The sequence below is a fragment of the Argiope bruennichi genome, chromosome 6, assembly GCF_947563725.1.
Source record: "Argiope bruennichi chromosome 6, qqArgBrue1.1, whole genome shotgun sequence".
NCBI classification, from domain to species: Eukaryota; Metazoa; Arthropoda; class Arachnida; order Araneae; family Araneidae; genus Argiope; species Argiope bruennichi.
This window is the reverse complement of record NC_079156.1, coordinates 126,318,719-126,370,313: the sequence shown is the minus strand read 5'-3', so window position 1 is coordinate 126,370,313 and position 51,595 is coordinate 126,318,719. Positions and strand designations below refer to the sequence as shown.

At 30.6% G+C, this 51,595-nt stretch overlaps 1 protein-coding gene across 1 annotated transcript; it reads right to left on the bottom strand.

The window, feature by feature from the left end:
* Positions 1 to 3,633: 3,633 nt before the first annotated feature.
* LOC129971991 (gastrula zinc finger protein xFG20-1-like) lies at positions 3,634 to 48,224 on the bottom strand. Its single transcript, XM_056085969.1, has 3 exons — positions 47,070 to 48,224; positions 29,570 to 30,629; positions 3,634 to 4,008 (listed from the first exon to the last, which is right to left on the bottom strand). The coding sequence occupies exons 1-3, from the start codon at positions 48,130 to 48,132 to the stop codon at positions 3,705 to 3,707; spliced, it is 2,427 nt and encodes an 808-aa protein (XP_055941944.1). The 5' UTR covers positions 48,133 to 48,224; the 3' UTR covers positions 3,634 to 3,704.
* Positions 48,225 to 51,595: the final 3,371 nt, after the last annotated feature.

Sequence of the window (51,595 nt, the reverse complement as noted above, 5' to 3'; positions counted from 1 at the left end):
TTTTAATCTTTTATTATTAACGAAATAAAGATTATACTATTAAATCCCTCTGGTGTGGTTTGGAAGTTTGTAGAGCGAGATACTGGCTCAGGTGTCACTGTCTTCATCTGATTGCGGTTCAAAATTACAAGATGAGTTCCAAATGTGTTGCACAAATCCTAGTGTTGCTTTAAAAACGGGACGTTAATATACCTAAACTAAAACCCATGAAATCATTGACACATGTGTTGGGTTTTGTGTGCAGTAACTCTTTCATTTTTTTTTTTTTTACATTCCTTGTCATCTCGTCACATTTTAAATTAAAACCTTTTTCCATAATATGTAAATTAAAATTTGGGCGCAGGATTTAAATTAATAACTTAGATGAAAATATATATAATATGTGGATTGCGCTATTATTACTTTCAGGTTTCATAATAGAGTGATTCATATTGAAAATGCATCTGCCTCAGATATATTAATAGGAACTTACACTATCCAATCTCCTTTAGAGTTAATACTTTCCTTCGCCTTTCATTTGTAACCTAACTTTTTTTTTTCTTTTTTACTTTTTAGTCGAAGATAGGATATCTATGTTCACGTCGATTCACTCCTTCTCTTTCTTTATTAATTAAAAGAAAACGCATGTGTGAGTTTATTAACAATGCATAAAAAATACACTCTTTAAGTCTACCAAATTTGATACAAATATGCTTTTGAGAAAAATCATACGCAGCTGAATGAGATTTTATAAAAGTTCAAAATTATCAATTATTAAAAAAAAAGTGTTTTTGTCTTTAAAAATATTTAAAATATAACCAAATAATTTAAACTTAAAATCACAAATTATAAATTATTTCAAAATAAAATGCTAATTTTTTCTTATCTTTTATGAGATATATATATAAAAATGCTATCATCTATTTTTCACAATTAAAATTTTTCTCCCATACATATAAAACAAAAGCAGATGGAGATTTGGTACGTTGGCCAGTAAAAGGCATTTGTAATGAATTTATTTTTTAAACAATAAAATTGAGACATAACAGAGAAATAGTTGAATTAGAAGTAAACATATTTAATTCAGAAAAAAATTGATTAGCTAATTAACTCTTTGACCTAAAAATTATTTAATTTCCTAATTAGATCATGCATCAAAACTGGATCATTTATAATTATTATCACTTTCAAAATGATGTGAGATCATTTGAGACATTGAAGCAGTTTTAAAGTAATTTTGCATTTTGGATTACTTTATATTTTCACTTAATTTCAGATATAAAATTAAAAATGTAGTTATTCGATGCATGAATAAAATTCGTCATTATATGTGAAAGGGTTAAGGATGTTGAATTATAGAACTATAAAGAATTTCAAATATCTTGTAACTACAGAATTCCACTTGAAAAATTAAGAATGTAATTCAGAAAAAAAATATTAATCTTTGCTTATCTTTTATAAGAATATTAATTTAATTAAACTTACATACATAAAATTATAAGAATTTCTCATTCTCTAAATGGAACACTTAACATTCAATTGGATGAAAAGACAACATCTTGCAACGTTTTTTCCGATTAATACATTATTTTCAAATTCAAAGAAAGTGAAAATGGAAACTGAATTTATTGAATCGGATTCAATAACTTCTTTGAAGAAAATAACCCGAAAGCCTTTTCTAAGGAAAAAGAAAATTTAAAATAATTAAAACAACATTTATTAAACTATGTAGAAGGAAAAAAATGTCTTCTATCAAGCAAATTCCAAAGAATTAGAAAAGGAAAAAAAATTGTTTTAAAATTCATCTGTGACAATAAAAACACATTTATAATTTTCCAGTTAAAACAATTTATATAATATTTATTTATTAAATGCATATATCGCACAAATAAGGGCTACTCGCCGGCTTGTACTGTGTGTATCGTTATCATCTTCAAACTTCCAAAAAAAATTTTTTAGTGTACTGATTGCGCACGAAAACATTCTTCAGCAGTAAGATAAATTTAGTATATTTAGCTTAAACCCTGAAACTTTCGTTTTCTTGCATCCATTTTATCTCTAACACGATGCTATATCAATAATTCGCTGGTCGAATCAAAGCTGTGCTTAAAAGACTTTCAAGTTAAATGCATAAAGGAGAGCGAGTTCATTCCCAGGAAAATGATTCGAAGACATGATAATTCATTAACGAACGGGAGAAAAGATTGAAGACGACATATTAGCACAAAATAAGAGTTTTCGAAACAAGATGAGGTTATATTACAAGAAAGGGCAACACCATTAAAAATACATACATATAAATCATTTTTAATCCCGCATGATTTGAGCCGAAAAGTTAATTTTAAATAGAAAAATCTACAAAAGATTTAATAAAAAGTATCTTACATTGGAAAGACTCAACAAGAAAAAATAAACCGAATCATAATATCTTGAACAATAACATTGTAAAAACAATATAAGTTAAAATGCTTATAAAAAGAAAGAAACAACCAAATTTTAACATCTTTCATTAAATATATTGCTGTAAATTATTTAAATATATTTCTTAAATTTGTTAAAAATAGAAAATGTAACTAAACATTTAAAACTTGAAACATTAAAAGGATTATGCTTCGAATTTTGGTAAATTAATTTTTTGCTTTGGAGTTTATTGCACAAACATGACAAAATTACCTTTTATTTTTATTTAATTCATTTGCAAACAAACAATTCAAAAACATCGTTTGGATCTCCGAATTTCCAGCATTGAAAATATACATTAGTAAATTTGCTAATTTTATGTTTTCTGGATGTGTCAGCTCACACATTTATCTTAAATACTAAAAGAGACTACACAAATTATTGAAAAAAAATTGATACTGCATTTATTTATTTCATAGAAAAGGACTACAAAGAATTTCTTAGAGAGGAAAAAAGAAATATCACAATAGACACATTGAAATTTGATGTGTACTGTAAAAATATTTACTAAACTATTTACAAAAGTACATTAAATATATCTTATAAATGGCGATTTTTAAGATATGAAGAAAGGTGCTTCTTGAGAAATTATTTAATAATAAAATTCATTAATAATAAAAATAGATTTTACATTTTATTTCAATTTTGCAATTGCAGCAATATTATTCATGAATAAGTAATCAAATTAAAAAAAATATTGCTTATACAAGTTCAAAATATTTCTGTTAATTATTACAATTATTAACCGAACCTATGCATTTTTGTTCAGTTAAAATATCAAAATACTTACGTAGCATTATTTGAAACGCACATATATTTGAGATTTAAATTTTTCCTAAATACTCTGAAAAACCAGACATGAAACGGTAAATAACATCAAATTTAGAAATATTTCATTTTCACTTAAAATCAAAACAAGTAATAATATTTACATTATTGGTAGTAAGCGAAACATTCGTTTCTAATGTGAATGGCATCAAATTTTTACTTTGATTGAAACCTATTAAAAAGTGTAAAAAAGGTAAGACACATAGAAATAAATGCATTTCAACTGAAAATATATTTTCATTGTCAATTATTAACATAATAGTAGTCACTTACAGTTTCGATATCAGGAAATATGCTTCGTCTAAGTAGTAAAATTCTTACAGTAATTTTAAAAATAAAATTTTAAGCATTCTGAACTAAAATTGTTTCAATTCGATTAAGAATGTAAAATAGTTTCATACAAGATTAAAAGAATTATGGTAGATTACAAGTTGATTTCACTTATGCGCGCTCCTCTGATGCCTATTACAACTGCTGCTTTTCGTGAAAGCTTTTCCACAAATTGGACACTTGTAAGGCTTTTCTCCAGTATGGGTACGAGCATGTGCTTTAAGAGTACCCTTTTCAGCGAAGGCTTTATTACAAACTTCACATACAAAAGGCTTTTCTCCAGTGTGAGTCCTAACATGTTTCTTGAGATTATCTTTATCAGCAAAACCTTTTTCACAGAAGTCGCACACGAAAGGTCTTTCGCCTGTGTGGGTTCTATAATGTCGGGTGAGATTTGATTCACGGGAGAACTGTTTCTTGCATATAACGCAAACAAAGCGATTATAGCCAGTGTGTGTTCGATAATTTGTTTTAAGAGTATCTTTTTCACTGGAGGTCTTATCTGATTTCTTCTTACGAGAATTGAATCCAGAAGGTCCAGCCACAGCATTGTCATCTTCCTTGTTACATATTGCTTCTTTCGCGTTGGCAGCCCTTTTCTCGTTCTTATAATAAAGATGAGAGTGCACTTCCAGTGAAATATGTTCATTTATATTCTCTGATACATCCATTTTGCCATTTCTTTGCTTCTTACTTTCTGATGGGAGATCAGTTTCTAAAATGACATTCGCAGTTCCTGAATTATTTTTATTATCTGGAAGAGAATTTCTGATAACACATTCTAGAGAGTTCATAAAATTATTTTTATCGTTATTCAAACACTGCCATTTGCTCTTTTGAAGAGACATCTTATATTCTTCATCTGTTGTTGCATGCATCAAATTTGATACACCTGATTGCTTTTGCATATCAATAGCGCTTGCTCCGGTGACAACGATCAGTTCTTCATAAGCTTCGCGTTGGTGGTTTTCAGGTCTGTAACTGGATACAATATTTTCTGAAGAAGCATTTACATTAGTTTGGATCATCTGAACATCTGAAATGGGGTCATAATATGAACTATCACAAGAATTCCTTAGTTGTTCATTAATGAAATTCTCTGAAAAAATCGTACACCTGTTGTACTTTGGGGAAAGATATTTTTCTTTTTCATTAGAACAGTCATTCGAATTCTCCGTAGATTTGTCTTTTACTTCATCACGGTGTTTTTCCGATTCTGCTGGCCGGGATTGTAAATGCCTGTAATCAAATTTCTTGTGAATGAAGCAAGGGTGATTCTCACTGTGTGTCACTGTTTTACCGCAACGCTTGCAATGGCATTGATCCATTATTTTCAATTTAAATAAAATTCTATCTTATCAGATATCTACAAGACTCTATCATTGAGGAGAAGAAATGAGGATTTCTATTTTTCTAGCAGTTTTATACTTTAATTGTAGTGCTGATGTTTTCAAATTTCAAAACACTTTCTACAGTTAAAGCAGATACGAAACTTGAATAAATTATGAACACGTCGTTTCTTAAATAACATGCTAGAGCCCTTTGTCCTGAATTTAAATACAGGATTCGGTTCTAATGAAGAATATAAGACTTAATATGTAAAATCAATCTTCGCTGTATGATATTTTTTTGTTTAATTTGTGATTGTCTATGATATTATTTTTTTTAGCTTAATCTGAAAACCAATTATTATAAAAAGTAGGATTTAGTTTGTCTCGTGTTAGAACAGATTTAGGGTAGATGACATGGATGATGGAAGATCTTTTTTTTTTCAACCTGGGTTCCGCAGTTGATTCGAATTTATTTCATTGAGTGTATTTTCATGATTGATTTGAAAATTCAAAACTCCTGTAAGATTTAAGATTGTGAAAAAGATATTATTAAAAGGGTGGTAAAAGAATACGATTTTGATGTATATATGTCTGTGAAATAGAAATTTATTTTTTAAAAAAAAATTATAAAAAATATTTTGATTGGGCTTATTCTCTCAACTGCACTTATAACTATGAAATGGTTTGAAATTCAATGAGATTCTGTTAAAATAACATTTTGCTAAATCTTTTATAATATGATCGAATTAAGTTTCTTTTGATTCTGTTTCTCATGATACATAAGGATCTATTCCCTTTTCTTCATATTTTCTGCCGATGAAAAAAAATCAAAGCAAATTCATGATTATTCAAATCTAAAAAATGCCACAGTAATCAGATTATGTATGAAGAAATATTTTGGACTGGTACTGAGAAGAAATATAATATCAGTAAAATGAAATCCTGATATAAATTCTACTATCGTTTCAACATTAAAACCCTTTTGTAGTTTCCATTTGAAATACTTCACAAGAGTAAGTTTTGATAATGATGAAATGTTTGATTCACGTTGTTTGACCGTCTTTCGCGATATTAAAAAGCCCATTCAAAATAGACCTGTTTAAAATACCGAAAATATTTTTGAAAAACTGAGCATAACCTTGTTATTTATTTTGCGCACTCATCATGCTATCAAGGACTGAAAATTATTATTTTTTTTTTTTTTTGAAAGAATACTTAATTTGGTATAAAAAAGTAAAAGATTCAACATATTTTCAAGAAAACGATATTTCTCATTCATTATAAGAAAACAAATTCATGTTTTTTGTTGTTTCTGCCTCTTCAAAATTCTTCATAAAAGGATAAAAAAATTTCACACCACAGTGACAATTAGTGTTCTATAATTAGTACCGAAAAAGTCATTTTCATCTCAGTTATTAGACTCAAACACCGATACATTTTCGGAAGAACCTGTGAACGAACCAGTTTCATTTGTTTGGACATCAATTTCCTCAATAACTGAATTCGAATTTTCCATTGATTTTTCTTTCACTTCCTCAACGTTTTCTTCCGATTCTACTGGCTCTTGTGGTGAATACCTGTAGTCAAATTTCTTGTGAAAGTAGCAAGGGTGATCCTCACTACGTGTCACTGTATTTCCGCAAAGTTTGTAACGGTTTGATCCATTAATTTTCAATTAAAAAAAATTCTATCTGATCAAAAATGTAAAATAAACTATTATGGAAGCGAAGAAATTGGGATTTCTGTAGTTTCAGCAATTTCATGCTGTAGGCATTGTGATGAGTTTTATATTTCGCACCTCTTTCTATAATTAAAGTAAATTCAAAACTTGAATAAATTATGAATTATATGTCTGTTCCACGCCATTTGACGATATTTCGGAATTAAGAGACCTATTCAATATAGAATTGTTTGAATATAAAAAATATTTCTAAAAAACGAGCATAACCTTGTTATTTATTTTACACAATCATCATGCTGTCAAATACTGAAAATTAATTTATTTTGAAAGAGAATTTAGTATAATAAAGTAATAAACATTCTTAAATGAATGCAATTCTTTTGGAAAATAAAGGATATTCAACAGATCTTCTTTTTTTAAAAAAAGAGATTTGGTATTCATTACATAAAAATAAAATAATAATTTATGTTGTTTTGTCCATTTCAAAATTCTTCAAAAAAAGGATAAAAGTCAAAATTTTCCGAAATAATCTCGCAGATTTTAAGTAAAGAAAGTTGCATTTTGTCTTTAGTTCTGTAGTATTTCATTCTGTGAGCTAAATCTTCATGCATTAAATACTTCAATATCCACTGAACAATATTAACTAAATTTCTACCAAATATATATATTTTTTATTTCAAGTAAATGTAAGAGAAAGTCTTCTAATATTCATCTAAATTTAAAACTATTTTATAACTAGTAAATTCCCAAGCCAAAAATTCAGTATTTACCACATATATCTTTAATTATTAAAATTAATCCTCTGCACTTTATCTCTTCGAATGTATAGGATTCAAATCCGTATTAAAAATTTTAGTGTGTGATTTTCCGTAATATTATAAAAAAAAAAATGAAAAAGTCTAAAAAAATGAAATAAACAAAATATCAAGATTTAAAAATAAATGCAGCTTAAATGGTTAAGCAGCATTTGAATGCTTTAAATGTTTAGAATTATAATGAGGCAATTAGAGGAATCGAGAAGCAAATTCTATAATAAGTAATAATATTCCGATTTGTTCAAATACTCGCGTAAAAAAAAGCACAGTATTGTTCAGTTGAGGACACCATTCATTGCAAGCATAATGAATATAAATGAATGACAGCCTCGTGGAAGTTTTAACAAGAATTTAATGCTGAATATGGAATCCAATTCTACAACAGGAATTTTTTATACATAACACAGAACAACTGTATGGTTCTTTAAAACTGGAAGTTCTGTAGATGCCGTAGTTTGGAAATTTTATTTACTATTTATGTTGTTGTTGTTTTGTCCAGTAGTGCAATAGGATGCACTACTCATGGAAGAGGGGGGGGGTTGCCACAGCCTCCGGAGAGGTTGGACTTCTGCCTGTTGGTCCACGGAAGGTATTTTATTTCCCTTCTACCATCCAAAGGAAAAACCAATGGAGGAATTTCCCTATCCGCCACCTGGGGACGCGCCCTCTAAGGGTTCATTTACTACTTATAGGAGGTGGATAAGTCAAATAAATATCTAACTATAATTTTCTTATGAAAAAAAAAGAAGAAAAAAACCGTCAGCACATTTTTAAAACTTGTCGATCTTGTTTATATTAAACTTTTCATGTATGTCACAAATTTAAACAGCTTTTATTATTTTTGTCATCAATATAGAATACTGATTTAATTTGTTTCTTACTCATTTCATTTCAAATTAATGCTTACTTTTGTAAGAAATATGTTCCTTGATTTTTTTTTTATAATTAAACAATCATTTGCAATTTATTTTATATCTCAGAATAACATCTTTCAATATCCCAAAAAGTCATTGTTCGCTTTGAGAAAGAATAGATTTTATTTTAAACCTCACTATTTTTTTACTCATACGTATTAGAGATTTAATTTTGATATTTTGATGTGTTATGAATTATATGTATATTTCCAGCAATGATAAAGGAGACGATGAAAATAAAAATAGTATTTACTAGGTTGCAATTGGAGGGGGTCAATATCTATTACACACACACACGTATATATATATATAACCTAATTAGTAATAAATACCAAGTTAATAAAGTAAAAATAAAAAAAATAGAAACAAAATAAAATCCGTCCTGAAAACTTTTTCAAGTGTCACCTTCATGCAGGGATTCAAATCCTCGTGATATCGTGTTTATATATATATATATATATATATATATATATATATATATATATATATATATATATATATATATATATATATATATATATATATATATATATGTATATGTATAAATTGGCTTATTTACGCAATTTATTCCCATTCTAAAAAAATATGTTTGATGTATTGCTGATTACAATACATAAACATTACACATGCTTAAGGAGTTAAAGAGTATTGAACATAAATGCAAATTCATTCTGAAGGTTAAATTAGGATTTGATAGTTGTATAGCTACAGATATTTTAGATTCATATTCTTAATTTGAGAATTATTTGATCAAATTTAAAATAAAGTGATATCTATCAACCAACTTCGTTTGTAGATTTAACGATTAATTAACACTTCTTTTTGCGGAGATCAACAGTTCAAAAGTACAGAAATATATTACACGTTTTTCACTGTTCTGAGGATAAACAAACCAGCGTTTTTCCTCTCTATATGGTTGCACAAGTCTATCAATAATTATTTCTTCATCCAAATCATTTAATAATTATCTTCCAGTTAAATAGAATACATGATATGGCAAGTTCTCCTCTGACGATTGTTTCTGAATCTATTCACATGATGTTTAATTTCAAAAATAACATTTCAAAGTGCGGTTGAATGACTGATGAGGTTTTTGAAGATTTTATTAAGTTCATAAAGGCTATCATTTTCTTTATCAAGAAGAAGCGTGTTTAATGATAAAATGTTTGTTTGTGTGTGTGAATGCGCGCGTGTGTATTCATTTGTTGTAAGATGCAACGAGTACATAGAATTATTTGGTCGGCATGAACTTCGACGTTTGTTTCATCTTTCTTTAATTTTATTTAATCATAGCGACTGCTACAGATTAGAGACTTTAGTGTCCTTGAAAAATAAGATAAAAAATAATATGCCTTATAATAAGAAATAAATAATATGCCCTGAAATAAAGAAAGTTAAGAGCGTGCCTGGTGTAAGCGTTCTGATTTTGCGAAACTAGGTGATAATCCGAAATCAGAGGTTTTTGAAAAACTCTTAAATGTGAACATAACTAATTTCATTTATATTCACATCATATTATTATATTTAATGAAGGAATTATAAAATGAATATTTTTTATGCTCAATTTTTTATTATTAAATTTTTTTGGAAGGGATTTATTACAAAGTCCGCGATTTTTCTGTATGACTACTGTCTTATTATCAAACTCCGTACTAATGAAATATAATCTGCATTTAATAGTGCAGGTTATTCTCTGGAATAAGCTCATTAAACTTTCTTTTGAAGATTCATATAAAGATCTGTCGAGAATTCAACATTATTAACATAATAAAGTGATTACTTTTTTATGATGTTTATATTGTTAACAGTTAATAATTGAATCAAATGCAGAACTTCATGTCCATATATTTTGTGAGTTTCTACATGAATGAGCATTCGTATTTTTTACTAACACCTGGCATTCTTTGGTTTCCTCATAATGAGGAAAAAACGATTCTTGCTATTAATTTATGCTGAAATTGAATTATTTACGTAAGGAATCAGACCGTATTTTACATCAAGCTATAAAAATGGAAAATATGAATTCCCGAAAGTCATCAATAAATTCATTCACATCCAAACTCAGATTATTATTTTATATTATTTTTAAATCCCGATTATTTTTATGAAAGAATAAATTTATTACCATCTAAAATATTTTATGCCTGCGAAATGTATCTGAATTCAAAGTATGCAATCAAAATAATAGGTAGCAAATGATATGTGAAATCCAATGTCTTCTATATTATTCCATCAGCATTTCATATCCATTTGCGGCAATAATACTTTTTTTTCTGTTAAATTCTAAATCATGAAAAAATTATTCGATTTTATTGATTTGGTATTCAACTCACGGTCCGTATAACCTTTTCATTTTCCACAAGTTTCGATTTAAAATGTTAGAAAAATTATGAACAGGTGAAATATATGTTAGATTCGAAATATGTAATTCATCAAATATATATCCAGGCACAACTAGTCTGTATTAATCAATTAAAATCTTTCTATATTGTAAAATAAATTTCATCCAAAACATTCAATAAACATCAATATTCCTTATGTTCATGGAAATGCATATTTACGACATATTTGGCCTTAAAAACCAAACGCAGATCCATCCGATACTATAAGTACATGGACAATGTAAAAGACAGAAACTAATCGTTTTCTGAAGCATCAAGAGAAATAATATTAGACATAAAAATTATATCAAAAAAAGTTTGAAACTCCGAGCATAAATTCGTTCAAACAAACAACACTAGTTTTGATTTATAATATAAATTTTTAATCCAAATTCTTCCAAAATAAATATATTTCTGTAACAGAAAAAAGTCTTAAACTATAAGAAATCAACAATCTATTTTTAATAATCAATTAAAATTACAATTCTTAAAAATACGGTATTCGATAGCAAAGTAAAATTAAATAATGTGCTAAAATAAACTATACTCTAAATTAGAAATTTCAATTTTCCTGGATGAATGAGATTGAAACAAAATGAAATGTCAGTCTGTGTAAATACTTTAAAAAGAGAATTTCAACATTTTCCCTTTAGTTCATGTCTTGACAAAGAGTTAATTACTTTTGACTAGTAGTGCTTGATGAAATTACTTCTACTCATGGTTCGCATGCCGCAATCCATACGTTAAAAAGGCTTTTTTTTTCGCTGGGAGTTCGAAGATGTTTCTCATATGTCCTCTACATTGAAATCCCTTTGTCACAAATATAACATCCGTATTTATTTGGATAGCCTCTTAATAATAGCTTTCTGAGCAAATCCGTTGCATCATACATGCTGAGTAAATGTGAAATCTTAAGTATGGGTTTGGTTATACTTTATTATAGAGAAGCGTGATTCCATTGAATGGAATACTGCAGCGATTCTCAACCTGTGGGGCGCGCCCCCTAGAGTGGCGCGAGCACACTAGAGGGGGGGCGAGAATATCCAAGAGAAAATATTATTTTAAAAAATTGATTAACTGACTGAAAGGAAAGCACACATACACAAAGAAAACAAAATACATTTCAACTTATATCAACTTGTTTTAATTTAACTTATTAAAGTAAAACAACTTACTTAATCAAAACATACAAAATTAAAAGCAAATTTAATAATTATTAGTGACTTTCTTGGGCCTGTCTTGCAGAGCAAAGTTTTTCGAAGGAAGGCTTAGTATTAGAAATAGCCACTCTCAGTTCTGTTTCTATATTTTGTCTTCAAAGAAGCCACAGCAGAAAATCCAGTTTCACAAAGGTAGGATGTTGAATGGTAATAGAATGTGAAATCTTCTTGTTTTTAGTGCAAAAAAAATCATCCTTACTCCTGCCCAAAATTGAAATAGTGATTTATTACTAATTTGAATTTTTCTTCCTCACCAATTGAGAGTCCTTCGTGAGTCTTATGAAATGAATCCCTAACCCACTCGTAACTTGTTATTAGTTTGTCGTCAACAAGAAAATACCTTTTAAAATTCTTTGCCAGCATGGCTAAATAATTTTCAATGGTTGCAAAAACTACTTTTACATGTTCTTCCTCAAAATTGTAAGTTTTAGTATAATTATCCACATTTGCATACATTGTTAGATTTTTTTTTTTTTTTTGCTTTAAATTTCTGTTCCGCAATTCCAATTTTCTACAAAAAGCATTCACTTTTTCACTCGTATACACCATATGTCTATTTGCTACTTGGAGTTGAAGATTCAAGTTATTTCATTTCTCGTATCTGTTGACCCAGTAGTCCAATTTCATCACAAATAAACCATTCCGAGAATTCTCGGCCTCGGGTCTTTTTTCTTCTTCTAGGAAAATGGCGAATTCTTCTCTTAATTCATAAACACATTGCAAAAATTTCCCACGCGATAACCATTTTGTCTCGCAATTAAAATAGTAACGCTGAATGTACTGAACCCAGGTCTTTACAAAGTGCGGAAAAGATTCTCGATTTCAGGGGTCTCAGAGCAGGATTCCTTTCTTTCGAAACCAAAGATTCTCTGTGGATCATGCAATGTATCCAGACCCACTGAGACGATTTTTGTTTTACCAGTTCTTGTATACCTTGGAATCTTCCGGACATTGAACGAACACCACCGGTGCATGTTCCGGCGCAATTTTTGCATTCTACGTTTGCCTCAGTCATAAAATCATTTAAAATAGCAAATAATGCGATCGCTGTTGTTTTGCATTCTATCGATTTGCAGAAAAGTAGTTGTACTACTGACGTATTATTACAAAATTGAACATAGGAAATTAAATGAGCATCTTTATTACTATCTGTGCTTCATCAAGCTGTACTGAAAACAATTTGTCACGCAACTTCGAGAAAAGCTGAGACTGTACATCTTCAGCTATATCACCAATTCGACGAGCAACAGTATCATTTAAAAGAGATATGGACTGCAATTGCTTTGAAACACTGTCTCCAAATATAGTTTCTGCAATCTCAATTGCTGCTGGCAAAGTAAGCTCTTCACCAATGGTGTGAGGGTTTTTACATCTGGTTATTTTATATGAAACTTTGTAAGACGCAATTAAAGATTTTTTTATTCACAAAGTTTCTTTAAAAAAGTAATTTTTGCTTTTTATATTAATTTAATTTTAATTCGTACAATTATCTGAATTTGTTGCACTCACTATGAAGCGTTTCCAAATGTCGTCGTTTTAGTTTATTAGGTTTCATGCTGTCTGCGGCTAACATTTTTGAGCAAATTACACACAAGGGCCTTTCTTCTTCATTTACTTCAATACTGATAAACCCAAAATTTAAGTATTCTTGAGAATATTTTCTTGGTTTTATTTTCGGAACCACGCTCGTCTATGTATTTTTTGGTGCTTGAATATCGTCTAATTCTCGCTTACTTCCACTTAAAAATTTATCCACGAGTCTGTATAAATCTACTGTCGTGAATATTTAATAATGCAATTAACACGAAAACATATATAACATACACATTCACAATAGATTCGATAGTAATAGAACGATCGACTCGAATGAGACTGGCAGGACCGAAATTCAAATAGTGATTTATTACTAAATTGTCTTTTAGTTTCGCCACTTGTCGTGAAGTCTATGAATTTTTCGTCCTCATCTATTGAGAGTCCTTCGGGAGTCTTATGCAATGGATCCCTAATCCACTCCTAACTTGCTATCAGTTTTTCGTCAGCATGAAAATACTTTTTAAATTTTTTTGCCAGAATGGCTAAATGATTTTCAATTGTTAGAAAAACAACTTTTACATGTTCTTCTTCAGCCTTATAAGTTTTAGTACAATCATCCACATTTGCAAACATTGTTAGGTTTTTTGCTTTAAATTTCTGCTCCACAATTCCAATTTTCTACAAAAAGCATTAACTTTTTCACTCGTATCCAACATATGTGTATTTGCTCCTTGGAGTTAAAGATTCAAGTTATTTAATTTCTCGAATATGTCGACTTCAATTTCATCACAAATAAACTATCACGAAAATTCTCAACCTCCTGTCTGATTTCTTCTTTTAGAAAAATGGCGATTTCTTCTCTTAATTCATAAACAGGTTGCAAAAATTTCCCACGTGATGACCATCTTGCTTCGCAATAAAATAGTAACACTGAATGTATTGAACCCCTGTCTTTACAAAGTGCGGAAAAGATTCTCGATTTCAGGGGTATCATTTTTATATAATTTACTACGGTTACAACCGTAGTTAACACAATATTCAGACCAGGACTTATTTCTTTCGAAGCCAAAGCTTCTCTGTGGATCATGCAATGCGTCCAGACGCACTGAGGCGATTTTTGTTTTACTAGTGTTTGTATACCTTGGAATCTTCTGGACATTGAACGAGCACCATCGGTGCATGTTCCGAAGCAATTTTTCCATTCTATGTTTATCTCGTTCATAAAATCATTTAAAATAGCAAATAATGCGAGTGCTGATGTTTTGAGTTCTATTGGTTTGCAGAAAAGTAGTTTTTCTACTACTGACATGTTATCACAAATTTGAACATCGGCAATTAAATGAGCATCTTTTTTACTATCTGTTGCTTCGTCAAGCTGTATTGAAAACAATTTGTCACGCAATTCGACGAGTAACAGTATCATTTGAAAGAGGTATGGACTGCAATTGCTTTGAAAAATTATCTCCAAACTTAGTTTCTACAATCTCAGTTGCTGCTGGCAAAACGATCTCTTCACCAATGATGTGAGGTTTTTTACATCTGGTTATTTTATAAGAACTTTGTAAGATGCAATTAAAGTTTTTTTATTCACAGATAAAGTTTCTTTAAAAAATTATTTTTGCTTTTTATATGATTTTAATTTTAATTCGAAGAATTCTCTGGGTTTGTTGACGTACTCACTATGAAGCGTTTCGTTTAAGTTTATTAGGTTTCATGCTGTCTGCGTCCAACATTTTTGAGCAGATGATACACAGGGGTCTTTCTTCTCCATTTACTTCAGTACTGGTAAACCCAAATTTTAAGTATTCTTGAGAATATTTCCTTGATTTTATTTTTGGAACCACGCTCGTCTGTATACTTGTTGAAGCTGGACTATTGTCTAATGCTTGCTTACTTCAGCTTAAAAATTTATTCATAAGTCTGCATAAATCTGCTGCCGTGAATATTTAATATAGTGATTTGCAATTAATACGAAAACATATGTAACAAACAAATTCATGATAGATTCGATAGCGATGAAAGGATCGACTCGAATGAGACTGGCTGGAATTAAAACTTGCGTTATCGAACATTTTCCTTCTTCCTATGAGAAAACATTTGCTCCGTGCTTGGTCGAGTCGGCATCGGTCGTGTGGATATCCTTCCACAAACATTCCTTTTTTTTTCTTTTGTTTTGTCATTCTTCTGTTTTATTTCTTTTATTATTCGAAAAAATGTATTGACAGTTTCTAAATTTAGCTCACCTTGTCTATGTTAACTTTCATTAACGAATTTTTCTACTTTCATATTCTTCTAACGTTATCTCCCTGTTTGGCTTTCATTTCAAATAAAATATTTAAATTTTCTCCCCTTTCATTCGCTTTATCTGTTCACTGCCCCTTGTCCAAAATGCAAGATGTGGTTTCTAGCCAACGTTGGCTCGCTTTTTCTTTTGTTTTGGCAGTTAGTTAAAAATAATTTAAAAACAGAATCCAAAATACTCAACATACATTATTGTTTTATACATTTTATTGTACGCTGGGGGCGCGATGAAAATTATGTTTGAAAACTGGGTCACGAATACTGAAAGGTGGAGAAACGCTGGAATACTGTATTTAGTCAGACGATTTGGGAAAACGTTGAAGGAGCAGGCAATCATTGAGCACTGGATTCTGTCCATGTTGCAAAAAGTGTTATGGAAAAACTGGCAGATGAAATATCAACGGGGAGTAGAAGGGCTGAAACCCTGGAAGAAGAACGGGAATTGTCGATTCGAATTGTTTTGCTCTAATCTTAGATCTGTACCCATATAATATGCAGGCGCAGCACCAGTTATTACAAGAAAATGCTGATAAAAAATTAAACGCTTCTTCAAGGACGCTTGCACAAATGGAATGCGACCCACAATGGTTCCTGAACATCTTTTGAATGGATGACACTTACTTTTCATTGTACTGTAATCTCAACAAGGCGAAACCGTCGTATTTGGGATCCGTCAGATTACTGTAAATACCTGATCAACACACTGCAATCTCCTTAGATGAATTTTTGGTGTGATTTCACTTCATCTTTTCGCCTCGATTGTCTTTTAAACGCTTTCTGCTATATCTGGTCAGAAAACATGTACAACCCCTGTAATTGCACTTCTATGCGACCAGATGGAGCTGCACTGCATTACTTATGATCTTCCTGCAGATTGATGGCCTGCCCACTTTACGCATAAAGGCAAGACGTTCCCATCTGACATTTTCACTCAAGACCGAGTTATAATTTATGGTTGTAAGTTTATGCAGCTTGTAACGCATGTAAATGTATGATTATTTTTTTTCAAAACAATTAATTTATAATTCAAGAATTAGGTGAATAAATATTTATTTTTTGCATATAAATGAAAAGCATATTAGTTGAAACAGTTTTAAATTGTTAAATTAACTTCAAGTATTTTTGAAAAAAACAGCAGGGAAGAAAACGGGTCTCATGAATGCTGAACCACCTACATACAGAGTGCGCTATTCCAACATTTAGCGACGATAACACATTATTAGCATTTAAGCTATACTGAAGATTTCAGGGCCGTTATTTCAAAACTTTCTGGCAATTGCGGTTTAACATTCTAATAAATCAGCATTCTAAAGCTTACGACTCTTATACTAAACCTCAACATAATAATCGAACTCAATATTCCATGTGTAATATAATGTGCCAATTATGTGATAATAAAGTTCCAATAGATTCAAAATAATGCACGCTTCTAAGTAATTTTATTTTTTATTGAAAATTAGTTTAAGGTCGATAATTTGCACTCCGGAAAAAAATACGTTCCACATCCTCAATTACATAAGAAGCAGGACCTTTATGTAAAGTGTTCATACCAAGGCAATATACCTTTTAGTGGGATGGAAAGATTCAAGTGCGAAAGCGTGAGAGCAAGATATCGATTGTTCCATTTGGAGAGTATCGACGATGTCAAGGTTTGCTGCTTTTCAAGTGATAAAAAGATTTAGTACAATTACTTCTCTTCCATTAGTTAAAATCTTTCGGAAGAATTTCATTTATGGTCTGTCGGAAAATATCTTTGGTCGATATCCATTTCTCAGCTCCAGAAGTTTTGGCGTTTCGGGTTAAACTATACGCTGGTTCGATTTTAGGAATACCATCATGACCTTGGGTCCAAACAAGTTTTAGAGAGTTAAATATTTTTTTCAGAAAGAGAAAGAGGTGCAATTTTTCCTGATTATGAAATTTATTATTAATAAGAGCTGGTAAATCTGATACGTTGTCTGTGAGCAAGAAAAAAAATCATGCATGCCTACAGAAAGTTGTGGAATTGTGAGGAAGATGGCATGCAAGGAAGTCTTTCGCATGCAAAACGTTATGTAGTTCAGAGTCTTATCCAAAACTTGTTGTCATTTTGTTGTGATAATAGCTGCCAGAATGTCCTTTCACTGTGCCCTTGGATGACTGATAAGGTTCAGATACCTTTATAAACTTTATTAAGGTTGTCATATGGAGTGTCAAGAAGTCAGATTGATTTTTAAAACTGTATATCAGTATATACATGATTCTAACTAAAAAGCGTTCGTGTGTGTCACTGTTAGATTGAAAAATATCATATTTGAAATAGTTATACTTCTGAAGATGGGAATGCACATTTCATAGACAATTCGTTTTCAATTTTAAGTGAACATTAAGAATAGTTTGAGTAATTTTCTTCGATTACTCACAAAACATTACAGAAAAAAAATGATTTTCATACCCTTTAATATCTTAAAATCTTATCTTTTTCAAGATAAAGATTTATTTCCTATGGAAATTTTTCCCAAATTTTCGAATTTTTAAAAAAATTATTCCAAAATTTTCCACTTCAAATTACATTGTTTATTAAATTTTTACATTACTTTTATTGCTCCCTAAACTATCTAAACATATGATTTTCTTACATTTTTCAAACCTAAAGAATAAGAATTTAATTCAATATCTATGCAGTTCACTTGATGAATGAAAAAGTGAAATTGCAGCAGTGTGGCAAGTACAAATCGATTACTGCGACATGATATACACCAAAGACCACTACATATTGACCAACCTGTTAATAACATGTAGAACCACCTTTCGCCTGCAAATCTGCCAGCACTATCGACTCCACAATGGTGCTGGCAAACGAGGCATTGACTCCACAAGGTGATAATAGGTAGTTTGAGGTATCCGATACCAAGCGCTCACCAACTGGTCCTGTAATTCCCTCACATTGTGAGAAGGCAACTTGGAAGCACGAATTTGGTTTTCCAGATGGGACCACAGACACTCTATGGGATTAAGGTCAGGTGAATTTAGAGGCCAAGAATAGACTGGAATGTTCCTCGAACCACTCCCTAACAATTCGACCGTTATGACATGGTGCTTTATCCTATTGGTATACACCATCCCCCGCTGGAAACACTATTGTCATGAATGGGTGAACATGATCTGCAACGATGTTCACGTAGTGCACAGATTTGTCCTAATGTGCTCCATAATACCCCCTCTACCGGCTTATATCCGTCCAAATGTGCATCCGAGAGCCAGGGTTTCCTTTGGAAATCGGCGTATTCACACACGCCCGTCGATGTGATGGATTGGGGAACGTGATTCGTCCGACCATATAACCTTCTTCCATTCTTCTGATGTCCAAATCCGATGTTTCTTGGCCCATTGCAGACGCAGCTGGCGGTAATGTGCCGTCAGTGCAGGGACATGCATCGGCCTCAGGCTGCATAGGCCCATACGCAGCAAAGTACGCTACACAGTGTGTTGAGAAACACTGTCTGGGTTGCCACTGTTGTAACTGGTGGTGAGTTTGGCTGTTGTAGCTCGTCGGTCTAGGCGAACAATGCGTAGCAATCTCCGCTCTTCTCTGCAATCTAAGCGCCATGGAAAATACACGACTGGCCGCCGACATGTCGTTTCACCATCCGTATACCACTTTAGATATATACTCACAACAACTGCGCGTGAACAGACCACTAAACGTGACGTTTCTGATATTGATGTTCCCAGTCGCCGAGCCATAACGATTGGACCTTTATCGAAGTCTGATAAATCAGCTGATTTTCCCATTCTTTCGTTAATCGCTTTATATATTCCAACATCAGCCGAGCACGCGCAGTAATTTTGTTCCTGGGAGAGCCCATTGCTCTTCGGTGTACACTTTTTAACGCATTATGGTGTCAAGGGTAAAGATAATTAAATAAGAAATGAACAGAACTGGTTGAAATCTATTAAACTGGCACTTTTTTGATGTCTGCCACCATTTCACATAGAAATTTTTTCTTAGGATAATTATGAACATGAAGTAATGAATAAGACATTTAACTGAAAAGAAAAACTATCTGTATTCTGAAGGAAACTACCGGTCTCCAAAGGTGGCAACTATATATTAAATGCATAAATAAAGATACATAAATTTCAAATGGGAGGGATCCATCTCTTAGTTAGATTCTGTGCAATGATTTCCTCTGTATGGATCCGCTCATGTCCTCACTTACTTAAAGGATTGGTCTGCTAGGAATCAATCGACAGAGTCAATTTCTAAACCTTAGAGAGAAGACAAAATAGCGTTCTTAAAAATGAATTTGAGCGTATAATCCGAAAGAAAGCTAACTAGTTTTTATTTAATTAAATTAATTTCATTTAATTAGTAATTTTAAGAATGCTAATTAGTTTTTATTCTAAGCTCAGATGTGGAAACTTAATTCTTTCGTTGGGCCATTTGGAAAATTTGCCATCTGACTTCAAATGACTCTACTATATAAGGAACGGGATTTCCTTATATAGTAGATTTCCTTATATAGTATAAACATTTCCTTTTTGTATCACCAGTTTTGATTAATTTCTATTTTCTCTTCAATAATTCTATCTCGATATTATGAGGCGTGTTCATATTTCAGACCAACCTGAGACCAAAAAACAAAATTTCAGAAGCATGTCACTCTGGGTTTTCTTCGGTTTATACAATAATTCGAAAATACTTTAAAGTAAAAGAAAAGACTTCAGTATATAGCCTACACCAAAGTCTTAGAATTCTACAAAAATTGAGCGAAATTTATTCAGGTGAATTTTATCTGCTTCGCATTTGGAGTTCCTGTAAAATCCATAACTGCAAAATGTAAAGAACCAGAACGGTAAAGTACTGTTGTACTGTTTTAGCATACAACTTATAAATCCTTTCTTTATTTTGAATGAAATTAAACAATAAATAGACCGTGTCTTTGTTTGTGCATATGTATCCAAATAAATACTATAATTTAACAATGCACCGATTTAGATAAATGAATTTTGGCAAGTGTTCGCAGACACATACCAAATAGACATGTTCTGCATCAAATTATGCTTTGAATCGGTTGAAACCAATGCTATTCAAATGCATAATCGGTTTTTATTTCTCTCTTTATAAAAGATCAGACAATATGTGAAGTAAGATACGAGTTCAATGGAAACGAAATCGATAAGAATATTTGATTCGAAAATATATCGTATACGTTTAAAGAAGAGTTAAAGAAAAAAAAAGAGGATCGAGGATCCACATATTATCCGGATCAACAATATAATTAAGATAAAAAAAAGTAAGGATTAGATGATATCAAAGTCTTCTAATCGAAATCTATTCAAAACTTTTGATTTCAATCAGGCATTAACATTTCCAGCTCATTTCACTTACTAAGATAATACAAGATAGCCAGTACATTGCATAACAGAAAGCCTATTTTAAATTTGAAATACTGGGCATTACATTAAAATCTTATGCAGTTGGTTTTATTAGGAGAAAAGTCTCTAGTATGCTGTTTATGAAATGAATGAAACATATTTCATTAATCGATAACATCTACTTCAATCATAACAAATCCACGAATTTTATGATATAAGCAATAACGCCTCCAACATTAAATAGCTAGAAAACTGAAATCTTGATTCCATCAAACTATCAGCCATTTTCTAAACACGTTTCGGGGAACGTGTTTATTTAAATTGAATGCTAATATATTAATGGCTCGATATCTATGTCAGTTTTGCTACAGAACAGTGACTCACGGTGAGAATCACTCCTGTCTCTTCCATAAGGATCGTGACAACGTGTATACACTGCCACGCCTAGAAGAATTAGACAAAATGGATAGAAAGAAAGATAATGCAAAAGATATAATTAAAGAAAATTTGAATGACATTGATGAAAATCTGCAACCAGAAGTTCGTCAAATTGATAGTGAAAATTCGGCAGTAATGAATGCATCGCTAAATGAAAATATTGATGAAGTTTTTTTAGTACCTGACTCAAGGCGAAAACGGAAATTCAAGACAACCTCGAACAGTGCACAAATGAGAAATCCTTATGAAACTTCAATAGTGGGCGCAAAAATGAATAATAAAAGTATATCGGTAAATGTTTCATTGGAAAATGTTGAAAATGCTTGCAATTTTGAAAGAGACTCTCAAGGGGCTTGTGCGAAAACAACAGATAAAACCGGATCTGTTTATGAACAAAATAATGATGATTCAAAGGTTTCAAATTTATCCAATAGGAAAGCTTATGAAGATTGCCGAATGTCTCTTTAGGACAGCAAATGGCAATCGTTTAGTAATGATAAGGATTTGTTTACGAATTCCCTGGACTGTGTTATTAAAAGCACTCTTTCAGTAAACAAAAATATTACTGGAAGCAAGAATCCTCTTTTGAATTATGATTTTTCAGAAGAAATTAATTGAACGAAACAAAGCACTGTCGAAACTTCAGGGAATATAAAAAATGAGCATACTTCATCTGAAATTAATTCCGAAGATTCGAATAACAGCGACAAAATGGCTGTCAACAAGAAAGAATAAATCTGTTCTATGAAAGATGACATTGCAGGTGCAGGACTTTCTGGAATATGTCCCCAAAGGAAAAGGTTTGTTTGCGATATTTGTTCTAAACAGTTTAAATGAAAAAGTTGGTTTGCAAATCGTTACCGAACACATACTGGGGAAAAATCCTTCGAGTGTATTTAATAATTTTGTGAAAAATTATTTTCTCACAAGGGATGTCTCAAGAACCATTACAGAATACACACTGGTGAAAAGATTTTTGTGTGTGACAAAAGCGGAAAAGATTTCATTCAGAAAGGAAATCTCCAGAAGCATTATGGGACTCATACTGGATAAAAACCTTATAAATGCCCAATTTGCGGAATGGCATTCGCGGCCAGCAACCAATGCAATAGGCATCGCAGAGCAAAGAATGATTGAAATCACAGTAATAGGACACAACTCTTTTATTCTAGTAGGAAATTACTTCACATTCTGTATCGAACTGAAATAGTTTTTTATTCAATTATTACAGTTTTATTTTTAAAGTTTTTGTATGAATTTGAATTTGACAGTTTTCTGATGTCAGATTTTATTTTTCTGAGATCTGATCTAAATGCTTTTTCATTTTACTGGATGAAGAATCAACGAAAGTTGCAAGATTTTCTTCCAATGTTTTTACATCTATATGTATACGATTATTAACATTATTTCTGTTTTTTAAATATTCCAGTGCTGATATTTTTTTAATATGTATGCTTGTTCATATCATTTCACTGAAGAAAATATCTTTATTCTTTTAGTTTTAATTCAAAATTAAATACTTCTAAAAGACAATGATATTGCTAATTTCAATTCTAGTTTCTTGAAAGATTTTAGCAAATATTTTCAAAATAACGTATGCTTGTCCTAATAACAGTACCGATTGCAACGCGTTCAAGTGGACTTCCGATGGACCAACAACTGTAATAACGCTTTGATTTTGAATTGGTATTATATTTGTAATACATGCTACTTCTTGGTAAATTTTTTTTTAATTTGATGTTCAATAACCACATAATATTTATATTCCAATATGGAACTTCATTGGAAACTAAAAATCTGTTTTAACTCTAGTGACGAATTTCACAAAGGACTGATTTTCTTCCTACTTGGACAATCCCTTTTTACAAGATATGTGTAATGTGTTTTGTGAACGCTGTAATAAATATTTGTATACTATGCAAATAAGTGCAATGTCTATGCGTTAATTTTTTTCCTTTTTAAGAAAACTTTGTTAAACATTTTCATGAAAAGAAATAATTTTGGAGCCCATTGAATTGGATAGATTAGAATGCGCTTCTTGGTGGAAGGTGTTTGAAACTTTGATCAGAATTTCAGTCAAAAAATAAGCAAATTGTAAGCATTTTTTGCTATTATATACTCAAAAATATTACTAAAAAAAGGATTTCTATAAAAGACAAAACATTATCTTTTTAATGACAACAACTTTTGCCGCATATTTAAAAAATTTTTAATCAATTCTCAGGAAAAAAAAAATACTTTAAGCATGTTTTACAGCATTGCATTTCTTTCTTGAAATGAAACTCAATTCATTTTTATTGTTGCTATTAATATTTTGTAAAGGTTTTTTTCTTCATTGTTACTGATCAAGAAAACATAGGTCGGCGTATTTTTACATGTTGAATAATTTTCTCAACCACGTGTTAAATTAATAAAATATTTGAAATGTATTTTTTCATAATTTAGATTTATTTCAAATAGATCGTAGTGGAAAATATTTCAGAATGTGATCCTATTTTTAAATAATTCTTTCTTCTTATATAATTATATGGGCAAAAATATAAACCAAAAACGATGAAAATGCATAGAGAAAGAAACAGAAAGGTGTACGATTTGTAAATATGAGTTAAATGACTAACAAAACTTGTGATTATTGAAATATTGGCTGTAAATGCCATCGCGACAAAATTGAAAGAAATATTTAATTGAAATCTTCAGTCACCATTCATTGCAGTCCACCAATTTTATGCCAAGCACGAGTGATGATACATAAATCTAAAAATTATTTTTAAAGTATTTGTATTTTTCTCGATTTGCTGTTAAATGAATTGTTTGAAATATTTTGCAATTAGAAAAGGTGAGCAAATTTTTCTCATCTTCTGATTATAGATTAACAGTTATATAAATTGAAATAGTGTTCAATCTTATAAAAGCAATATTTTTACTAAATATTTTTTGTTTTCTGAGTTAAAATATGTAGTTAATTTTTTCTGATTTTTTTTCAATGATCTTTACTATTATTCTTTTGAAGTGCAATAAATATTAATAGTCAAATCTTCAATGCTTTCATTATTTTAATAATTTTTCACAACTCTTTCCTAAAGTACACAAGTTATAATTGTTATTACTTTAATTTTAGAGTAAAACTGCTTTTAACTAACCTTTTTTCCATTCACTTATTTCATAATTTATTCTATCTCTCAAGAAAAACTTACAACTATTGAACCTCATCAATAAGCAGTAAAAACTTTTTATTTTAAAGTTGTCGAACAAATTACATTTTTGTATTTGCCTCTGTTATGAATATATTTTAGGTATATTGATTCTTGAACAGATATAAGTAAAACTTGCTTTTATTCCTCACTTCATAACTTTGTATAACACGTTTGAAATCAACAGATTCAAAGAAACAAGACCATCTTTGAAAAATATGAATAATTGCGTCTTTTGCGTCCAAATCCAATTGACTGTATATTGAATAAAAGGAGGAGGAGAATAAGACCGGTTATATGTTGAAACATTTCCTAAAAAGTAAAACAGAATTTTCAGAAAGCCGTACAAAATAATATATATATATATATATATATACAGGGTGTTGCCGAATTCGACCAGAAAATTCAGAGGGGTGACAGGAGGCATCAAGAGAATAAAGAATCACCAGGCAACATGGGGTCCTAAATGACGTTTAGAGGGTGAAAATCGCTAAAATATAAGGAGTCGACAAACGTTTGGAAACTGTAAAAAATTAATAACAAAATAACAAAAGGTGTTTCAACTACGAATTTTTTTAAGTGAAAGCACATTCTTAAAGGCTATTTTTCATATAAGTAACATGCCGATTTAATGCACATGGGGGTCGTAAATTATTGAAAACAAAAAAGTAGTTTAGAACCCTTATCTGCAAAAATATTAAATCTTTAAGAAAAATAAAAGATTCAAATTTTAAGAAATTTTTTACTCTTTCATTTGATATAATTCTGTCGTGTGAAAACTGAGGAGTTTTTAAGACATTCAAGAAAAACTAAAGCGTTTGCCAGGAAACATCGCTGCAACATCGGTACCGATATTTGGAGATAGTTTTGCCAAATTCTAAAGGTAAATTTAGAGAAGTGATAGTAGGCATTAAGGAGATGAAAAATTATCATAAAACATAGAGTCGCATAAGTCGATTATTCTGTGAAAATCGCAAAAACAGACATCGAAGAAACAATTAGCCTGGCGAAGAGAATGGCCCTAAGAATCCAAGGATTTGGAACAAGGTAGTCGAGAAGAAGCTTTCTCGTATCTAAATTTTCCATGCGTTCGAGAAATATAAAAGCAGAGAGCACTGCAGAATTGATGGTTCGAAGAATATAAAAGCAGCTTGTATTCATTAAAGAGCAGTGCAGAATTGATAGTCGATAAGTTTCATTCCCAAGCAACATGTCAGATTTCCCAAATTACGAATATGCATTTAATTTACGACTTAGAGGATGGTAATGGACGGCTAGCACAAAGAATATACCAATAGAAATATCCAAGTAGGCGCTGACCACACCACAGCAGCTTTACAAATATATATAGATGGTTGCGGGAGACAGAATACTTCAAAATAACGAAGCCAAATGCAGGGCCCGAAGCCTCAGTGGCGCAAAGTACCTTGTTTTCTTGCAGCACGTCCTTCCGGATTTACTGCAGGAAATACCGGCCATTGCACGCCAGAACATGTGGTTAATGCATGATGGTGCGCAAGCGCCTTTTTTGAATTATGTGCGTGACTACCTAAATGATACATATCCTGGGAGGTGGATTGGACGTGGCGGATCTGTTGATTGGCCTCTACGTTCCCCGGACCACAATCCCTTGGATTTCTACTTCTGGAGCCATATGAAATCTCTTGTTTATCAGACACCTTTGGATACAGTGGAAGATCTTATAGTACGGATCGTCGTCGCTGCTGGAGAAATCGCAAGCGCACCTGGCATGTTTGAGCGCGTCTGGTGGTCCCTTAAACGTCGGTGTCGGTTGTGTAATGACCTTCGACCGCAACATTGAGTAATTTTTATAAAAGTTTTTCATCGTCTCCTTCCTTATGTTAAAATGTCTGTGCTGTAAATGTATGTTGTATCTGTATTCCAGCAAATAAATTTTCACCGTCGTTTGCGACTTTATATTTCTTTGAAAATTCTTATCGCCTTGATGCCTACTATTACTCCTCAGAATTTTTCGATAGAATTTTGCAATACCTTCTGTAAACATTGGTGCCGATGTTGCAGCGATGTTTCTCGGCAAATATTTTAGTTTTTCTGGAATATCTTAAAACCTCCTCAGTTTTCACACTACAAACTTATATCAAATGAAAGAGTATAAAATTCCTTATATTTTCAAGCTTTTATTTTTCTTAAAGTTTTAATATTTTTTCAGATAAGGGTTCCTAACTACTTTTTCATTTTCAATAATTTACGACCCCGTGGTTCATCAAATCAGCATGTTACTTACATGAAAATTTGCCTTTAAGAAATTGCCTTAAATTTGCCTTTAAGAAAAATGCCTTTAAATAAGAACATGATGAACAACTATGAATTTTCTTTCAATTAAAAAAATTCATAGTTGAAACACCATTTGTTATTTTTTTTATTAATTTTTTACAGTTTCCAAAAGTTTGCCAACTCCCTATATTTTTATGATTTTCACAACCTAAACGACGTTTGGGACCCCATGTTGTATGGTGATTCTTTATCCTCTTCAAGCCTGCTATCACCCCTCTGAATTTGTCGGTCGAATTCGGCAACACACACACACACACACACACACACACACACACACACACACACACACACACATACACACACACACACACATATTATATATATATATATATATATATATATATATATATATATATATATATATATATATACGTTGTTTTTTATGCATTAATAAAAAACGCAGACGCAACAGCAAATACAGCAGGTTGTACAAGATGTTTTTACATGACAATTTTTATTCTTGCATCAAAGTTGTAACAATATCTTCTCTGGTAAAAGTTAAATTATAAATGAGAGCATAAATAAAAGCGTTACCGCTTCGAACAACTAATTAAGGTTATCATGCTTTAAAATAAAGTACGTTTATTAAAAAACATTCAGAAACTCTATAAGCAAAAAATTTCACCCTGAAAAAAACTATATTTCATTTCAGTGTTAAACATTATAATTTATTGAGCTGACAATTTATATCAACTTATAAGCGTGTTAATCTATAATCAAAATGTCAGAAAAGTTATGCTAAACATTTCTGATCCTCATGTCTTTTAAACAATTCGTGTAAAAGTGAATTTAGAAGAGATTCGTTTTTTTCAACTTTCTAAATTTGCAACAGATTTTGCTGTCAGATGGTTATGTTTGATTTTTGTAATGAAATTTCAATTGGATGTTTTGATTAATATGGTTATAATCGCTTAATCAGAATAATATTCTTAACTTCATTTTTTTTTCGAAATATTCTACCTTAAAAACCGTGCACTGTCCTATAGATTTTGTTACATCTTTTCGTCATTTTCTATCTATTCATTTATGCATCGAATTACATCACTAGAAAGAGAAGCAGTATTAAAATATGGGATAGGATAAATAAATAACATCTGAAGAAGTTTAACTATCGCATGATTCGAAACAATATTTTAATTATAAATAAAATATACAAAAATTTTTACATACAAACTCCTCAACATAGAAAAATAAGCCGGATCATCATATCCTAATGATTAAAAATACGAAAAAAATCCATCTTGAAATATTCAAAAAGAAATTACGAAAACCAATAAGGTTTAATTTAAAAGATAAAACATTCTGCTGCAAAATAAATTTTAAATAATTTCTTTCATTTGTAAAAAAACAATATATAAGACTGAAAATTTATTCTTGAAAAGATAATACTCTTCATTTTGGGAATCGTGTAAAGGTAATTTCTATGCTTCGCCAATTTTAGAGGAAACTTAACAAAATTACTCTAAATTTTTAATTCATTAAAATTCTAATAATTTTTTTTAAAACACTAGTTCCAAATTCAAACTTTTCAACATTAAATAAAATATATTTGCCAAATGTGAGAGTTCTAGCTAAATAGTCTGTTTGCACCGACAAATGCACGTACGCACGTATTCGTTATTATTAGTAGAAATTACACAAGTCATAAAAATTTAGATGGCATTTAATTTAATGAATTTATTTATTTAATAGAAAATGACTACAAAGAATGTCTTAAAAAGGCAAAGAATTCGCACATTTAATAGAATCTTTAGCGTTATATAAAATTATTTTTTAAAGTATTATAAAAAAATCTTTAAATATCATATGCAAAACAAATCTTCAATATAAAAAGAAAGGAAATCTTTGCGATATTCTCCAATAATACAAAAATATATTTTATGTTATATCATAATTTTCCAACTGAAACAAATACAAATTTTATTCGTTTATTAAACATCAACCAAAAAATATTATTTACACCAATTCAAAATATACCAAATATACCATTTAGTTGGTATTTAAAGTTTACCACAAATGCTCGGGAAAACTGGAAATGAAACGATGATATCACTGAATGCGGTAATATTTAATTTTGAATTCAAACTAACACAAGGAATAATTTCTTTGATGGGAAATGTATTTTTGATATTAATAGGTGAGAATTGGAACTAGGGTCTAAAACTTTTTAAAAAGATATAAACGAAGTTAAATACCATAAATAGATATGTATGCATTTTAACTGAAAACATATTTTGATTTTCAGTCATCAATCGAAAAGCAATTGCTTAGAGTTAGGATCTCAAGATTTTCTGTTCGTCAAAATAGTAAAAATTATACTGTAATTTTAAAAACAAAATTGTAACAATTTTGAGATAAAATTGTTTCATTTCGATTAATAATGCGAGGTAGTTTCATACAAGATTAAAATAATTATTTCTGTAATTTGCAGATTGATTTCACACGTGCATTCTCTTGTGATGCTTTTTGCAATCGCTGCCGTTTGTGAATGCCTTTCCACAAGTTGGACATTTATAAGGTTTTTCACCAGTATGGGTCCGAATATGTGTTTTAAGATCATACTTTTGAACAAAACCTTTATTGCAGAAGTCGCACACGAAAGGTCTATCACCGGTGTGTGTTCGATAATGTCGGTCGCGACTTCCTTTCTCAGAAAATTCTTTTCCGCATAAATCACATACAAAAGGCTTTTCGCCATTGTGAGTACGATAATGTCTGTCACGACTTCCTTTCCGAGAAAATTCTTTTCCGCATAATTCACATACAAAAGGCTTTTCGCCAGTATGGGTTTGATAATGATTGTCCAGATATTGTTTTTTATTGAATTCCTTCGGACGTAATTTACAATGAAATGTCTTCTTCCGAGGGCACATTCCTGAGGGTCCAGCCACAGCATTGTTATCTGTTTTAGAAGAAATATGTTCCTTTACGATGGTCGCCGTATTCTCGATCTTACAGTAAAATTTAGAGTGTATTTCAAGTGAAGTATGATCATCAATTGCAAACTCCGAAACATGTCTCGTGCCCTTTTCTGGCTCATTACTTCCTGATAGGAAATCAGGATTCAAAACTAGATTTATCAGTCCAGAGATATTGCAATTATCTGAATGCCCTGTTCTGATAGCACATTCTGGATAATCCTTAAAATATAGGTTATCGTTATTCAGAGACAGCCATTTGCTCTCTTGACGTGACATCTCATCTTCTTCGCGACCGGATGAATGAATCAAATCGGATACACCTGATTCTCTTTGCTTTTCCTCGTCAAAAGCTGTTGATTCCATGGCAGTTGCTAAAATGTTATAAGCTTCGCCAAAATCATTTTCAGGTCTGTAACAAGATTCGGCATTTTCTGAAGAAGCCGTAAAAGGTGCACTTTCTTTGGTTTGAACGTTAATTTCCCGAATATCTGAAATGGCATCCAAATATGAAAGTTCACAAGGTGTCCATAGTTGTGCGCTGTTGGAGCTATTCTCTGAAAACGTCTGTGAGTGTGAATACGTATAGTCGAATGTATGAAAGTTGCAAATGTGATTCCCACCGAATGTCACTATATTGCCGCAAAGTTCGCAACGGTATTCATCCATTAATTTTCAATTTCAAAAACTAATACTTCTTATAAAAATGAATATTTATCTATCAATGAAGTGAATGCTTCTGTTTCTGTTTCTTTGACAGTTTCCGGCTGTAAACGATGAACTCTGTTTTTAAATTTAGTAGCTCTAACTTTAGTTATAATAGATTAAAGGCGATGAATAAATTATGAATGAATTGTTTCTTAAATAACGCGCTAGAGCCCTATGTCCTAAGTTTGAGCTCGTCGATTCGAATCTACCAAAGAATTTGATATCTAATATTTCAAATCAGCCTTCACTTTATGCAAGTATTTATGACCTTATTGATTTAACTTGAACCAATTGAACTGTTAGAAAAAAATGATAGAGAAATTCTAGTTCTAAAACAAATTTTTTATAGAATGCAAGGGAAATGAAATTTTGAAACTTGACTGACATAGGTGATATAAATTTATCACTTTGACAGTATTTCAGCCATATTTTTAAGCAATCAAATCTCCTAAAAGGTGTAAAGGACTCATCCGAGAAAAAATATATATATTTTTATTTTTTTTATCTATATTATTTTAAGCTAGAAAAATGACTGTCTATAAAATATTAATTTATTTTTCATCACATTTAATTAAAGGACCGTTTTTGTCGTTGTTTAGTCTTAAGATCTCCACAGTCTGAAATGACTTGAAATTCATTCATATTCATTTTAAAAATATTACTAGATACTGAATGATAACATAAAATTAGGGTTTTTTTTATTCCGTTGCCTTAAAATCTTTAAAAAGAAGGATCTACTTTCTTTTTATTTTCGATAGATAATTTTTTTTTTTCATTGCGCATTTGTGATTTACTTCTAAAAATAAAGGGTGTGCCATAAATTCGTACAAATTCAAAATATCATAATCAAAAAAGTTAATATTCGAGAAAAGTTGCAGTTTTCGTGAATATGTTCAAAAAGTTTTTGAGTTTTTTTTTTTTTTCCTCATTAAAAAAATATTCGACAAACGACCGATGTATGGCACTCACGCATGAAATCGAGATGATTTAGGAAAATGTGGATTCCAAAAATCACAAGTCTGGAACTGGATTCTCATTCGGTGTTAGCAGCATGCAATCTTTATCGAATCGATCATTAGTAATTGAAATTTTTTTATGAGAATGGTGAATCTACGACTATAGCAATTCGGAAATTTCGCATGGTGAAAGGAATCAAGACGAATAAAAGCTCTGTTTTACTGAATGAGAAACTGAATTTAGTTCACCATTTTAAAGAAGAATTTTTTTAGTTCACCATTTTTTGCAAGAAAGATGAAACCCAAACGAACCACAAAAGAACGGTGGCATAGTGAAAGGAGTCAAGGCGAATAAAAACTCACTGAATGGGTTACTGAATTTGGTACGCCGCTTTGAGAAACCTTGGAATTTTGAGTGTCGTCTATGACATGGCATATCATCCATTAGTGCGGACCACGATTCTATTGCACAAACTGTCAAGGGAAATTTTGCAGCCGAGACGTCGATGGAGAGTAGCAGTGCGCGGAAAGCTGATAGAGTAACGGGGATTTCGGAAACGTCTCTCCAACGCAATCTGCACAGAATATCGAAACTGCATCCGTATAGGTACATTCTTTCTTTCGCCACAGAATATCCCCGAACCTGGAATCTCTAGGACTACCTGTCGGTTAAAAGGATATACGGGGGAGTATTTATTAAGATTTTTTTTTAAATTTACATATAAATACACAGAAAAAATTATTATATAGAATATTATAATGATGAAGGAGGTGTTCGGTGGGGAATATGAGTGGATGAAATCTATTGAAGTTAATATATTCAGGTGAAGAGTTTGGTTGAGAAATGAAACGAAAGTTTATACTGGGCTTGGGTCTGGAGAAATCAATTCATCGTTCTCTTGTAGGAACCGCACAAGATTTCTAATTTTGACCTTGGTCATCTTGTTTCTCATACCGTTGGTCCACCAGATATTTTCTAGATCGTGGGTGGGTCCATGTAGGTACATACAGATACTTCACAAATTATTATCAGGAAAATTCTATGAAACACAAGCTTTTGCAATATGGGCAATTGTGCAAATGGAACGTAACCCACACCAGTTTTTGAACATATGTGGAGAGATGAAACACATTTTTCATTGCATGGTGAAGTCAATACTTAAAAGTCCAATACAAACCCTCGTAAGTACACGACCAAACCACTACATACCCTTTGTGTAACTGATTGGTGCGGTTTCATAGCGTCCTTCATTCAGGGCCCATTTTTTTAAGAGCGTTATTGTGTATCTAGCCGGAAAATCTCTTCCGTCGTTGCAGAACGGAATTTTACGTTTTTGAAAGAACGTTGTGCTTAGGGATTGTAATTCCGGAATACCGGTATTTTGAGCCATTTGTACAATTTCGTAATACTGGTATTTACAAGTTAAAATACCGTTTTTTCGGTATTTACTAGAAATTAGGAGTAATAGATGTATTTTACCGAAAAAAAAACAAAACAGAAGAATCCAAATACTATGAATATAGAAACTTCGGATACCGACTTTGAAGAGAGTGAGAGTGAGAGTAATATTGACAATGAAGATAATGACAATGTAATTGTTGAAGAAGATATTGCTAATGAGGATGAAATATTAACCCATCAAGAATTGCTTTCTATGATTTACAAAGTTCGAAAAATTGTTAAGATAACTAAGCAATTCCCTTCAAAAAATGCCATATCACAAAAATAAATATATTAGATTCTAAAACACGTTGGAACAGTTTACTTCTAATGATGGAAGGATTTTTGAAACTGAGAAATCCAATTAAAAAAGCAATAATCGACTTAAACTTGCAAATTAATTTTTTAGATAGTGAATTCGATTTCATATCCAAAACGTTATCAGCTCTACTTCCAATAAAACTGGCTGTTCAGGCATTATTTCGGAGAGATTCTAATTTATTAGCAGACAATGCATCAATAAATATCACGTTGCAGTCACTAAAAGAACAGCACACATCACTATCTGAAGAATTATATATTACATAGAAAAATCGCAAGAAGAAAGGCATACCGAAATAGAAAATGTCTTACGGTATTTAGATGATTATAATGATTTTAAAAATGAAAAAGAAAAGACTAACCAATTCAAATCTGATCAAGTTGATAGTAAATTTTCTTCAAATTTTTTAACCCACAAACCTATCCACATTCAGAAAAAATCGGTACAGTTATCGAAAATGATGATGAAACTAATGTCGATAGTGAAATGGAATTGTCTCTTGAACAAAAATTAGAATTAGCGATAAATAAAAATTTTTTCAAAAAACCAAAATATAATACAGAAATCAGCTATATCCAAAACCATCCGACTAGAAATGAATTTATAAGAATAATGAACGAGAAATGATTTGAAGATGCGGGATTTAGAGGTAAATACTTGTAAAAAGTATATCGCACATTGCTAACAGTACCACTAACTAGCGTAGATGCCGTAGCGTTTTCGACAGCTGGTCATTTTTGCATAAAATTGCGTTCCAAGCTTAATGACAGTACAATTGATGTATTATGTTTCTTAAGATCACATTTCAAAAATTTGTAATAGTACCACAGACTGAATAGTGATATTTACACTTTATTGTGATTTAAATAAATAAGATGTTCTTTTACTTTTTTATGATTTATATATTGTTATAATTTATAAGTTACAGATTATTTCCTGTAATATTTAAACTCTCTAATAAAACTGTAAAATAAAACAAAGAAACTTATGTGTTTTCTTCCTTTTTCTGAAATTTCTAATACTGGTATTAAGATCTAAAAATACCGAATACCGGTATTGAACTTTTGATCCGATATTGCAATCCCTAGTTGTGCTTGTTTCTCATTGCTCTTTCCGTCAAGGCCATCCTTCTACGCGCATTCTTCTTCTTCTACACACATTCTTCTTTTACACACTGATGACCGAGTGATAAGCCGAGGATGTAAGATTAATTGTCCCCTCAAGATCGCCAGACCTTACTCAGCGGATATTGGGCTCTGAAGATACATAAAGTCTGGTATCTACTAAGGTCCCCAACCTCGTTTGTGAACTGAAAGTTGTCGTTCAATTTATCATCAGTGCCGACATGATGCACTCAGTTGTAATATGCGTAGTTATGAGTCTTACGTTCTTAATACCTTGCAGTAGAAGACGTATTAAACATTTTTCTGCTTTAAAAATTAAATACGCTATACTAAATTTATATGCTCAGTTTTCATAAACAATTTCAGTTTGACGTGTCGGTGCCATCTATTTGTCATTTTTTTAATTATTTTGTAATGATAAAAATTTAAAAGTTCTCGAAACATTCACCTGCAGGTTTTTTTTTCAAGCATTATTTTTTTTTTTTTGTACGCCCTGTATATTCAGTTGAGAAACATTTTTTTTATTATTTTTCAGAAGTCATATACTTAATGGAAACTCAATGTTAATGCCATCTAACAATTTATTTAATGGTTAGAAAGAGAAAAACTTAGAATTTTCTTCTATATCGTTCATCCTAGTCAAGGGAATCACATAGCAAAAGACAAGATTCAAGTGGGAGGGGGATGAATAGTTATGTTTGTATTAAACGACTCTTTCTAAAATGCAGGAAAGTTCATGAGAAATGAAATTTCTATCACTTTCTAAATTATCAATTATTAAATTCAACATGTTTTGAAGAAGCCGTAAAAGATGCATTTCTATTTTCTTGGACTTCAATCCCCTGAATATCTGAAATGGGATGAAAATATGAACTATCAGAAGGATTCCTTATTTGTGCATTGTTATTGCTAAAGTTATATTATACAAGCTATATACTGCTATTATACAAGTGCACAATTCCTGCACTTGTTTACCTTTGAGGGAAGCGACTTGTCTTTTACATTATTTTGAAATAGCGACAAATTCATTAGCTCAGTTTCTTTACTTTCGTTTTGTTTAGTAGCTGGGCTTAAATACCGATAACAGTCATTCGAATTTCCCGTAGATTTATCTTTTACTTCATTACAGTTTTTGTCCGATTTCACTGGCCTTTGTAGTGAATCCCTGTAATCAAATTTCTTGTGAAAGAAGCAAGGGTGATCCTCACCGCGTGTCACTATATTTCCGCAACGTTTGCACCAGTCCAAATCCATTAATTTCAATTTAAACAAAATCTGCCTTATCAAAAATGTAAAATAAATTGTTACTGAATAGAAGAAATTCGGATTTCGGTTTCTTCAGCACTTGCATGATGTAGGGCTGAGTTTTTAAATTTAACAGTTAAATTAGATTCAAAACCTGATTAAATTATGAATTGATTCTTTCTTAAAAAATATACTAGAGGTCGTTTTATAAATTGAAACACTGGATGCGATTCTAATGAAGAATGTGTGTCCTGATATTTAAAATCAGTCCTCGCATAATTTAATTATAATTGATATCCTTTGATTTAACTTAATCGGCAAACATATTAAGTATGTATAAAAATATGATTTATAAAGTCTCGTACTATAACAGAGGGGATCTTTTTTTAACCTGAGCTAAGCAGTTGACTCAAATTTATTACTTTGAGTATATTTTCATGTTTCATTTGCACAATTAAAACTCATGTGGGGTTTAATAATGTGAAAGAAGATATTATAAAACTAGATGAAAATAGGAGGGTAAAATTTAAAAAAAAAGTTTAAATGTCTATGAAATAAGAATTAATATTTCATTTTAGTTTATTAAAAACATTTTCTATGATTTTAATCTCTCAACTGCACCAATAGCTATTAAATGGTTTCAAATTCAATGCTATTCTGTTATAAAATATTTTATTAAATGTTTTAATCTATGATCAAATTAATTTTTTCTTTGTATCTGCTATTCAAGACGCGTAAGGAACGATTCAGTTTCCTCTTTTATTTTCTGTCGATAAAATATTTTCAATTTTTAATTATGATTATTCACTTCTAAGATATGTTTCAGTCATTAAATTCTGCATGAAGGATTATTTTGGAATGGTACCTAGAAGAAATATAATAAGCGCCAAAATAAATCCTGAAAATATTTGTTTTACTGCAATATTTCATCTTTAACTATTTGGACGTTTCTGTTTCAAATATTTCACAAGCTAGCATCTTGTTGATGATGAATATTCTGTTCCACATCATTTGAGCACTATCGAAATTAGCAAGCTCGATCAAAGCAGGCTTTTTAAAGTACAGAATTTTTTTTAATAAAACTTAGAAGAACCGTATTATTTATTTTACACACTCATCCTGCTGTCAAGTAATGAAAATTAATTTCTTTTGAAAGAATATTTAATTTGGTATAATAAAGTAATACATATTCTTTAATAAGTGCAAAATTTTTTGACGCACAAAGAAGATTCAACATATTTTCAAGAAAGAAAGTATCTGGTATTCTTTACATGAAAATAAAATCATAATATATGATGTTTCGTCCTTTCCAAAATTCTTCATAAAAAGGATAAAAGTAAAATTTTCTCGAAATAATTTCGCAAATTCCGAGTGAAGAAAACCACACTTTCTCTTTACTTCTGCATTACCTACCGCTAAAACTTTAATTATTAAATTCTTTAACATCATCTCAACAATATGATTAAATTCCGACCACCTAATATTTTTTTTTATTTCAAGTAAATATGAGAGAAAGCAATAATTTAATATTCATTGAAATTTAAAACTCTTTTATAAATTCTAAGCCAAAAATTCAGTATTTAACGATTACATCTTTAATTATTAAATTGAGTCTTCTGCCCGTTATCTCTTCGAATGTATCGGATACAAAACAGGATTTTAATTATTATTGTGTGATTTTTCCATGAGATTAAAAAAAAATGTAAAAGTCTGGAAGTATGAAATAAAGGAAATATCCAGGATTAAAAATAAATGCTACTTAAATGGATAAGCCATTTTTGAATGCTATAAATGCTTAGAAATAAAATGAGGCAGTTAAAGGAATGCAGAAATCAGTTTCATAACAATTAATAACCCTTAGATGTGTTCATATTGTTACAAACCTGTAATTTTGCTTTCCGGCACGAATAGTGTCATCATGAGGAAGACTGCTGTACGATCTGTCCTGTGCGTGCTGACCGGGTGCCGCGTCAATGACCTAAGGGCTTGCGTCAAACTTGGCGACCATTTGGCAACTTGGATATGAATTTGTCGACTTTGGTGATAAAATGAATAATACTGGAAAGCTCGAGAATTATCACGATCCATCCACTAGGAACCGAGATACGTCCAGATACGCCATGATAAGTCTAGAAGATTCTATCCCCGCCTCCCGTGAACTATAAAAAGCCGGTAATCGGAAGTCGTGTGATTGAGTAGTAGGAGAAGTAGTGGGCCGGCAACTAAAGCGAGAGAAGACAGCGAGAAGTTCAGCCTTTGGAGAGACTGTGGAGCGAAGCTCCGAGGATCCCCTCTCCTGCTGGATTCTGTCTGGCTGCTTCGTGTACTGTGGACGATTACTACCTGTGGGCTACTATCGCCTGTAGTGTGCTGCTTTGCGCTGTCCTGTGTTCGTCTCTGCTGTAAATATTTGTCGTCTGTGTGCTGTCCTGTCTTCGTGTAAATAAACGTCGTTGTTTTCCTACTAAGGCCTGCTGATTGTGTGTTCTCCACACCATATCACTACCACTATCTAAACGAACCCGGAAATCCGTAACAATATACTCGCCTAAGTCATTCAAATATCTAACAATAAGTTTTTTTATCATACAAAAAAATAAATAAATGGAACATTTTTGAAACTTTTCAAACTTATTTACATTAAATTTGCATTGGATGGGACAAATTGTGTATGCGTTTAGATATTGTATTTGTAAATTAATTCATCTAAATGAGCTGGAAACAAATCTTAGAACAATACGTGAACGAAATTGTTCTTCATAAATTTATTTCATACATTTAATTAACACATTAATTGCCCTAATTTTCTTCTACGATTTGGATCTATTAAACAGATGATCCAAATCGTAGAATCTATTAAACAGATATTTTTCTATTTCTTTATCAGTGAAAAGATCCTCTAATTAAACAGAAGTTGCAAATCACGGGCAAGAGACAAATGGCGTTAGTAGCAATCAACTTTTTAATATGTGGTTCAAAACAATGAATTAATTATTTAATTTTTAATCAATAATATTATTGCAATTTTTATCTCGTATTATTCAATGGAATAAAGATTACCCTATAAAATCCCCGACGGATGTGTTGGTATTGCTGGAGGGCAACTCTTTCATTGAATTTTTTTGTAAATGTTACTGGTCATCTCATCACATTTTAAATTAAATATTTGTTCTTTATTAAATAACTTAAAAGTATTTAAAACAATAACTTTGCTGCAAAAATATAGTTGAACTCCGTGCAAAAATTACCGAAATGCTTCCGAGTTTTATTTTTTATAGAAGTAAAAAGTTTTAACATATCTTTTGGTTTGTACTATAAATAGTTTCATTGTACATAATGCTGCATGTTATTACTCACTAAAAAAGCATCCACCTTAAGGACCTTAATTCAGGAGGTAATACTCCTATCCAATCTCCTTTAGAGTTTATACTTTTCTTCGCCTTCCATTTGTGCTCATTTCTTTCGACACAAAGATAATGAATGAATGTATGATAATGAATGTAATGATAATTTGAGAAGTAGGTTATGTTGTTATGTTTGCTTCTATTCACTCCTTCTCTCTGTCCTAAACACATCAATAAAAAAAAGTTCAAGTGTTTGCATTGCGAAATAAACTTTTGGATCGGTTGTCTGCAGTGACTTTAAATGGTCCCTCTCTTAGGAATCAATAAAAAGATTTAGTTATTGAGGCTTGGAGCAAACAGTGGCCAGCATTCCTGAAAGTGTATTTGAGCCTATATCCCCAGAATACTCAAAGGAGATTACTTCCTTTCCTTATTGGGCTCCTTGGAAGAAGCATTCTCTGACTTTAATGACCTTACATTAAAATCGTGAAAAGTAAATTCCTCTCGAATCCATACTGTTACTAATTGCAATTCCTTTTTTCACTTTAAACTCGGGAAAATTAAATTCTTTCCGAATTCATACTGTTATTAATTGCAATTCCTTTTTGCTCTGTCATATACGAAATAAGGAAAGAGAGAATATTTCGATTGTCAGTAATTCTACCTCGATATTTTGAAGAATTCTCAAATTTCAGATTTTTCTGAAACTGAGAAAAAGGCTTTAAATCACAGCTGTCTGGCTCACTTTGTGAACATAGTAACTCAAAACTAAACTTTAAGAATATTTCTTTAAATTAGAAGAGCGGAATTCAATATGTGCTGCTCAAAAAAGTTTTAAGACTTCTGTAAAATTTGGAGGAAGTTTGTCTGTCTGTCCGCCTGTTGGAGGGCGAGGGGACACAATAACTAAGAGCCAGATGAATAAAATTTATCACACTGTTTTAGCATCTAACTTGCAGATTTGGAAATAAATTATTCAGTTAGTCATCTGATAGTCTGCGTGCCTGTATCCATATAAAAACGACAAATCAAAAACACAGCAATTTAGATAAATGAAACTTGGCACATGTTTGTGTGATCAAACTTATAATTGTGTGTCAAATTTTGGTTTTAATCGTTTGAAAATGTTCTTTTAAAATGATTATATGTTCTTCTTCTATATTTAAAGAAACACTAGAAAAATAAATAAATAAAACAGTTGTAATAAGATGGAAACAACGTAGAAAATTCCTTATCTGGTTAACAAAATTAGATTTCATTTCAAAACATGTACTTATCTATTAAAATATAGCGAATGAAAAAGTGGATTAACGATCTACATAAACTCTAAGAGACATATTCTGATTAATAGTAGAGTTAAGGTTTTTAAAAAGTTGATCAGTAGATCATACCGATGCCTTCTAATCTAAATGAATTCTAGAATTATGATTTTAAGAAGAAATTTTTTTTCCAACTCATTCGATTTAATAACTAAGATAAATCAAGACTCCATTTTATATTATGAAAGAGAAGGTTAATTAGCAATTTTATATACAGCATACTACATTAGAATCAAAGACCGGTTTTTGAATTTAGGAAAAAGAGTTCTAGAGCGTTGCTTATGAAAAGAATCAAAGCGTAATTTATTAATCCATTGAGACATTTTTATCACAGCAAAAGCCACAAATGGTATAACATCAACAAAAACGCCTGATGCAGTAAACTGTTGGAAGGAGCTAAAATCTTCAGAGCTTCACATCAAAAGACATTTTTTCATATCAGTTTTAGAGACAGAATTTTAGAAATTAGACGTTAATGGCTCGGTACCGATGTCTGTTCTGCTATAGAACAGTGACTTACGGTGAGATTCACCCTTGCTTATTTTACAAGAACGATGACAACGTGCATTCACTACCGCGGCTAGAAGAATCGGATAGAAATAATGATTACAACAAAGACATAATTAAGGAAAATTCGAATGACAATTATTAGAAACTATGTTTAGATGTTCGACAAAAGGACAGTGAAAAATCGAAACAAATGAATTTGTATTTAAATGAAAATAATGAAAATGTTTCGTTTATGACTGCCTCAAACAGAAATATTTTTCCTTTGACAGCTTTGAATAATTTATTAAATTACGCTTTAAACGGTTCTGTAAATAAAGATCAGTCTAAAGGAAATGCATCGATAAAAATTTTCTCAGAAAATGAAAATGAACCCTGCTGTAGATATGAAGGGACCATTTTTGGTACTGATAAGAGGACATCAGTTAACACTGGATCAGTTTATGAGAAAAAGAAAGGCGAATCAAAAATATCAGCTAATAGAGAATGTGAAATGTCTCTTGAAGAACGTAAATGGCAATCTTTTAACAACAATAAAGATTTGTTTATGGATTTTTTAGAATTTGGTATTAGAAACAATCTTTTAGAAAAGAAAACATATTTCCGGAACAAAGAATTCATTCGTGAATTCTGATTATTCACTCGGAAATAAAGAATCGAAAAATGGCGCGATCGAAGCTTTAGAGGATCTAAAAGATGAACATATTTCAGACTTCCGAAGATTTCAGTAACAGCGACGAAAGGGCTACCAACTGGAAAGAACCTATCAGTTCTAAGAAAGATGACATTGCAGTAGCAAGATCTTCAGTAATACGTCCTTATAATAAAAGATTTTTTTGTGATATTTGTTATAAAGACTTTAAATGGGGAAGTAGGCTTGAAAATCAATATCGAAAACACACATGCGAACTCCTTTCAATGTATAATATATAAATCATCATTTACTCAAAAGTCAGTTTTAAAGATACATTACTAAATTTCCAAGGTCAAAAAATCCTTTATGTCTTTTGTCTACGAGAAACCCTTTGCTCAAAGTAATAATCTCACGAGACATATCTGCACTCACACTGGAGAAAATCATTTTAAATATCCAGCTTGAGAAAAGATTTTCTCGGACAGCAGCGATTGCAAAAGTCATCACAGGAGAAAGCATGAGTGAAATCAACCAGGAAATTACAGACATGGCTCTTTTACTCTAGTATGAAACTACTTCAATTTTTTTTTAATCGATTTGAATAAATTTTAATTTTAAAATAACTGCAAGAATTTTACAATTTTGTCGAACACATTCTTCTGATAGCAAAATTACGATTGTGTTTACATGTTACTTGATGACGGATTGACAAAAATTGAATGTTTTCGAAACCAAATTATTATACATTATGATTCTTGTTACTGCACTTCTTGGTAAAATATTTTTTTTAATATAATGTTTTTAATAAAATTTGTAATCCAAAGGGAAAACTTCAGTGGAAGTTAAGAATTTTTTTTTAGTATAATGGCGAATTTCTCAAAGGATTATTTTCTTATTTTAAGAAAAATTGAGTTTTACAGGATGAATTTAATGTGTTTTTAGAACGGTTTAATAAATATTTTCATATTAAGTGCAATGTATCTATTCTACCTTTTAAAATCTTTTTTAAGAAAAACTTTGAGGTCATTTTTTTTAAAATTGAATAATATTGGAAAATATTTAATTTGAAAGATGGGAATGTTTAATCGGAGGGATGTGTTTCAAACATTTTTTTTAAATTTGAGGCAAAGAAAAAAATAAGCAAAAGCATAGCAATTTTTCCCCATTATAAACTTCTATAAATATTACAGCAGAAAACTGATTTTTTCTATATCATAAAGTTCACAGCATTTTCATTTAAATGACAACAGCTTTTGCCGCATATTTTTCTAAATTTTGATGAATTCTTAAAACAATATTTTAAGCATATTTTACAGAAATATATTTCATTCATGAATTGAAACGCAAATCGTTTTTATTTTTGATAGTAATATTTTATTCTAATTTTTCTTTGATTATTATTGAATTTTTCTTGAATTGATGAAGAAAAAATATGTCAGTTTATTTTTATATGCTATTTTGAATAGCTTCCACCATCAATAATTTTAATAAAATATTTGATTTTTAAAAATTTATTATAGTTAAGGTAAAACTTCAAATAGAGTAGAAAATTTGTTCAATGTGCCCATTTATTAATTATTTCATTCTTGTTATATAACTGGATGCGTAAATATATAGACCGAAAACGTGGAAAATAAGGCGAAGCAATGATTAGAAGTATGAAAGAATTCTAATGCTGAAATATGAGTTACATATCTGATAAAATTGATGATTAACATAACATTTGGCTGAAAAAGACATCGAGACAAAGTTACAAGAAATGTTAAATTGAACTCTTTTGTAACCTCTAATTATAGCCCGCCAATCGGATGCGGAGCTCCACTAATAACACAAAAAGCTAAAAATTCTGCTGAAAGAGATTGTATTTTTCTGGACTTACTATTAAATGAAGTATATGGGTATCAGCAATGATAAGCATATTTCATTCATTTTCTGTCTATTAACTAACATAAGTATAAATTGAATTAAATGTTTAGTCTTATAAATGTAATATTGACACTAAGATGAAAAATACTTTTTGTTTCGAGTTAATCTGTTTAATCAAAGTCTGAGGTTTTTTTAATGTGCTTTACTTTTACTGTTTTGAAACGCAATAAACTGTTTGCATCTTTAAAACTGTCATCTCTCGAATTATTTTACCCAACTCTCTCCTGACATTCAAATTTTTTTTCTAATAAAAGTGCGTTTACCTAAAATCTTCTCCGTCTATTAATTTTTATATTTATTCCATTCCTCAGGGAAATTTAGAACCCTTTAACCTAAACAATAAGTAGAAATAAAGTCTTGTGTTAGAGCTCTAGAATAAAACTTAACTTTTGAGTAGCCGTTGCCACGAATATATTTTAATTTCAGTATAGATTATTTGATTAATATAATTAAAGATTGTTTTAAGTTCCCATTTTATGACTTGAGAGAGTGTGTTTTTAAGTGAAAGGGCAGTATGCAGTTTTTAAATTGATTCTCAAAACTTGTGGAGAGTAACCGATTTAAAAATAAAAAAGGACACTATTTTTTTATTCCACATATTTTATATTTCTTTTATTTAATACTGTAACGTAATAACATATGTTGAAATAACATACTTGTAGTAATAACGTAATACTATATGTTGGCTTATGTATATAAATTTCTACTAACAACAATAAAGCTCCGATAGAGCTCTGACAAATACGATAAAACCATAATAAATTTTACTGTAGTAAGATGCATCGAACACACAAAAGAAGTCTCCTTTTCGGTGAGAGGGTACCAATGTGTTCCAATTGCCATATTCATTTTAGCGTTCGCATATTTTGATTGAATGTCTTAATTTTAACTTTCAATGTCGCCACTCTTTCCATGTTTGTAACAAGTAATTTATACTTTATACCAATGGGATAAAATAGTAGTATGATTTATAAAAATTTATAAATATATGACCAAACAACCCATATACGCAAAATAGGTTCGAGATAGCAATTAGTCAAAAAATTATTATTATTCTAGAGCATTATAATAATAAATGATTTATATATATTAATTCCTATTTTAGATTCAAAAATTAATTATAAAGTTAAATAGAATTTTCAGAAAAATGTTCAACATAAAAATAGTATATAATTTGCTTTTTATGCATTAATAATTAAACGTAGACATGAGAGCAAATACAGCAGAATGTAAAAGATATTTTTACACGATAACCCTTTTCAAAGCCGTAACAAGGACTTATGGGTTAGAAGTTAAATTATAAATAAGAATATTCATAAGAATTCAACAGATAATTAAGATTGCTATGATTTAGAAGCAAGTAAGTTTGTTTTAAAAAACGTTCAAAAATATTTTAAACAAACAAAGTAAAACCGAAAATAAAAATTACATTTCCTTTCAGAATCAATTATTATAATTTATTTCAAATTATATGCTGTTACTCTATAATCAAAAGGTCAGAAAAAGTCGAATCTAAATCCTAATTTTAATTTTAAAGAAAAATGCAGAAATTTTATTTAAAAAACAGTTTACTTTGAAATCCTTTACATGGAAAACAAGTAGGGGCATTGTAACTTTACGATTAAAAGTGTTAAAAAAAACAAGGTGAAATATTAAAAAAGAAACTAAGAAAACCATTAGAGTTTCATTGCAATAGTGGAATTTTGATTTAAAATGTCTTTCTTTTAAAATATTTTCTTTAAATTGTGAGAAACAAAAAACAACAACAATTAATTGTTTTTTCAAAATTGTTTCTTGGAAAGATAATAATATGAATTTCGGGAATAATGTAAAGATAATTTGTAGGCTTCCAAAAAACAGAAACAAAACAAACTTTAACAAAGCAAAAACAAAACAAAATTTAGCTAAACTTTTAATTTATTAAAATTCTAATAATTAATTTTAAAAAAAACTAATTTTAAGTTGCAACTTCTCAACCTTTAAAATTAGAATTGTCAAATTGGAAAGTTCCAGTTAATCAGTCTGTAAACTCCAAGAAATGCACGCACACATTCATTATTATTATGCATCCAATTACATCACAAGAAAGAGCGGCACTATTTAAAAAATGGGTCCAATTGTAGAATTTTTCACTATCGCATGATTCGAATCCAAATCCTGATTTTAAATTTTAAGAAAACTGCAGACATTTTGTTTAAAAAAATTGCTTACATTGTAATCCTCAACATGAAAAACAAACCGAATTATTATATCTTGACCATTAATAGTGGGGAAAATGCCAAAATCATGTATTTTATAAAGAAGCTACGAAAATCATTAGAGTTTCATTGCAAAAGTGAAACATTTTGATATAAAATAAATGTTTCTTTTAAAATGTTTCCCTTAAGTTTCGGGGGAAAAAATTATTTTTTATTTTTATTTATTTATTTTTGAAAGATAAAACTTTGAATTTTGGGAATCGTGTAAAGATAATTTTTAGGCTTCCAAAAAACAGAAACAAAGCAAACTTTGAGAAAATTTAGCAAAAATAAAACAAAATTTCGCTACATTTTAAATTTTTTTAAATTCCAATAATAATTTCTAAAAACTAGTTTCAGTTTGCAAATTCTCACCATTTAAAAAATAGATTTGCCAAATTTGAGAGTTTCAATTGATCAGTCTGTTAACTCCAAGAAATAGACGCACGCATTCATTAATATTAACAGAAATTACACAAGTCAATAAAAATATACGGGACATTTAATTAATGAATCTATTCCTTTAATAGAAAATAATTACAAAGAATGTCTTAAAAAGGCAAAAAAAATCACACAGACAATATAATTTTCATTTATATAAAAAATTTTATTGAATCATTTGCAAAAAGGCTTTAAATATCATTTTCAAAGAACGATCTTCAATGTATAAAGAAATGAAATCTTTGTCATATTCGTCAGTAATACAAAAACATATTTTATACCATATCTAAATTTTCCAATTCAAACAAATACAAATATTATTTGTTAATAAAACATCAACATAAAAAATATTGTTTACACCGATTCAAAATCAAAAAAATGTTGAAGGGGATTTTTACAATTATTAATCGGATGAAAAGTCAAAATTTATTATTTAAAATCGCCATTTAGCTGATATCACGGAATATCACGGTGAGATCACGAAATGCGGAAATATTTAATTTTGCATTCAAGCTAACACAAGGAATGATTGCATTAGGAGGACATGTATTTTTGATATTAATTGACGAGAATTGGAGCTGGGGATTAAAAACTTTTTAAAAATATATAAACAAAGTTAAAACCATAAGCATATATGAATGCATCTTAACTGAAAACATATTTTCATTTTCAGTCATCAATCGAAAAGCAATTGCTTAAAGTTAGGATCTGAAGAATACACATCGTCAAAATAATAAAAACCATGCAGTAGTTTTTAAAATAAAATTGTAACAACTTTGAATTAAAATTGTTTCATTTTTGTTAAGAATGTAAAATATTTTCATACAAAAGTAAAATAATTTTTTTCTGTAAATTGCAGATTGATATCATTTATGCTTTCTCTTGACATGCCTATTGAAACTACTACTATCCGAGAATGTCTTCCCACAAATTGGACATTTATAAGGCGTTTCTCCTGTGTGAGTCCTGACATGTTTTGTCAGATTACTTTTACAAGCAAAAGCTCTTTTACAGAAATCACACACAAAAGGCCTATCACCGGTGTGAGTTCGATAATGGGTGTCACGATTTCTTTTCTGAGAAAAGGCTTTTCTGCATAAATCGCATACAAAAGGCTTTTCGCCAGTATGGGTTCTATAATGACTGTCGAGATTACATTTTTGATTGAATTCCTTCGGACATAATGTGCAAGGAAATTTCTTCTTTCGAGGGTACATCCCTGAAGGTCCAGCCACAGCATTGTTATATGTTTTAGAAGAAATATGCTCCTTCAAGGTGACAGTTATATTCTCGCTCTTACTGTAAACATTTGAGTGTATTTCAAGTGAAGTAAGTTCATCAGTTACATACTCCGAGATGTGCATCTTGCCCTTTTCTGGTTCATTACTTCCTAGTAGGAAATCAGGATTCACAATTAGTTTTCTCGGTTCTGAGATACTGCTACTATCTGAATGCCCTCTTCTGATAGCACATTCTAGAGAATCCGCAAAATATTTGTTATCGTTATTCAGAGACAGCCATTTGTTCTCTTGACGTGACATCTCATCTTTTTCACTACCTGTCGCATATATCAGATCGGATACACCTGATATTCTTTGCCTTGCCTCGTCCACATCAGTTGATTCTCTGACAGCTGGTGAAAGGTTATACGCTTCAGGAAACTCATTTTCTGGTCTGAAACAATATTCAGCATTTTGTGAAGAAGCCATAAAAGATGCGTTTTCTTTCGTTTGAGCGTAAATTTCCCGAATATCTGAAATGGCATCCAAAGATGGAAGATCGCAAGGTGTCCATAGTTGTGCACTGTAAAAGGTATTCTCTGAAAAAGACTGTGAGTGTGAATACGTATAGTCGAATGTATGAAAGTTGCAAGGGTGTGTCTCACCGCATGTCACTATATTGTCGCAAAATTCACAACGGTATTGATCCATTAATTTTCAATTTCAAAAAGAATTTCTTCTAATCAAAAATGTATTATAATTTATTAATGATGTGGAGACCTCTGTTTTTTTCTAGAACAGTTTCCTACTGCAGACAATGAGCTCTGTTTTTAAATTTCGTAGCTCTAGCTATATTTATAACAGATACAAGGCGATGAATAAATTATAAATGAATTGTTTCTTTAATATCGTGCTAGAGCCATGTGTCCGAAGTTTGAGTTGTTGATTCGATTCTACTAAAGAATTATGTATCTAATATTTTAAATCTGCCTTCCCTTTATGCAAGTATCTATGACTTTATTGATTTATCTTAAGCACCTAAATGAGCAAACAGAGAAGAATTATATAGAAATTCCAGTACTAAAACAGATTTCGTACAGAATTATCGGTAATGAAACTTTGAAACTTGATGGCTATAATTAGGAAGATTTGAGAGTATTTCGGTTATACATATAAACAATCAAAATTCCTAAAAGGTTCAAAGAACTCGTCCGTGAAAGAAAATATCCATTATTTGATTTAACTACATGCATATTAAGGATTTTAAATTAGAAAAATGACTATCTATAAAATATGAATCTACCTTTCATCGTCTTTTATTAAAAGAACATTTTTATCCTTTATTTTCTCTTAAATGCATTCATTAACCGATTCATTAATATTCGTTTAAAAACTCCTAATAGATACTTAACAATAAGATAAAAGTAGTTATTTTTGTTCGGTTCCTCCTTATTCTTTAAAAAGAACGATCTCCTTCCTTTTCATTTTCAATAGACAAAAATTTTCTTCAATGTGCATGTGTGATTATTTTCTTCTAAAATGTTGGGTGTGCCATAAATTCGTGCACATTTCGAAAGATCTAAATCAAGAAAGGTAATTTTTATGAAAAATTGAGGTTTGCAGAAATATATTGAAAACAATCTTTGGAATTTTTTCTCATAAAAAAATTAGAAAAATGACCGATGGTTGGCCCTCACACATGATATCAGGACGGCAAATCAGGATTGGTACTAAACATAAGACTGAAATTAGATCAGCATTCGGTGTTAGCAGCATGCTATCGTTATCGTTATCGTATGAAGAAATTAAAATTCTTTGCCAGAAAGACGAAACCCAAACGAACCACAAAAGAACGGTGGCATAGTGAAAGGAATCAAGGCGAATAAAAACTCATTGAATGGGTTACTGAATTTGGTAAGCCGTTTTGAGGAACCTTGGAGTTTGGAAGATCGTCCACAAAGTGACAGATCATCCATCAGTGCGAATTCGATCGTATTTCACAAAGTGTCGAGGGAAATTTAGCAACCGACACATTGACGAAGTGTAACAGTGCGCGTGAAGCTGATACAGTAACGGGGATTTCGGAAACTTCGATCCGATGCATTCTGCCGGAATATCGAAACTACATCCGTATATATACAGACACTTCACAAATTATCATCAGCAGAATTCATTGAAAGACAACCTTTTTCAACATGGGCGCTTGTGCAAATAGAACATGACCCACAATAGTTGCTGAACATCATGTGGAGAGATGAAGCACAATTTTCATTGCATGGTGAAGTCAATACGTAAAAGTCGATTACCAACTCTCCTAATTACACGAACAAACCACTACATTCCCTTCGTATGACTGTTTGGTGCGGTTTCACAGCTCCTTCATTTAAGGTCAGTTTTTTAATTTTTTTAAAATTTATTTACTTATTTTGAAGAGCGTTATCATGTATCTGGCCAGAAAAACTTTTCCGTCATTACAGAATGGAGTTTTACATTTTCACGAGAAACGTGGGCCTGCTTCTCATTGCTCTTTCCGTAAAGACGATCCTCCTATATAAAATCACTGAGGGCTGAGTAATAAGCCGAGGATGTAAAATTAATTGACCCTCATGATCGCCAGACCTTACATCAGCGGACTTTGTGCTGTGGGGATGTCTAAAGTCTTGTGTCTGTCGGAGTTTTCCAGCCTCTTTGGTAAAACTGAAAGATGTCATTCAATGAGTCTTTGGTGACATCGATATTGCATGTTACATTAAGATGTAATAGGAGTGGTTACGCGAATCTCTTGCTTAATGCCTTGTGTTGACAGAAACATTTTTGCTTTAAAATAAAATGCGCTAAATAATGTTACTGTGCTCTGTTTGCATAATCAATTTCACTTTGATGTGTGAAAGCCATCTAACGGTCCATTTTTAATTATTTTGAATAGTAAAAAAAGGTTAATATTTCTCTGAACATAAACCGGCAGTTTTTTCAACTGAGCCTTTTACTCGGCGTAAATTCGAAATTAATAATGACATCTTGAATACTTTGACACTCTTTCATTATCGCAATCAGATGCTCTTAATTATCATCCAACTTTTGTTGACATTACAACTCCTAGAAAACGGGGGATTTCAGTGCCAATGTTTGCTGAGTTACTGTAGGTATTTTTGAAAATGAAAAATTAGATTTGGATTTTAAGAGTTCGTTATCCTTTCTGATACTTCCCTTAAATATTTTGACTTTCAAATGTCCTTTAATTGTCGATACTTAATTACTTGTTACGATTCATTGAATGTATATATCCAAGACACTTTACATTCAAACAAAACAGTTCAAATATTGGTCAATATAATAGTTCATATATTCATTCAATAAGTAAAGGGAAGGAAGATTATTAGGGAAGTAAAGACTCCACAATATTTCGTGCAACTACTCATACATTGGATACTTCGGGCACTTTCAAAATAAATTTCAGTGGTTTCCTGGAATTATTCATGAAATTTACTCGACAAAATAAATTTCAAAATAGCAATAAAAAATTGGAAAAAAATAACATATTTTTGAAAAAAGATTACATTTCCTTTTTGAGTCAACTATTTTCTTTTAGACGACTGACAATTTATTTCGACTTATATAGAAATAATCTGTAATCAAAAGTTGAGAAATATACGTTAATCGTATTTTTAAAGGTGAATTTAGAAATAAATAACTTAATGTGAATTTTTCTTTTTAGATTTTTATATTACTAACAGCATTTGTGAAAGATGGTTCGTTTAGATTGATGGTAAAAAATAAGGTTCATTTAAACATTTTATGCAATACTGTTTTAATAAATTCCAAAGTAAAATATTTTTAACTTCGAAGTCTTTTAGATATATCACTTATATAATTTTAAAAACCACACTCTTGTCTTGTTTATTTTTCTATAAATTTTCCACAATTTCTGTTTAGATCTTTATACATTCAATTACATTTGAAGAATGGGTAAGAGTATTAAAAAAGAGTTTATTCAAATATCTTTTTTAGTACCGCAAGATTTCAAATTAGATATTAATTACAAATACGAAGAAACTTCAAAATTTTAACAAGAGAATACCTTACATTTCACATTGAAACCACTCAACATGAATAAATGAGCTGAAAAATAATATTTTGATCGTTAACAAAGTGAAAATAAATATAAGATAAAAAG

What these genes read in the sequence shown, in the direction of transcription:
- LOC129971991 (XM_056085969.1), bottom strand. Translation starts at nt 48,132, where the DNA reads ATGGATCAATACCGTTGTGAATTTTGCGACAATATAGTGACATGCGGT. An exon ending in TGTCAAGAGAAAGCATAAAT is followed by an intron (nt 30,630 to 47,069) that starts GATATCAATCTG and finishes GCGGCAATATAG; the next exon opens with TGACATTCGGTGGGAATCAC. An exon ending in TGTCCAACTTGTGGAAAGGC is followed by an intron (nt 4,009 to 29,569) that starts ATTCACAAACGG and finishes ATGCAAGAAACA; the next exon opens with GTTCTCCCGTGAATCAAATC.